At 54.1% G+C, this 63,447-nt stretch overlaps 2 protein-coding genes and 1 long non-coding RNA gene across 12 annotated transcripts; 1 reads left to right on the top strand and 2 right to left on the bottom strand.

Annotated features, from left to right (window-relative positions):
* Window positions 1-10,167: 10,167 nt before the first annotated feature.
* LOC123651107 lies at window positions 10,168-16,883 on the bottom strand. The gene is made up of 3 exons (XR_006739590.1): window positions 16,871-16,883; window positions 11,517-11,519; window positions 10,168-10,815 (listed from the first exon to the last, which is right to left on the bottom strand). It is a non-coding gene; the product is annotated as an uncharacterized LOC123651107 (long non-coding RNA).
* Window positions 10,419-20,391, top strand: IGFBP4 (insulin like growth factor binding protein 4). The gene is made up of 4 exons (XM_036461410.2): window positions 10,419-10,767; window positions 16,224-16,381; window positions 17,137-17,271; window positions 19,157-20,391. Exons 1-4 carry the CDS (start codon window positions 10,419-10,421, stop codon window positions 19,289-19,291), a joined length of 777 nt encoding a protein of 258 aa, XP_036317303.1. The 3' UTR covers window positions 19,292-20,391.
* An 11,156-nt stretch (window positions 20,392-31,547) lies between these two features.
* TNS4 (tensin 4) lies at window positions 31,548-53,817 on the bottom strand. Of its 10 annotated transcripts, none has more exons than XM_045570788.1 (13): window positions 53,474-53,813; window positions 49,117-49,648; window positions 42,538-42,949; window positions 40,920-41,323; window positions 38,485-38,571; window positions 38,093-38,218; window positions 36,785-36,877; window positions 36,616-36,693; window positions 35,476-35,547; window positions 34,471-34,781; window positions 33,934-34,002; window positions 33,656-33,682; window positions 31,548-33,193 (listed from the first exon to the last, which is right to left on the bottom strand). In XM_045570788.1, the coding sequence occupies exons 2-13, from the start codon at window positions 49,553-49,555 to the stop codon at window positions 32,984-32,986; spliced, it is 2,328 nt and encodes a 775-aa protein (XP_045426744.1). In that variant the 5' UTR covers window positions 49,556-49,648; window positions 53,474-53,813; the 3' UTR covers window positions 31,548-32,983. The 10 variants fall into 10 exon arrangements, with proteins under 10 accessions (XP_045426744.1, XP_036317285.1, XP_045426745.1 ...); XM_036461392.2 differs by having other exon boundaries at window positions 34,471-34,639; window positions 53,474-53,809; XM_045570789.1 differs by lacking the exon at window positions 33,656-33,682 and having other exon boundaries at window positions 53,474-53,817.
* Window positions 53,818-63,447: the final 9,630 nt, after the last annotated feature.

Below are 63,447 nucleotides of genomic sequence, written 5' to 3'. Positions count from 1 at the left end.
ATTTATTTCACGTCTCTAAAACCTAAAATCCGTCCTCGGTCCCAGTTTTCCCGAGGGAACTTCCCTCATTTTCTTGAGGAAGACCGAATGCCGGCTTTGGGGACAGGCAGCCTGGCAACACAGGTTCGGGCGTCTGCCTCAGCACCCCTTACAATAACTTATTTCTAAAGAAACAAAAGTGGCCCTGACCGGTTTGGCTCAGTGGTTAGAGCGTCGGCCTGTGGACTCCAGGGTCCCAGGTTCGATTCCGGTCAAGGGCATGTACCTTGGTTGCGGGCACATCCCCAGTAGGGGGTGTGCAAGAGGCAGCTGACCGATGTTTCCCTCTCACCGATGTTTCTAGCTCTCTATCCCTCTCCCTTTCTCTCTCTCTCTCTCTAATATATATATATATATATATATATATATATATATATATATATATATATATATTTATTTATAATTTTTTACAGAGAGTAAGGGAGAGGGATAGAGAGCTAGATTAAAAATTATATATATAATTTTTTACAGAGAGTAAAGTGCTTCAGTTGTGGTTCAAAGGGTGTAGAGAGGCCACGCGAAATAGAGAACAGCATTGGGCTGCAACTGAATAATTTATAGTTAACACCTCAGGAACTGAGAATGGTTTAGGGGTCATTCTAGGGCTAATTTTATATATATACTTTTTATTGAGTTCAGAGAGGAAGGAAGAAAAAAAACCCCACATCAATAATGAGAGAGAATAATTGATTTGCTGCCTCCTGCACGCCCCACACTGGGGATCAAACCGTGAATCCCACTGGGAATCGAACTATGTGACCTGATTCATAGATCTATGCTCAACCACTGAGCCACGCAGATCTACTGATTTATTTATTTTATTTTTGTCAAGTTCCCTGGATTCTGCAGTGGAAATGTCAAAGACTAGAGTTTTGTATTACTCTGATATAAAAGTATTTGGGTGAATTTCTTTTCTGTCAATCCACAATGTGAAAAGGATGGGGGGCGGGGGGAAGCTGTTGTCCTTACAAGATGTTAGAAAAGATAACCGCACAATTTGCATGACTGCTAATTCTACCTGAGCCACCCACCTCCTTCCAATCAGCATTCCCTGAGTTTCAGTCGGAGCTGGGTAATTGGCCAGTGATGTGATCTTGATGGAGATGGTTTCATGATGCTTTTGTTTCCGCTGCTAAAGCAGGGGGTGGGGGTGGGGGTATAAAATAAGAGTATTCCCTCAAAGTTGTATGAGGATTACATGAAATAAATGTAAGGCATTTGGAATAGTTGGCTAACAGTATTAGGAATTTTCCTCAGGCTGGCATGGCAATTTGGATTTAATGCTTTTTATTTTCTTCTTCTAAAAGAGGTAGATTTTCAATATACTGGGGAACCTGTATCTAGATACAGAAGTTGCCTCAGGAGGAATCTGGGTTCTTAGTTTGAGACTCTTGTTGCCACCTTTACCCCAGACCCCTGGCTCAGAGGACTTCAACCACCCTTCTACCCAAAGAATGCTATCCTTATGTCATCCATCATTCACCCATTCATCCAGTCAACATTTAAGTAGTTTTTTAAGAATATATTTTTATTGATTTCAGAGAGGAAGAGATAGAAACATCAACAATGAGAGAGAATCATTTATCCTTCCCTCCTGTACGCCCCCTACTAGGGATCGAGCCCACAACCCGGGCATGTGCCCTTGACCAGAATCAAACCTGAGACCCTCCAGTCCGCAGGCCTTAGCTTTATCCACTGAGCCAAACCCGCTAGGGCCACCCAACATTCACTTACCATCAACCTCCCACCAACAACACACCATCCATCCCTCACCTCTGGTCTGACTGCTCCTTCCAAAGGTGAGGCTGGTGAGCTGAGAGGCCAGGGATCCCTGGGGCTCCTGGGATTCCCCACAAGTTCCTTCTCACCAGGAAAGCCAGGGGCTTGGTCCTGGGTCCTCTTCCCTTGTTCTCCCTGTTGGAGCAGACAAGGTATGCAGGAGAGATACCAATCAGGATGGAAGGGCTTTCTGTCTCACTCCTACTCTTCAGTCTTCCTTCTGTTCCCCCATCCCACTTCCACTGCCACCCCAGAGGGTCCCAAAGTCCCTGAAATTTCTCACCCAGAATGGCATTTATGTGACATTCAGGAGGCCCAGCAGGGCAGGCAGATCCAGAAGGTGGGCAAAGAGCAGGGTTGGATTGCCATGGAAGAGAGATAGATTAGAACTAGTCCAGAGAGAGAGAGGCATACCTGCATGTGACTGCAGTGGGGCATCAAACTGATGTAAGAGAGAGAGAAGACAGTAATGTCCCCTAATGTGATGTGAAGAATGGGGTTACCAGGTCCCTGTCACTTTCTCCCCACCTCTCAAATGGGGAAAAATCCCAGATAAGCTCCTTGGCGTTGTGATGTTGGGATTTATAATAAGAAACATATTTGGTATTCTTCCACATTCCTGGCACAGTGCTCCTAAAACCCTTGGAATTTCCTAAGTGGTGAATGCAATGACCACTTAGTGGTGTCTTTTGTTATGTCAATGAGGTGAGTTTTGGAAAGCCCTTAGGTAATTAAGGATGGGGGCTGGTTGCCAAGGGAACCCATCAAGAGATTAGTCGGTTGGAATTTTGGCCTTGCCCATCGATTTCCGATCTCCAGGAAGGTCTGGAGATTGAGTTTAATCACCAAGAGCCAATTATTTAATCAGTCATGCCTATGTACGGAAGGCCCATAAAATTGCAAAAGGACAGATTCGGAGAGCTACTGGGTTGGAGGTGTAGGGAGAGTGGCTCACTGGGAGAGGGCAGGGAAGTTCTGTCCCCTTTCCCCGTATCTTGTCATATTGCACTCTTCCATCTGGCTGTTCCTGAGTTATATCCTTTTACTGTATAATAAACCAATAATCCAGTGAGTAAAATGTTTCTCTGAGCCACTCTAGCAAATTGATAGATGTGCCCTTGACCAGAATCAAACCTGAGACCCTTCAGTCCGCAGGCCTTGGCTTTATCCACTGAGCCAAACCCGCTAAAAGGAAGAGGTCATTGGAACCTCCCAATGATAGCAGGTCAGTCAGAAGCCGAGGTGACAATCTGGACTTTTGACCGGCATCTGAAGGGTGTGTGTGGGGGAGAGGGGGGCAGTCTTGTAGGACTGAGCCCTAAACCTGTGGAATCTGATGGCAACTCTAGGGAGTTAGTGTCAGAACTGAGTTAAATTGTAGGACACTGGCTGGTGTTGGAGAATCACATCAGAATTGGTGTCAGAATTGAAGGAAGCGTTAGGGTGGGTTCCAGAAAGAAAGGAATTGGCTGGAGTGGGATGCTGTGTGCCTCTAGCTTAGGGGTGTCGAACTCAATCAGAGAAGGGGCCAAAATCTAAAATCCAGCCTAAATCGCGGGCCGAATGGTTTACTGAACAGTCATAAACTGTCATTGTGATGGAAACGCAGCGGAGTGCAGTGATGACAGCGCGGTGCGGGCCACATTGCAAGGCCTGGCGGGACGGATTTGGCCCGCGGGCCTTGTGTTTGACACATGTGCTCTAGCTGCATCCATCTGTTTCCCTGGTGATCTCATCTCTGGGCTCTAGCCCCTCCCCTTCCTCACTCTACATTTGCTTACCTGTTTGCTGGGGGAGAGAACCTGAGTAGAGGCTCAGGTGTCTGTGTGATCTGCTGAGCCCGGGGAGAGCTCTCATTCCTTAATGAGAGTCCTGGTGGGAGCAGGGGAGGGGACTGGCGTTCCTGGTAGCTAGCTGCTTCCTCAGCTCTGACCTTGGCCTGTGAACCCAGGGGTCTGATCTGGGGAAGAGGGTATCTGGAGCTGCAGAGACCCATCCTCCAGTCCATTGCCTGCAGAGGGCACTTGGATGCTGCTGGGAGCAGGCCTGGTGGGTAGATGCAGGCTCCGGGATCTGGTCCAGCTGGGCAGTTATGGCCTCATTTCTTCCTCTAAAGGGGAGACTGGACAGGAGCTTTGGTTTCATGTTCCATCTGTAAATCCCTCCTTATCTTTCCAAGTTCTTGATTTCATATCTATTCGTCTTCTCTCCCTTTCCACCTCTCTGTGAATCCCATGTTTCGTCTCTTCCTCCTCAAAGCAAAAGGTCATTTGCTTTGCTCGTACCCTCTCCTCTTCTCTCTTTCCACCTCAAATTATTGTAAAATTTTAGGGTCAGAAAAAGTTACAATTTGTAACCTGCTTTCTGGGATATAGGTCCTTCCACTTATATGGCTCATTTGAAGTAGATACAGGCATCCCCAATTTAGAGATGAAGAAATTGAGGCCCAGCATGGTGAATATACAAGCCCACAGTGCACCATTAATCAGGGCAGAGCTTGGATTTGAATCCTTGGCTCTGAATGTAAGAGCCCCAACCTGAGGGCAAAGCTCTTCCCAATGGTGGCTGCTGGCTCTCCCCTGGCTTGGGGCCAGCCTCTGCTTCTCTTTAGATGAAAACAATGGGTCAGGTGAGGAACAGACTGCACACAGATCTTGAGCATTCCTGGCCTCTGGAAACCAAAAGGGCTGGGGGGGTGAGGAAGGGAAGAATCCAGGCTCCAGGAGAGAAGAGGATGGGGGGCTATTAGATTAGGGGCTCCCGGGATGGGCCTTGTTCCTGGGTCCACTCAGCTCTGTCCCTTTGCCTTCAGATTCCCCCCAGCCCTCACCAGCTAGCTGTCTTTAGGACTGCCCCCACTCCTTTAGGACAGCAGCACAAGAGGCCCCTGGCATGGAAAGCTGGGGGCACTGTGGCTTCTCTCTTTGACCTTCTCTTCCCACAGCTAGAGCTGGGCAGGCAGGGAGGGTACAATAGCCTCTCGGTGCCCAGAATCCTGACAAGGGCAGCCTGGCGGGAGGAAGAGGCACTGTCTGCATTTGGGCAAACCTCCCAGGATGAGACACTTCTGGGTTGGCAAGTGTGCCAGTTGGGGCCTGGGCACAGGCTCTGTGTCTTCCCGCAAATGGATTTAAATCACAGTTGCTTGTGACCTGAAGCCAGTCTTTTTACTACCTGGAGTCCCACCTAAAAGTGTATTTATAGTTACCATGGTGATCAGTAATCATAATGACTAATGTGTCTTGAGTCTTACTCTGTGCCAGGCCCTGTGCTGAGTGCTTTGTACACACAGTCCTTGTAGTTTCTCAAACAGCCCTATCAGACTGAGCTGGCATTATCCCTCTTTTATTTATTATTTATTTATCTTAAACCCTCAGCAGAGGATACTTTTTCCATTGATTTTTTTTTTCTTTTTTAGAGAGAGTGGAGAGGAGGGGGAGCAGGGTCGGGGGAGACACACATTTATGTGAGAGAGTCACATCAATTGGTTGCCTCCTGCACATGCTCCGACAGAGGCTACAGATCAAGCCTGTAACCGAGGTAGATGCCCTTGACTGGGAATTGAGCCCAAGACCCACGACACTAACCACAGAGTAAACTGGCCAGGGCGGCATTATCCCTCTTTTACAACCGAGGGCATGTGAGGATAAGAGGGAGGGTGTCACTTGGCTAAAGTCACAGAGCTAGTAAATGGCAAATCCAGAATTCAGTACAGGCACTTTGGCTCCAGACTCTTAATTTCACTTTTCTGATGATGGCCAGTAACTAACACTTATTGGGCACTTACTATGTAGCAGGGATCATCGTAAGCATTTTATACAGATTCATTCATTTAATCATTACAGGCATTCTTTATAATAGTCACTTAAATGGAAGAGGAGGATACTCAGGCACAGGGAGTGTGCAAACCTGTCCTAAATCTACTGCCAGGAGTCCACTCCAGGTGGCATGAGAGCCAGGACTCATTAAAAAAAAATAAACAAAAATGTTTTTTCTTTAAAAAATTAAAGTATAACATACAGAAAAGTGCAGAAATAAGTAATATTTAGCTTAATGAATGTTCACTGAGTGAATATGCTATGTAACTAAATACTAAACATTATCTGTACCCCATAAGACCCTTTTCAGTAATGAATCCCACCCTTTTCTTCAAGAGTAACCTTTATACTGATTTCTAAAATCATAAATTAGTTTTGCCTGTTTTTAAGCACACACACACATTTCTATTGGGTGTTTACCTGGGGGTGGAATTGTTGGTTATTTCCAAGTAGTTGTACAAATTTTCTGTATGATAGTCTCCTTACTCCACATCTTGGTTTTGGGCCTGGGACCATGCAGAAGGACTCCAGAAGACCTAGATTCTTAAACTGCCCAAGCTGGAAGGATCTTCACAAGTCACTGAGTGCCCCTCCCCTATTTTACAGATGGTAAGACGGAAGCTCAGGGAGGGGAAGTGGCCACAAAGCTGGCAAGGAGCATAGCTGTCAGGACTGGAGATATGAAACTGGATCCTGGCCAACCCAACTGCAGATGGGCTCTCCTCTCCCCACCCTTCCCCGGCCTGGGTGTCCACTTCTTGAGCTGAATATCCTAAGGCAATGGTCAGCAAACCCTGAGTGTGGCTCTTGAGTGTGGCTCTTCCACAAAATACCACGTGCGGGTGTGCATGTACAGTATGACTGAAACTTCATGGCCCATGCGCAGAAGTCAGTTTTCAGCCTGGGCGAGTCTATTTTGAAGAAGTGGCGTTAGCACGCTATGGGTCACTGTGGAAATCCTCACTCTCCTGATATGGCCTCTCCAAGAGTGGGGCCCTGCTGGCCAAGGAGGCAGCCGTACTAATGTGTCACTGTCCAGCCCACACACCTGGGGTCACTGTGGAGGATGCCATGCCTGGGGCCTATACATCAGCTGACACGGAGGGAAGCTGAGGTCCCTACTCAATATGGGCTCAGGGGGCAGTCTAGGGAAGCCAGGGAGGGGCTGGGAGCCAAAGTTATGGGGAGGCCTGGGACCCAGTCCTCACGCTAATGCTACCTCTGCTCTGATCCCCCACAGCCAGCTTGCACTCTGTACCATAGTCTTTCATCCTTGGCATTTATTTGGAATGCTAAGACAGTTATTTTGGAAGGAAGTAAAACATAGAGGTTAATCATACAGAATCTCTGCTCTTCTACTTACTTGCTGTGTGACCTTGAATTAACTTACATACCTCTCTGTGTCTCAGTTTCTCTAGCTTAAAAAGCACTTACTCCACGAGGTGGTTGTGAAGTACCCATGAGTGAAGCACTCAGATCATGTCCAGCATATGCACCTTGAACCTAGGTCCTGTGACTCCGAATCCCATGATCATTGTACACATCTCCCAGACACCTGCAGGCCTGGGGGGTGGGGGGTAGAGAGAGGGGACAGTAAACCAGTCCTCCAGGAGCTTTCAGTCCAGTGGGGGAGACACAAGTCCTGCTACCAAGGGATCTCCAGCCCGTGTAGAAGTTGGAGTTTCCAGAAGAGAGGGTTAGGAGGGAATAAACACTCAGTGCCTACTGTGTGCTGGGTACTTTGCACAGGCCACTATTTCTCTCCCCTCTTCACCCTTCTTTCTTTCTTATTGCAAAGTCCCATCTTCCAGGTTAGGACTGTGATGCTCAGAAAGTTTAAGAAACTTGTTTTAGGTTCCCCAGTGAGTCCAGTGGCAAAGCTGGGATTAGAATCCAGGTCACCTTATGCTAACATGGAAGACCATGTAACCTTGGCTCAAGTTCACCTCTTCCATGAAGTCTTTTCATGTCCTGGATGTAGAACTAACCACTTGTGCCTCTGGGTCCCCATCGTGCCCCATGGCACCTGTATACTTTTCAGGCTTACTTTATTTATATACCTGTCTCCCTTCGTTAGGCAGTGAGCTCCTTGAGAGCAAATAGTGATCTCGGCCATCTCTGAATCCCCTGTACATCCTGAATATAGCACAGAATTCGTGCACAATAGCTGTTTTATAAATATGTGCTGCATTAATGATGAGAGGTGTTTGGAAGGTCTCATGCCCATTTTCCTGCCTCCTTAGAATTACCCAAGTGATAGGGGGGCATCAGAGGATGGAAGGAGGGGTGGTGCTGGGGTCTCTAGAGGCGTGAACATCTGTCTCACTGAAACCTTTCCAGTTCCCCACACTCGTCTAGACTCATGCTTCATCCCCAGGCATTTGCCCTGGCTCACTCCAGTCTCTCCTGCACGCCTTCCTCCATGTTCTGCAACACTGTCTTTCCCAGCACCTTTGCTGTTTAGAGGACAAGTCTGGCACTGAGATCAGAACCATCCCTTCCGGTCACATTTTATTCTCATAAGAGCTTAAGAGGTAGGATAAGTGGAAGTGGCCTATCTTCATTTTACCTGTAAAACTTTCCAGCTTCACAAGGCTTCTGTCCAAGTTCATACAATACGTTGATGGCAGAACTGGGCAGAACTGGGCCCAGTATAATGTAGGAAGGGAACAGGGCTTAGGGCAGTTTTCTGAGTCAGGGACAGGCTGGGCTTCCCCCCAGGACTTGAGGGCCCTGGCTCTGGGACACAAGTTGGTCTGTGAAATGGCATGGAGAGAATCCTAGAACCTTCTTTAAGAAATATATTTTTATTGACTTCAGAGTGGAAGGGAGAGGTAGAAACATCAGTGATGAGAGAGAATCATTGATCGGCTGCCTCCTGCACACCCCCAACTGGGGATTCAGCCTGCAAACCAGGCCTGTGCCTTTGACCGAAATTAAACCTGGAACACTTCAATCCATAGACTGACGCTCTATCCACTGAGCCAAACCAGTTAGGGCTTTTTAAAATTATTTAAAAATTTTTATTTTTCAGTTACAATTGAGAATCCTAGACTCTTGTCCCTGGCCAGAACTTGCCAGGCCTTCTGCAGTCTTGCCAGTAGGTGTCATCAGTTTGCAATTTTTGGTTCTGTCCCTCCAGTTCCAGCTTCCTCCTATCACCTGTGCAGTCTGCACTTGCACAAAGTAGGAGAGGGTGCAATCCCTGTGAGACTGAATCACCCCTGTTCTGGGAAAGGAAGCAGGAAGAGGGTCTTTGATTTGCACAGGCACTATTTCTCTCCCCTCTTCACCCTTCTTTCTTTCTTATTGCAAAGTCCCATCTTCCAGGTTAGGACTGTGATGCTCAGAAAGTTTAAGAAACTTGTTTTAGGTTCCCAGTGAGCTTGGGTGCCCTGCAGCTTTCACCTTGGCTGCGCTGCAGCTTTCTAAGCAAAGAAAAAATAAAATCCACAGTAGGTCACCAATTCTGCCTGGACAGAAGCCAGCTCCAGGAGAGCAGAAGTGTTTTGTTTGGGGGGGGGGGGGGGGGGGGAAGCACTAGGGGACCTGAGAGAGAACCTGGGAGATGGGTACCTGCTCCAAATGTTACCCAGGTGGACCTCCCAATCAGCAGGATTGAGGCAAGGGTGAAGGACACAGGCATCAACAGGATCTCACAAAGGGCCTAGCCAACCCCAACTAGCAACACTGGAATGAGAAAAACCCTATACAAGTCTACAAAGACTACAGGGAAATGGTGCCCTCTAGAGTTGTGCATTGCACAATTTGTATGCACACAGAGTGGCAATCTCCCAAGCCACTCCGCCCCCTTTCCCCCCCAGGAGTGGGTCTGGGCAGTAAAAGAAAATATCGGGGGGGGGGGGGGGGAGGAGAGGAAGAGGCTGCGCGCCTCCCTCCCCAGTTCAGTAATTCCACTGGGGAAGGCAGAGGGGACCAGGGCCCACATGAACCTTGGGAGACTGGGAGAGGAAGGGGGTTGGAAGGAGAAAGTATGAAGAGAGTCTTAGTGCCATGAGGCCCTTCTGGGCCCCTCGTTGTGTACCTGTACTTCTCCCCCCACCTCACCCGACTGGTTGAGACTGGAAGCACTGGGGTAGGGTGGAAAGGACTGGCCAGGGAGACTGAATCCGCGGAGCCCACCCGGAGTCGGAGTCCAAGGTTGTGCTCTCAGTGGGGGGTCTGGGGCCACCTTTGCGGATCGGGATGAAGCCTCCAAGGTTGGGGGAGGGGGCCACGGAGTAGCCTCTTCGCTTCTCCAACTCCCTCCCCTCCCCTCGGGCTCTGGCTCTGCAGCGCTCGGCGGCGCCTATCAGGGCTTGCAAACTGCGCTGCTTCCTTCTTGGGCAGAAAAGGACTTTCAGCTGCAGCCGAGGAGAGCGCCCCCTCCCCCTAACGGCTGCGTCTCCCGCTCCCCCTCTCCCTCCCTCCCTCCCTCCCTCGCCCGATCCCCCACCTCTGGGCAGGCGCTGGGGGTGTGGCCAGAGGCTGCTATAAAGTCCGGGGTAGCCGTCCCGGGCCGCCGCTCTGTCCCTTCCCCCCGCCTTCTGGACCCGGCCGAGGATGCGGCGCAGCGCCTCGGTGGCCAGAATCGCTGCTCTCCAGCCCGCTTGCTAACTTCCCTGCCTCCTTCTCTGTCCGCTGGGCTAGCGGGCCGCCCCGTCTCCCCCACTCTCCCGATCCGGTCCTCCAGGCGCGCCGGGCGCTGCTTCCGTGTGCCTCCCGCTGCCAGCCCGCGCTCCCCGCCCGCACCTGGCGCCAGCGCCCCGTCCTCGCCCGATCATGCTGCCCCTCTGCCTCGTGGCCGCGCTGCTGCTGGCCGCCTGGCCCGGGCCGAGCCTGGGAGACGAAGCCATCCACTGCCCGGCCTGCTCCGAGGAGAAGCTGGCTCGCTGCCGCCCCCCCGTGGGCTGCGAGGAGCTGGTGCGGGAGCCTGGCTGCGGCTGCTGTGCCACTTGCGCCCTGGGCAAGGGGATGCCCTGCGGGGTGTACACCCCCCGCTGCGGCTCCGGCCTGCGCTGCTACCCTCCCCGGGGAGTGGAGAAGCCCCTGCACACACTGATGCACGGGCAAGGCGTGTGCATGGAACTGGCGGAGATCGAGGCCATCCAGGAAAGCGTGCAGCCCACCGGTAAGGTGCCTCTGCCCTTGCACGTCCTCCCTGGCGTGCGGCCCTCCCCTTTCCCCGTAGGCCTGGCCCGGGAGGCCCTTGAAAGTCCCCTGTGAGTTGAGGAGTAGGCAGGTACGTGGCAGGGCCCTCCTGGCATGGGACAGGCTCAGCCAAGCCAAGTGCTGCTCAGTCTCTAACAGCCTGTTGCCACGGTCAAGGAGGACTCCCTCTCATCCCTCCATCTCACACCTCCCCGGGATGCCTACTTGGGAAGAGTGGTCTTGGCTGCTGGTGCAAGAGTGGAAAATTAAGTGACCCGGGACAGCCCACAGCCTGCAAGTGAGCCAGATAACTGGAGGATGGGGGAGGGGCAGGAGGGAGAGGGAGGAGGAGAGCTTCCCATTGCTGATCCCCTCACCACAGGTGAGAACCCCAGGGCTCTGAAAAGCCAGAGCTTGGACTTGTCAGAGTGAGGTGGGAGGACTGGGGCATGCATCTGAGAAGGGCTTTGGGGGTGAGGGGCAGCAGAGATGCCCTTCCCCAAAGCCCCAGGCCAGCTCACCTAGCCGTTTGGGGGGTACTGGGAAGACAGGGGTCTCTCTACCGGACCTGGGCACCTCCGCTTGTCCTGGTACACAGGCCTCCCTCTTTTTTCTCTTGGCAGGTGCCATTTGAGGTGGCAGAAAGAAGCAAGTCTGGGCTCCCAGCCCAGAGCTGCAGAAACCTAACGGGTGTGGGCTAGAGAGTAAAGAAGAGAGAGAGAGGGGGACAGACTTAGGAGGCCCTTTGCCTTAAACTCTTTCTTATCCTTCTCTTTTCCATTTCTCAGTGAGCCTCTCAGTTGCTCCTTCTAATCTTTCTCAGTCTCTTGCCTCCTGTCTCTGTTCTTTCCTGCTGTGTCTTTCAGCCTCTCATTTCACAAGCAACGTTCTGGAGTCCTCCTTTCCCCAGTACCTTCTGCCCACCAGCAGTTTCTTTCTCTTTCTCTGTCTTATTACCCTTTTCTGTTTCTGCTGCCCTCTGCTTCTCTCACTCTCATCTCTGTCTCTTTCTGTGTTGCTGTTTCTCCTTCTTTGTTCCCGTCTTTCTGTTAACTTTTGGAAAATCAATCTCCCCCCGCCCCCTCTCTCCCTGCTTTCCTTGTGTCCGCTTTTGTCCCTTGTTCCCTCTCTGACTGTTTTGCTCTCCCTGTGCGCCTCTGTCTGTCTGTCTCTTTTCCTGGTCTTTGAAGCTTTCATTGTTATAGTCCGGATGCTGGGACTCTGGCCCAAGCTTCCTGCCTGGGTCCCAGACCGCCCCACTTCCTCAATCCTCTGCAGCTCCTTAGCTGGAGGAGAGCAGGATGCAGGGAAAACAGGAAGGAGGTGGACCCCAGGGGTCTGGGCTTCAGGCCTCGCTGCCCTTCCTTCCCTGGGCAACAAGAGATGGGTCAGCAGAAAACATTCTGGGAGAAATGCCAGCCTGGCACCCAGCACATCTGGGGAGGGGGGCAGCCCTCGGGGAATAGGCCGCTGAGCATGGGGGCAGAGATGCTGGTGCCAGCGGGAGAGGAGGGGTACTGGTACCAGACCTAGTCCCAAGGCTAGGGGACCTCAGGCTTGGGGACCTAAGCCTCTTCTCTCTGCCTTTTCCTCCTCTGGCTGAGCTTCAGCGAGTGGCTGAGGGCGGGCAGCCACTTGGCATACCCCTCCCCTGAACTGCTGTGGCCCAGTTGCCTACTATTTTCCCCAGGGGCAGGCCCCCCTCCATCCCACCTCCAGGCTCCCCCACCTCCCTGTCCTAGCTTTTTGAGCCACAACAGGTTGTGGATTGATACCACTCAGGCCACCAGAAGTGGGGATGGGGTGGACATGTGCGTCAGAAATCCACAATTCTGCCTAAGTGCGCTGACCCTGGATTCATGGAATCTGGGGGAGTGGACAGTGGCATCGATGTTTGGACTAGGGAGTTCCACTGGGACAGGGTTAGGGAACATGCAGGCCAGGTTAATTTTTAGTCAGCACAGCAAATACTATCGTCCTCCCCCCTACCCCCCCTTACTTCAGTACTAGGAATCCAGTCGTGTCATGGAAACAGGGCCTTCTCAGAATTTCTGTGTCTCTCTGGGAGGGAGGAAGGAGGGGCATAGCTAAATATGATTTCTTTTTTTTTTTTAGTATTGGGAAAGTGAGAATTATTGTTGCCTTGGGTATCAGGAGTCTTTCTGTTTAAAGGCATAGGAGCTGTAGAGATAAATCTCTCCTCCTTCCCTTCCACCCAGTCTACGGTAGGACCTGCCTCCCAGGGTGGGATGTCTAGTGTGGAGTGAGAGCTCAATAAAGTGGAGCAGTGACGAAGATGGCGATGAAGAAGACGCTAAATGGATTTAACTTCGAGCTTAAATCCCCCTCTGAGGTTGGGATTTTGGGGGTCAGTAGGCAATGGAATAAAGCTGGGGGACATGCAGAGGAGTTGAGAGGTAGGGGGGACTTTGATGCCTTTTCCTGCAGTAAACACGGGAGGAACAGGCCAGCTGTCCTTGTCTCTGACTCTTGAGGCCAGCAGTGTGTCACAACAGTGAGGGAGACATCCCTTGAGCCAGAACTTCAAGAAAGGGTCTGGTACCCAACATGGTGGCCTTGACTTCTCCATCCAGAGCCCAGGGGAAGAAGGAAAAGGCCTTCCAGGGCAGGTGGGCGACCTTCCGGGTCATGCCTGGAACCACCCATCTCACAGTCTCACCTCACCCTGGGTGTCTTGAGTGGGGCAGGGTCTAGAGTTGAGGAATCATGGGGATGAAATCAGGCAGCAAGAAAGCGGAAATCCTCTAGCTTTGACCATGAACTTTGCAGCCAGTAGTGCCAAAGCTGTGAAGCCTCTTTTTTCTCTGGGTGCCTTCCCTTCCTCTGCTGCTGGAGCAAAATCCAAGGTTTCCCCTGTGGCTGCGTGTCTTTGGCCTCACTCTAAGCAGGGGCTGGAGGAGATGACATAATCTACTTCGGAAACCCCATCTCCCAGGCAGGCCTTTTGGAATTCAGGAGGCCAGATCTTTCAGGGGGCTAGGTCTGACTCCAGCCCCTGCTCAGAGGGGAGCCCACCAGGACTGGGGTTTTCCAGATGGCACCACGGTGAGCAGCACCACGTGGCCAGTGTTGGAGGTGGGATAGTTCGGTTCACATTTTTGCAGAGACTCAATGCTGTGACACTCACCCTCCCAAGCCAGGTGCCTTGGGGTGGGAACTTGGTGTGCTGGACAAGGAAAAGTTACAGATTAAATGGAAAGTCAACAAGCGAGGGTATAGCCAGGGTGCCCTGCCCTAGATCTGTGTCTGCCCAGGCTGGGTCAGAGTGCCCGAGTGCATGTAGGTGTGCACAAGTGCGTGTCTGGACATGTGATTGTTTGTATATGTTTGTAATTCTTGGGTCCCAGCCTCTCTGTGTCTGAGTGGACAGATATGGATATAGTCCAGGTACCTATGTCCCCATGAGAGACACTAAGGAGCTGCTGTCCTTGTCTTGGTGTGTTCTTCTCTAAGCTTACACACAAGCTAGGCACACATGTGCTAGGTGATGGGGACACAAAAATGGGGAGACCAGGCATGCTGCCTGCTCATCTTCCCCAGGTAACCTCTATGTGACACGGGGCTCTCCCAACACAAGGACGTAAGCTATGCTTCTAGGCTCCATGCAGCCCCAGACTTCAGTGAGTAGACCCAGTTGTCCTGAATGAGACCGCTCCAGTTAAGGTATACACATTTTCAAATATCCACTAGTAATCCCTCAAGCGTTGGTCATTTGCAGACTTCGACTCATAGAACTTCATTGGAAAGCCTGGTTGCAGTTGAACTTCTACTCCAGATGTCTCTAGATTCTTGAGGCCTCCACCCCTCGGACGCTCCACATCTTAGTACTGTGGGGCTCTCTGCCTCCTGAGACAGCCCCATTCATAGAAAACTCTGTTCTTGAACCCAAGAACATTCTGCCCATTTACTACCAAGGGGAATAAGTGTCATTGCAAAGTAGCCCTTTTCTTTATGGCTGTGAAAACACACTCAAAGGAAAGACCGTAAAACCTTTCCAGGTTAGAAGGGCACTTGAGTTGGTGTTACAAGTGAGTCCTCTGGGCTGTCCTTGGGATGTTAAGTGTGCTGAAGAACGGGGTATATCTCTGCTCTATTTATTTCTTCCCTCCGATTCCTCTTTCTAAGCCAGCCCGCTACTCGTGACAGAGCCTTCTTTCCATCCTTGATGACTCAATTTTATAAATAACCCGTTTGAGTCTTGACAAAGACTTTCTGGGGGTCTCGATTCTCCCTGGCTTGGTTTTCCTTTATCTGCGTGTGTCTCCCCATACTCCCAGGTCTAGGAGAATAAAGAGAGCGCTAACCTCCGCCCCACTTCTACCCCCAACTCACTCTGGCCAGGCAGAAAAATACCATTTGACCCAGAGGCAGCTCTGGGACCACTGCCATACTTGGAGGAACCTGCTAACTCCTCAGGAAAAAAAGAAACCCTGACACAAACCAGATGCAGCCTTCTGTCTGGCCGCCAACATCTGGAATGCTGGCAGTGTGAGCTGCTAAGCCGAGCGTTTCAGAGGAGGCTCTGATATGCAACCCCTTCCTCCAGCTCAGCCCTGGAGCCTGGATTTGGCTGCCTGGAGGGAGAAGCAGCAGTTGCAATTGTGTTTTTCTTGAGTTCAGATAGAGCCTTTAGGACATCGCAGGCCCAGCCTTTCTACCCCCATCTCCAGATCCCCAGTGCCCTGACTCTGGGCAACAAACATGGACTTTGGAGGGGGGTCTGAAGTCTAAGGGTAGGGGACTCAAGGGATGTGGAAGGTATATTCTTGGTCCTAGGGCCACATAGAGCATTACCCAAGTATGCACACACTTACTTGACACATGCAGGCATACACACACACACACACTTTTCTCCTGTCCAGCCAATGGGGAGAGCTTGTTGGGTTGGATTTCTCATCACTCATGGAAACTTTGATTTTGGCCATTTGGAAGAGGGTCAGCAGGGTTGGCAGCCCTGGGGATCCTGAGGCTGGCTCAGCCAGACGCTGAAAAGAACAGGAAAGGAGGCAGGAAGAGAGAGCAGATGGAGAAGGGGGGTGGTAGGAGGAGGTGACTAGGAGAAAAGATCCGGTGGGGGACCCCCCTGCCTGCCTCAGACCTCTCAGCAGAGCCCAGGGGAACTTCCCGACTGGGCAGCTGCAGCTGGTGACTCATCTGAGGGCTGGACTGGGTGGGGTGAGGGGCAAGTCAAGGACTTCAAGAAGAATAGTCTTCTGAGGAGTTCCAGGGGAGTGGGAAGGAGACAGGGGTGCTGTTTTGACTTTTTCCTACTCCTAGACACCCCTCCCCCCGCCTCCATGCTGCCCATGTCAAGCTGGTGAGCCCCCAAGAGGCAGAAAGCAGGGGGAGGCTGGGTCAGTGTGCTGCTCTGTCTTTTCCCCATGCTGACCTCTTCCCATCTTGGCCTGATTGCAGAGAAGGATGAAGGTGACCACCCCAACAACAGCTTCAGCCCCTGCAGTGCCCATGACCGCAAGTGCCTGCAGAAGCACTTCGCCAAGATTCGAGACCGGAACACCAATGGGGGCAAGATGAAGGTCATCGGGGCACCCCGGGAGGAAGTCCGGCCTGTGGTGAGGACCTCTGACCTCAAGTGCACATGTTCACAGACACACACCACCACCACCACCACCACCACCACATCTGGCCTATGTTCTTTGGATGCCTATGGTGTATAATATACATTGTCAGGAACTAGAGTCCTCATTCCTTTCCTTAAAATTCCATTCCTGCTTGGTAGTTCTCTATATTGGCACAGCCAAAGTGATTTTTAAATACTGAAATACTTATCCTAATTGGTAACTCATGGTTGCCCCAAGCTTCCTGATATACCTTGGCCTTCTCTTGGATTCCCCACCCCAGACCCTCTCAATCTCTAAAAGGTTAATGCTGGCCATAGCAAGGGGTCATGGGACCCTGTTCCGGAGTCCGGCAAATGTCCTTTCTGACGGATGGTTCCGATGGCTCCGTGCCTGGATCTTACAAGTTGTTGATAGCATGATTTTATTCATCCCTCCTGCTTAGACATCACCCCCTTCCGGTCCTTCTCCATAGGTCTCTACAGCTCCTTTCCCACAGGGTTCCTTCACCTCACACCTCTCCTTTTTAGAAGCTCTTTGGCCCGAGAGCCTATCATCTGTGTCCTTCTGCTCTTCCCACCAGTGTCTTCAGAACCCATGCCGCGCCCTTCACCTCACTGGGCCCTGACCCTGACCTTTGGGCTTTGACCCTCCTTTCAAAGTCTTCAGTCCTGAGGTGACCCCCGTCTCTGGTTCTCCTGTCCCTCTTCTCTTCTGCGGAGCAGTTTCATCCTCTCTCTCTCCTCCAGCCCCAGGGCGCCTGCCAGAGCGAGCTGCACCGGGCCCTGGAGCGGCTGGCCGCCTCCCAGAGCCGCACCCACGAGGACCTGTACATCATCCCCATCCCCAACTGCGACCGCAACGGCAACTTCCACCCCAAGCAGGTGGGTCACCCTCTGCTCCTCTGGGCCCTGGCCTCAGCTCCAGGGGCACCAGACAGGGTCATCCGGGATAGATGTCTCCGGAAGGGGGAGGCTCCCCAACCCCTCGGATCCTCCCCAAACCCTCCCCTCAGCTTTAGGACCTCAGTTCACTTTGCCCACATCACTCATTTTGGGATGAGGAGACTGAGGCCCAAATTCACAGAGCAAGTTAATGGCAGATAGACTCTCCTGCTTCCCCATCCAGGACTATTTTCTCCTCTTGATTCACAATCTGAGACATTTACCTGGTACTCCTGCCAACCTCTGCCTCCCATCACCTTCTCACTCATCCTAATCCCTTCCTATGAGTAGTTCTCCCCTAGAAATGGAGGAACTAAGTCACGAGGGGTTAAGGAGGAAACAGCCTGACCCTTACCCCAAGCTGAGCAGCCAAACCACTTGGGGTACAGCCAGGATGGAGGTGATGCCAGATCTGACAGCTGGAGTTAGGGCTTCGGGTAGAAGCAGAGGAAGGAGGTAGGCAGAAGAGAAGATGGGAGTGTAGAAACCTCTGTGCTCCTCATACCCTTGGTGTTCAAGAAGACTGGCCTGCTCCAGCCCCATCTCTGGCCTGTCAAGAGTTGGGCCCACATGAAAGGGTTACATATCTGGGCAGAGCACTGGGGTGCCTCGTGTTGGGTGTTAGTTCCTCCAGGCTCCAGGTCAGCTCTGCTCCTGGCAGAACTAATACTGATACATTATAGTAACTAAAGTCCATAGTTTACATTAGCTTTCATTCTTTGTGTTGACAGTTCTATGGGGTTTCTTCCCCCAATTATTTTTTTCTACTGAAAGGTCTGACCCTTGATCCTTGACCCCCCAGACTAAATCTGACCCTTGAGACGACCTTCAGGATTAGAGCTGGCGTGTAATATGTAATGAGTCCTGCTGGTGATCTCGTGGCTCTGACTACAAATGGAAGGGAACGGGGAGAGGGGAGCAGGGGAGAGGGTCCTAGGAAGGCCTGCAGACAGAGGGCTGGGGTGGTGGGGCCCCTGTCGGAGCAGTGAGGGAGGGAGGGAAGAATGTGTAATCCTGACTTTAATCCTGACTCTTAAATACACCTTTGCCCCCTGCCTTCCCTATCCACCTTTCCCTCTCCCCTTCCTGTTCTAATCCCAACCCAACCTTGAGCCCAACTGCTTTAGTTGTTCTAACTTTGACCTCTATCTTTATCCCAACTCTGTTTCTGACCTGGACTCTGAGTCTCACCTAACTCAATTTTAGTCATAATTCCCAATTCAACTGCAATTCTCTATCCTGATGGTACCATAACTTCAACTTGGATCCCGCTATTACCCATAATCTCATTCCTTTAAAAAAACAACAACACATTTTTATTGATTTCAGAAAGGAAGGAGAGGAGAGAGAAATAGAAACATCAATGATGAGAGAGAATCATTGATTGGCTGTCTCCTGCACGCCCCCATCAGGGATGGAGCCTGCAACCTGGGCATGTGCCTTGACCAGGAATTGAACCCTGTGACTTCCGGGTTTATAGGTTGATGCTCAACCACTGAACCATGCCAGCAACGCTTTAATCTCATTCTTAAAAGTCCCAAACTAATGAGAACACACTCAAAACATCTCCAGCTTCTCCTCTAAATCCTATGGATCCAATTTCCCCCTAGGAAGGCTACAGAACTTCCTCAGGGCCCTGCCTTTTAAAACTCTCTGGACCTTTCCTTCTTGGCCGAGTTCTCACTCTGCTTCAGTGAGCTCAGAAGATTTGTACTCACGAGAGAGCCTCTGGCCTCAGGGGCTGTCATGGAGCAATTGTCTGATTTGGGGACCTGGCTGGGATTGGGGTTCAGCTGACTGACCTCTCATGCTCTTGTCTTGACAGTGCCACCCCGCCCTGGATGGGCAGCGTGGCAAGTGCTGGTGTGTGGACCGGAAGACAGGAGTGAAGCTTCCGGGGGGCCTGGAGCCGAAGGAGGAGCTGGACTGCCACCAGTTGGCTGACAGCTTCAACGAGTGAGCCCTACCAGCAGGCAGGGGGCTCCCTGCCCCCTGCTCCCCCTCCCCCTGGAGGCTGCAGAGCTGACCTGGAGCCTGGATCTGAGTCCTGGCTCTGCCTCTGGCCCAGAAGTTTTCCTCGGCATGTGTGGTGTGTGTGTGCGTTGATGAGCATGGATGTACCCTTGGGGTGAGCCGGAGCCTAGGGGTGTCCTCTTGGGGCTTAGGTAGCCTAAGAGGTCAGAGTGGCAATGGGGAGCCCTGGTGTGTTTCCAAATTGACCCTGGATTCATTCATTCTTTTATTCATTCAAGTCATCTAAAAACATTTACTGGCTACACATTACACGCCAGCTCTAGATCTCAGCCCGGGGTGGGGGAGCGCTAATTCTGACTTCCTCTGATGTGGACAAGGTGGACACAAGTCTGTGGGAGAAGAGAAGTTCCATGTCCATCATCTGAGGAGGAAGGTCGACATGTACCTTGACGTTGTCCCTCCCTCAATCTAGGGGTAGAGAGGAGGCCACAGGGAAGGCGTGGGGTAGCAGATGGCTCAGTGGCCAGGAGACCAGACCTACTCCCAAAGCTAAGGGCTGCCAGGCTCCTCTCCTCTTCATCCCCAGGCCCTCCAAGGGCAAGGACCCGCAGAGACAAGCCTGCTTTGGGGCTGGGGGAGTGCCATCTGCTTGATTGCCTGGCAGCGGAATCCTTGCTGTGGAGCGTGGGAGAGGGTCCTAGGAAGGCCTGCAGACAGAGGGCTGGGGTGGTGGGGCCCCTGTCGGAGCAGTGAGGGAGGGAGGGAAGAATGTGTAATTGGAATGTGTGTGCGTGATGGAGGAAAGGACCAGCGTAAAGGGATTGGGCGGGAGTGAGGGACTTGCCTGGGGTCCCGTTCCCTTCCATTTGTAGTCAGAGCCACGAGATCACCAGCAGGACTCCATCTTGCTCACAGCCTGCGCCTCTGCCTCCTGCTCCACACCCCCTTCCCTACAGCTCCCGCACCTGTACCCTGCCCGCTGGGCATTTTCTGGCTTGCTGGATGGAAGGAGACTTAGGGACCTACCAGTTGGCCATGATGTCTTTTCTTTCTTTCTTTTTTTTTTTTTAACAAAACAAAACAAAACAAAAAACAATACAATTGTGTTTTGCTTATTTATTTAAATTAGAGACAGAGTATACCAGGGAAGGGGGGTCTATCCTACATAGTAGAAGGACTCAGCCAATTCACCAGCCTCTCCCTGCAGCCTTTTCCGGAGGGGCCTCTCTATCCCCCAAGTCTGTGCTGTTGGTGTTCCTACTCCTGGTGGGGAATTACTGGCTTCCAAACGGAGGGAGGGAGCCGGACAGCCCTGCTGGGCCAGAGCTGTTCCTGGGAGCAGCTGGTGTGTGAGGCTGGGGCATTTCCTAGGGCAGTGGTCGGCAAACTCATTAGTCCACAGAGCCAAATATCAACAGTGCAACGATTGACATTTCTCTTGAGAGCCACATTTTTAAAACTTAAACTTCTAATGTCACTTCTTCAAAATAGCCCAGGCCGTGTTATTTTGTAGAAGAGCCACATTCAAGGGGCCAAAGAGCCGCAGTTTGCTGACCGCGGTCCTAGGGCATCAGGCAGGTTGGGCTTGCATCTGAATTTGATTTATTAATTTGGGGGCCGGGAGGCACTGCCCTGAAGCCTGGGAAAGGGGTAAACTTTCCACCACATTCCACAGCTCTGCGTGCTTGGATTCCTGATTGGGGGCTGTGCTGAGATTTGATTCTGATGGGTCGAGGGGTCGGGCATCTTTGATCTTGCTGTCCTGGGCACACCAGGCTGTGGACCTTTGGTGGCAGCCCCCAAATTTGTGCCCACAGGGTACGATTGGATTCCTGGTCATTTCCTAATGTCCCTTCTCTCCCGGACCTCTGTGCCAGGCACTGATGCCTTGGGTGAAGGTCCCTTTTTGGGAGTTCACAGGCAGCCTGGGGACCCTGTGCACCGAGCTACTGCACTCTGGGGGAGCACCCTCCTGTCTGACCTGGTCTCTGGGGGAGCACCCACCTGTGTGGCCAGTTCCTGGATTCCTAGGGTCTCCCCAGTTCCAGAGGTGCTGCCAGCCCTCTCGATTTCATTGGCCTCTGATATGTGGGAACCTGTGCTGCCTGCATTTTGAGTCTGGGGCTGCAGTCCTCCCCCATCTCTAGCTCAGCCATCTAGTCTCCCTGAGGTACCATTGGCCTCTGGCAGCAGGAGATAACGAATAAAGATGGAAATTTCTTTTGAGAGCCACATTTTTTAAACTTAAACTTCTAACTGCCACTTCTTCAACATAGACCTGCCCAAGGCCGTGGTATTTTGTGGAAGAGCCACACTCAAGGGGCCAGAGAGCCGCAGTTTGCGGACCATGGCTCTAGGCCATAGGTGCCGAGCCACATCACGCGTTTGGTTTCCATTTCCCAGCTCATTAGTGGCGATCCAGCCCTGATGTCGGCTGGAGGTTGGGGGCTGAGTTGGCTGGAGGTTGGGGGCTGAGTTTTCCGTTGGCAAGAAGGCAGGGTGGGAGCAGAAAGAAAACACGGAGCCCTGGACAGACTCTGGCATTGGATTCAGGTGGGGAACTCTCTGGAGAGCTGGCCAAGCCTCCCGGCCCCTCCTCCTCTCAGGGCCCCAAGGTTCCAGCACTGCCAAGGCTCCCACTCCTTCCAGGAAAAGGCTGCTCCGACCAGACCAGCCTCTCCTCTTCCTGGGGCCAGATTCCCCCAAGCTGCTCCAGGAATGTTCTGAAGCATGCAGGACTTGGAGCGCCTGCTTGCCCCCGCCCCGTCCTGAGGGAGTGGGGGAGACGGGGAGAGGGGAAAGGGGGAGATGGCTGTATGGTAAAGGACCCTGGAGCATTTCCAGCCAGAGAAACGCCCCCCTGCATTCTAGACCCCTATGTCAATGTCACCTCTGACCTAAAGAACGTCAAGAGGATGTGGTTGGATGGAGCTGGGAGGTGGGCTGGCGGCTGGAATGTTGGGTGGTCCCAGGGAAGAGGGGCGGAGAGGGGCCCAACTTGTGAGTCAGGGGGCAGGGTCAGGGGGGAGAGGGAGTTAATGGAAACAGTAAGTAGAGGAGAGACAATGGGGCACTTTTGGGCACACCCCCGGGGAGCAGACGCCACTCCAGCCAGCCAAGGGTCTAATTAGATCTTCACTGTCAGGGTGACCTAACCCTTCTCTGCCTGAGGCCCCAGGGCTGGGGAGGGTTGGGGTCAGGGAGTAGGGGAGTGTGTGCGCTACAGATAATTGGAAACATGCTCTCTGGAGCCAGTAGGCACCACCAGGACTGCCTCTGTCCTCACTGCCCCCCTCTTCCTCCCCCAGATCTCTAATCCCCTTCCCCACAACCTAGCTGATTCCAGCCAGGGAAGGGGAGGGGCTGGAGGGGTCTGGGAGGAGAAACCCGGTGGGGATGGCTTCCCAGGCCCTTACACACTCTCTGAAGTGCAAACAACATATTTTCACCATGCAATGGGATTTAATTACACACAAAAACAGAGCCATTAAACTGAAATTAAACCCGTCTTGGAACCACTTAATTCAGGGCATGACAAATTGCTTTCAGCAGAGGCAGCAGTGAAGGCCCCTCAGGCAGAAACGGAGATCAGCCGCTTCCACAGCTGGCGCGGAGAGGGTGGTATAGGGGTGTGGGGACGGTTGGGGGTGGGGTGGGGGAGGCGCGCTGTTCTCCTGGCCCCCTTGCCAGCTCTAAATTCTAAAATTGGGGTCAGAATCTTCTTTGTAAAGCCCACCCAGGCCAAAGGGAAATCTCTAAGTTTGTTTAGGATAAGAAAAACCCACTTTTATTTTATTTAAAAAAAATATTTTTATTGATTTCAGAGAGGAAGGGAGAGGGGAGAGAGAGAGAAACATCAGTGATGAGAGAGAATCACGGACTGGCTGACTCCTGCATGCCCCACATGGGATGGAGCCGGAAACCCAGGGTCAATTACCTGGAATGGAACCGTGACATCTTGGTTCATAAGTTGCCGCCTAATCACCAAGCCACACCCGCACCAGCTGTGCTGTTCAGCCCACTTTTGGACAACTCAGTCCGTCTCATCGATGGGGAGGTTGAGGCCCAGATGTCAAGGTCATGGAGAGCCAGGATTCGAACTCTGGCGCTCAGCCAGGACCAGGGAGGCTCTTACTTTCAGGTGTGTATCCTTTCCCTGGGGCCCAGAGACCGAGCATGGGCCTGGGAGGGCAGGGGTTGGGGAATTGGAACAGGGAGGGTAGATTTCTCCAGAACTGGGCTCCCACCTGGTCCAAGCTTGGAAATAGCAGAAAAGGCAAGATGGGGGCCCTGGGACATGGGGCTGCCGAGGCAGCCTTGGCTTCTTGGAGGTCAGCCTGGGGCTCAGACCCTGGCGTCACACCTGCTGGGTGTGATTGCTAACCAGCTGGGTGAGGTTGGGCAGGTAAGACTCTCCCTGAGGCCAGAGCCTCAGTTTCCCCAGCTGTCAAGTGGGGATGCTCGTTCCTATGTACAGAATGAAGACCAGTGAGCAGAGCATTTGAACAGGGCCTGGGCTGAGGTCAGGAAGTGGTGGTTTGGGACCCCGTTCATAATAAGGTGCTGCTGGGATCTGGTAGTTTCCAGGACCTTCTCTTGCCCGGACGCCCTGTTTGCAGCCCTTCTTCTCCCTCCGCGTTCCTTCAACTTCCCTCTTCTCCTCTGTGGCCTGGACATCTAACTCCCGACAGAAGTCTGGGTCTGTGCTTAGACGTAGGGACAAAAAGGGGCGACATACTAACCCTGACAAGCTCAGGGGAGGCCCGCAAGGCAGCCTTACAAACTGTGACAGAAAGTCACCACAGAGGACGGCCCGAAATGAGAATGTCCTAACTAAAAGCCGGTCATGGAGGGGAGTCATGTCCTAGGCCGGTATTTGTCCCGAAGGAAGATCGGTCTTGACCTTAATTGAGCCTATTGTCTTTTCTTAATTTACATAGTTTGTATCTACATACTTTGTATAACACACCTGATAACATGCCTTTGGAATATCAAAGTAATTTCCTTTTCTTCCGACCTCTCAATGCACAACCTTGGCACCTGAGCGAAGACCACCAGTCCCCTCATTGCTACTATTGTTGTGAGAAACATGCCTCTTCCTAGGACATACGGATGGACGTACTGCTCATACCCTCCACACCCCACATCCTGTTTGCTCTGGGGAAATTCAGTAATGGCCTGGCCACGTGCTGCTTCTAGGAAGATTCCCCTAGACCAGTGGTCGGCAAACTGTGGCTCGCGGGTCGGTTTGTTGCTCCATTTTTCTAATGAGTTTGCCGACCACTGACCTAGTCTCTGGATTCCAATGATTATAGGCCATTGTTGTTCCTTGTGATTAAGCCCCCATGCCAGGGGTCGGCAAACTCATTAGTCAACAGAGCAGCAAACCACGGCTCGGGAGCTGCAGTTTGCCAACCACTGTCCTTGAGAAAGGGACATAGAAGCAACCAGAGAAGGCCCTAGCCCATTTTTGTTTTTAAGTAACCCAATGGGAGACAGCAGGACCAAGGCAACCTATTAGGAAACAGATGACCAAATAGTCCTCAGCCAATGAGGAACCGGAGGCGGGTCTAAACAAATAGGCTGCACTCCTTGCCCGCCTGTGTTCCTGTAAAATGGGCGCCCGCTCTGCAGAGTGTTACTAAAAGTCTCATTTCGCCATGCTTCTGTTCCCTAGGCCGTCGTTTGAAATTTGGAGAGGTGAGCCATTTCTCACGTTAATTGTCCGTGTTCACTATCCTATACCCGCCTATGTAAAAGGAGGGTCTGTTTGTTTTATTTTTTTAATCCAATCCCGAAGATTCCACATCCAGTCCCCCTTGCTTTGCTTTTGCTTTTCTGCAATTGCCATCAGTTTGGCTCAAATATACTAAAAAAACAACAACCCCAAAACCCACAAACAAACAAACACCTCTCAAAAATTCTTACAGCTTTGGATGTTTCTTATTGGGTAGGAAAAGGCAGGCCCACGCTGGTGGCTGTGCATGAGGCCCGCATGTGGGAGGCCCATCTGAGAGGTGAAAGGTGACCAAGTGGAAGGGGTTGCACTCGGGGGAGGGCTTTGGGGGTGCCCTTGAGGCTGTGGCCTCCCCCTTCCCTCCAGGTGCCCTCCATGATCTGGAAACCTGCTTTCCTGATTGGAACCAGATGGGCCTGGTGTGGTTGGAGGTCTGTCTGCAGTCCGAGTCCTTCGTCGGGCGGGCGGGTGGCAGGTACAGACTAGCAGGGGTCCTCAAACTTTTTAAAGTGGGGGCCAGATCACGGTCCCTCAGAGAGCTGGAAGGCCGGACTATATGAACTACTAATTCCTACTGTAACACCTCGGCTGCGCTCACTGCCCAAAAAACCTGGTGGGCCGGATCAGACTCCTCCGCCGGCCGCATGTGGCCCGAGGGCCGTAGTTTGAAGATGCCTGGAAGGGGAAGTGGAGGGGGTGAGTAAGGCGCTCTTTTCTTCTTCTTTTTTTTTTTTTTTTTTTTAATATATTTTATTGATTTCTTATAGAGAGGAAGGGAGAGAGATAGAGAGCTAGAAACATTGATGAGAGAGAAACATCGACCAGCTGCCTCTTGCACACCCCCTACCGGGGATGTGCCCGCAACTGATGTACATGCCCTTGACCGGAATCGAACCCGGGACCCTTCAGTCCGACGTTCTACCACTGAGCCAAACCGACCTCGGCGTGAGGCGCTCTTTCATCATGGAAGGTGGCATGGGGTGGGGACCGGCCTTGGACAAGCCTTTCCCGGAGGCTTGGGTGGGCAGCCCTGGAGCCTAGGGCAATCTCCCCACCCCCACCGTGCAGCTCAGAGGCAGGGTGCCACGTGGGGGCTGACGCTGCGAGCTCCCAGGCTCCTGGAGTGGCCTCCAGGCCATTATCCTCACCCCTGGCCTCCTCGGCCTTGGCAGACAGGGTTTCTCCAGCTGGGGCCTGGGGTGGGAGGGCTGGGGCCTGGCTGGAGCCGGGCTGAGGCCCAAGGTTCTCGTCATTTCAGGCCTGGCAGCTCCCCCGTTGCAGATGGCTCCCCCGCCAGCCTGGCGGCCAGCACAAATGCTTTACAGCTGTGCTTCTCCCTATCGGCTCGCCCTGGAGCCCCGGAGGGCAGGGACAGGGATGGGGGGGCCTGGGGCACTCAGAGGGGCCCCGCATGGAAAGCTGGAGCGTGTGGGAGACGGGCCAGGACAGCTGGTGGCTGAGTGAGGAGGACCGGGAACCTTGAAGCTCCTGAGAAAGTTTCCCCCGCATGCCGAGGTGAAAGGGGGCTTCCTGCGAGAGGATCGGGTTAGGGGTGGGGTGCTGCCGGCTGGGCCAGGGCTCAGGGTCTGGTCTCTGAGTAGAGCCAGAAGCTTCTCTTTGGAGCAGCCCAACCTCGTTCCCCCCCGGGGGAAATTGGATCAGACTGCTCAGGAAATAAATTCAATTTTCCAGCATCGTGGAAGGTTAGTCGGACAATAGAGCCGCGGCCCGCTCCCCCTCCCTGGCTCAACCCCCACGAAAGCCTAAGAAAAAAAGCCCAACTGCCTTTAGCTGAGCTGTTTCCCAGCTCCATTTCTCAGCCTCAGTTCAAGGCTTCTCATTCAAAGCGGCATGTGACTGCTCCCTGACCCCTGGTCTGGTCGCGGCCTGAAGGGTCAGGCGGGGCCAGCCTGAACTGGGCTCCCAGGACCTGTGACCACCCCCGCTTCCAAAGGCCCCGGATGAGGGAGAGGCTGTGGTAAACACAAAACCCTTCCCCAGAAGAGATTTCTTCGAATTTAAGGGTGGGTGAGGCCCACGTCCTGGGCAGCAGGCCCAGAAGGGTTTGTAAGTAAGTGGACCTTGAAAGGTTTTGAAACTTTTTCTTTTGGGTGTGGGGAGGGTTGCCTTTAACCCTCAAATGGCCTTGTAAACCCCTGCAGCGAGTGTTCCTGGGGCTCTAAAGCAGGGAGATAGCCCTGCAAACTGGGGGTCAGCCTTCTGTTGTGCTGTTTGCAGATGGGCGCCTCTGGGGGGATGGCTGGTGGCTTGTGGGGGACTCCGGGCACTGGTAGAGGAAGAGAGGGTCAGCACAAGCCAAAAGGTGCAGGGAAGGCCCAGAGTGGGGGAAGAGCAGAGGCAGACCCGGAATTTCTGGGGTGGGAGGGAGAAGGGAGGAGGGACCACACAGGAAGCTTTGGGGAGAGCAGGGCAGTGTCTTGGCTGGAGGGGTGTGTGTGTGTGGGGGGCCCCCGCCTCGGGGGTGGAGAGAGAGGGAGATGGCTCTTGCCTGAAAGCAGGGAAAGGTAAGGGATCACCCATTACACAGATGGGAAATTGCTTGCCTGAAGGCATAAACAAGCTGGTGGTAGAAGCAGACTGGAACACAGGGCAATGTTCTTTTGTACCATCTCCCAGCGGGAGCCAAGGGGAACAGGGTTCTTTCGGCACCAGAAAGGGGAAACTAAATAACAAGGCCTATCGTTTGGGAGGAAGGAAGGAGGTCCTGATGGAAGATTCTAGGTGGAAAATGGGGGGCGGCGGCGGTGGTGGTGATTTTGTCAGCATCCCGAGCAGCCTGAGGTGGGCCCCTGGGTGGGCCGGGGAGCCTGATCCCTGAGGGGAGAAGAGGGGTTTGGTGCATGTGGAGGAGGCAGGGGACTAACCCGCTGGCTTCCTAAGCTCCAAATGTCATCATTTTTATCACCATCACCGGGTTTGGGTCCAGATTGCTTGGTTTCAAATCTCACTTCACCACTTCTTATGGTTGGAAACTGGGTCATTGACTTAATTAACCGAATCCTCAGTTCCATAGCCATCAGATGAGGATAAATAACAGTACTATGTCTGCTGTCAAGATCAAATGAGATAACATATGGCAAAGCTCCCAACAAATACGGTAGGAGGCCAGATGTGTGCCCGGCACGGTTTCAGGGGAGTCAGTGGTGAACAAGGTGAGTCGTTTTCCCCACGGAGCTCCCGTTCCAGGGGCATGGTCCTTGGCATAAACCTTATTTTTATTTAAAAAAATATATATTTTATTGATTTTTTACAGAAAGGAAGGGAGAGGGATAGAGAGTTAGAAACATCGGTGAGAGAGAAACATCTACCAGCTGCCTCTTGCACACTTCCTACTGGGAATGTGCCCTCAACCAAGGTACATGCCCTTGACTGGAATCGAACCTGGGACCCTTGAGTCTGCAGACCGATTCTCTATCCACTGAGCCAAACCGGTTAGGGCAATTGGCATATGCCTCAGGTGCTAGCTAGCAGGGCTCTCTTTCGCGTAACAAACATGTGTACTGTGTAGTAGGCCACAAAGTGCATTCACGTCCAGTGTATGTTTAGGCTTCCCATCACCTTAATTTACTTTATTTTTTATGTATTACTTTGAGAGGAAGAGAGAGACAGAGACGTTGATTTGTTGTTCCAATTACTTATGTATTTATTGGTTGATTTTGGTATGTGCCATGACTGGGGATCAAACCCATAACCTTGGAGTATTGGGACAACACTCTTACCAACTGAGCTACCTGGCCAGGGCCCCTAACCATAACGTTATGGGTTGGGTATTGCATTGGGAAAATGGAGGTCCAATGTCAGGGGAGTGACTTGCCCTTAAATCAGGCAGCTAGTCAATGGCACAGGTTCCTGCTTCCAGATCTGGCTGACTATAGAGGCTTCTAACTATTGATGCAGAAGATGGAAGGTGTGTGTGTGTGTGCACGCACTTGTGCATGCGTGCACAGTGGGAGTGAGCTGAACTAGGAATATATCCCGCCTCAGTGTTCACCGGGTGTCAAATCGGATGCTATGGAGGACAGAGCATCACTCCTGGGCACATGCAGGCTCTCCCCCACCTCCTGGTCACCCCTGGGGTGCCTCATCTACTGTTCAACTGGGAGCTCAGCACATGGTTGGTGAATGAATGAATGATATGTGAGTGACACTCTCCCTCCCCTCCCCCTTCATTTTTTATCTCTGGTTCCCTCCTCCTGGCTTGTCTCCTTTTCCCAGAGGCCCGCTCCAAGCCAAGCTCCACTTGGCCTCTTTGGCAAGATCCGGCTGGAGAGGGGTAAAGGCTGAGCTGCCTTCCAGAAAACGGTTATAATACAATCCCTGGCTGGCTCCAAGGGCCCAGAGTCAGGAAGAAAGTCTGCTTTGCTGTGGGCTGAGGGCCAAGCCTGGTCAGCACTGGGACTGTCGGGGTGGGAACATGGCTGGGAAAGAAGTAGGGGTGCTGTGGATTGAGCTGTGTGCCCCAGATTCACATGTTGAAGCCCTAACCCACAGTATGACTGTATTCGGAGATAGGACTTTAAGAGGTAATTAAGGGGCCGAAACCGGTTTGGCTCAGTGGATAGAGTGTTGGCCTGTGGACTGAAGGGTCCTGGGTTCGATTCCGGTCAGAGGCATGTACCTTGGTTGCGGGCACATCCCCAGTAGGGGGTGTGCAAGAGGCAGCTGATCGATGATTCTCTCTCATCCATGTTTCTAACTCTCTATCTCTCTGTCTTCCTCTCTATAAAAAAATCAATAAAGTATATTAAAAAAAGAAGAAGAGGTAATTACGGGGAACCTGGGTCCTAAGGTGTGTTCCTAATCTGATAGGATTGGTGACTTGACAAGAAGGGAGAGATCTCTCTCTCTCTCCGGGACACACACTGAGGAAATGCTGTGTGAACAGTGAGAAGGTAGAGATCTGCAGACTCCTCTTCTTTGTATGGGGTTTGGAAGTGCCCAGATGAGTCCCAGTTATGAAACAAGGCAGGCTGTGCCAGGTCTTGGGCCTTTTATTGATAGGTTTGGGACTCCCTGACCCAGCTACAGCTTGTTTGAGAGATTTTACCCTGAGCAAGAAAAGGCCATTCATATGCAAAAGCTCAGCTGCATGCAGCTTGAGTGAGATTGTAAATTGGATCAGGAGATGGTCTGAGGGAATCACCAGGTGGAGCAAACAGAAATGGCTGCCAGTCAGGCCTGCAACTGGGGAGATCCCAGCAGAGGAACAACGATCCCTGCGAGCACCTCTGTTAGGGAGAAAGCTCCCCTGGAGTTCCTGCCCTGATGCCAGACAATCCAGTTCCTTCTTGCATGTGTCTGTGTTCCCCAGTGCCTCGCCCTGGTGCTGGAGCTCAGAGGAAGCAGGACCTTGTAAGTTTAGTTCGTGGTGCAGCCCTTTAAGAGAAACAACTGGGTCTCCAGCAGCCTCTGTGTCACTGAGCCTTAATCTGCACTAGTTTTTACGACTCATAGTTCTTACTGCCCATAGGGACTTCTTTTGACCTGGGCTGGGGTGGGGCTGGGACTCCTTGCTCTTCTGAGTGGCCTCTGCAGGGACGATTTCTCTCCGATTAAAAAAGTGGCACATGTGGCTGCTGGACCAGCCTGTTCAGGGCCTCTGAGTCTCCTACCAGTCTCAGTGTGCTTTCTTCTTTACTTCTCTAGTTGTAGGACCTCCATTCAGCCAGCTTTCCAGCGGTTCTGGATGATGGTTGTTCTGTATTTTAGTTGTAATTTTGATGTGGTTGTGGGAGCCGGTGTTACCGGCATTTACCTACCTGCCGTCTTCCAATCAGTACCCGGGGCTCTTGATGAGACCTCTTTCTTCTGAATCCTTTGGGTACCATGTACTTTAGCTCCACGAAACGTGATACCCTTTCATACCCGTGGGCTCCACACACAAGTCCATCTACCTGCTTGTCTGAGAGTGCTGAGCCAGTAGGGTAGGCTCAGATTTGGAATCCTCTTTCTCTGCCATTTCCTAGCCAGGTGAATGTGGGCAAGTTAACCCTAGGAACCTGTTTTCTAATCTGTAAAATGGAATTAAGCATATGTGATGTGTCTCACATTGTACTTAGTACACAGGACCCATCCCATCCCCGCCCAATAAAAGTTGATTTCTCTCCTCCTCTGCATGCTAAACTCCTAGTCATCCTTAAAGACCCAACTGAAATGTTGTCTGTTTGGTAACATGGCCCTCATTCTTTACAAATGGGTAAAGTCTGTTTTCCCTGTTTCTACCCTTCTGGCCCCGGCACCCAGGGGAAATCCCAGCTCTGTCCTCTTGGCGGAGTGACAGCAAAGGGGTCATGAAGAACAGATGTGTGTGTTGGGCATGTGCGGGACACGACATGGTTTATGAGGTGGGTGCTGGAGGAGATTGTACTGATGAGGTCAGGGGTGTGGGAGGGAGTGTGGCACAGCTGGCACCTGCCAACTCAGATTCCCTTCTCTGTCCCCATCTTTGGGAGAACAGTCCTGAATGCCCCAGAACCAACTGTTGTGCAAAAACAGACTTTATTTTATTTTCAGTGATGGGAGCTACACAGGCACCCACGGGTATATGGAGGGCTCTCTGCCAGCCCCTCAGGCTTTGACCTTGAGAACTTGAGCACTGTGACCTTGAGAACCTTGTCTAGCATCCTGTGGTCTCCGGGGGTGGGGCAGTGCCCGACCACAGGCTGGGTGGGCTGGTCTCAGCCGGTTCCACCAGCCCAGGGCCGCTTCAGCCCAGTTTGGTTTCTTGGGTTGAAACCATAATCCCTCAGGCCCAACTTTGGCCAAAGACAATGATGCTCTGGCAAGATCCGCAGCTGGGAGGGGGCGGGTACTCGTTCCTCATAGAGCAAAAGAGGGCTTCTCCGAGCCTCCCTTTCCATGCTCATGGCGTGGTTTCCGTAGGACCCCAGGCCTGCTAGAAAAACTATCCCAGCTTCTGGAGAATTTGGTGGGAGGGGGGTTGGGATTGGGTGGGAAAGACCTCCCAGTTTCTCCAAGCCTCTTGGAGTGGCTGCCTGTTTGCATTCCTGACTCTCTGCTGCCTCCTTGTGGCTGTAGGCCTAGCTGACGCCACACCACTATAGAGGACGTGTGTGTGTGTGTGTGTGTGTGTGTGTGAGTGTGTGTGTGTGTGTGTGTGTGTGGTGTGTGTGTTTGGAGGCAGGGGTCTCAGAAAGAGTGGAGCTGACCCTTGTGTCTGCCTTGGAGAGCTGGGATCTCGCTGTGCCCATGACAGGTGTGGGTTACACAAGCAACACCAGGGCAGTGTGACACCAGGGAGAGGGCACTTGTTTACCAAAAATTAAAAGAAAAGATAGGGCTTTGACATTCATTGGCCTTGGAGGGGATTAGACGTCAAGAATGTGAGGAGGGCTGGGTCAGCTCTGCCCACAGGGGTAAGTTCTTGCTAAGCTGCTCTAACAGCCGTGGCCACTTGGCCCGGAGAATCCTGGGAACAGCTGCCCGACAAGCCGTTAGGGAAGTGGGGGAAGGAACAACTATGGAGGGAAAGAGAGTCAGTCCATCTCCCCTTTGGCCCTGAATCCTTGCATCTGTCTGCTCCCAGCCCAGCCCTGGCCAGGGCCCCTTGGTCTGACCCAGCACCTGTTGTTTGCCACGAAACAGGGGCACGGGTCTCTAACTCAGGCTGCTGTGTCAGTAGCATCCAGGCTGATGGAGTCAGTGTTCTCCGAGATTGTTTTCAGGTGGGGGCCCTCAGAGGAGGGTGTGCTTCAGGATCACAGGGACCTTGTCCGGATCCCCCCAAAGTCTGAGAAGAACAGCTGACCCTGTCTATTGGCCTCCTTTCATGGATGAGGAAACTGAGGCCTGGGAAGGGGGGGTGTCTGGATGAAGGTCAGTGATGAAGGTCATAGTGGGTTTAAGGGTTTCTCCTTCAGTTCAATGCATTGGTCCATCAGTGTGGCTACAGCCACTTGTTCAGGGGGAGAAGGGGACGTCTGTGCGATTCCCTTGGGATATCTGGGAGCACGTGCAGGGGGAGCCCCCTACATCCTCTCTGTGTCCTGCAGCAGAGCCCCCACCAGGCTGATGACCTGGGAGGCTGGCTGGACCGTGTCGTACTCCGCGAAGAGGTGGCACACGTTCTCCTGGGCGTTGGTCTGGCTCTTGGCCACAAACCCAAAGATCCTGGTGGGAAAGGGCAGCCTGAGTGAGGAGGGGGTTCCAGGGGGGCACCAGGGGGGAACTCGGCCCACAGTGCTCCACCCTGCCCCTTCCCTAGCCAAGTGGCCCCGGCACCTCACTCCAATGGGAGCTCTCGGGGAGGGGTGGGCGGGTCTCCCCTGCCAGACTGGGAGAGATCCCTGCCTTCAAGATCTGGGTTTTCCTCATTTTGAAGTGGGGCTCCCTGAGCATAGACGGGACCTGTGTGTTACCCAGCAGCGTGGGGAGAGCAAGGACGTGTTTTGGCCACCGGACAGGAGCCTCCGGACAGATGAAGGGTCCCTGAAGTCAGAGCCGCGCCGCCCCCACCAAAACCATGGGCTCCTAAGGGAAGGCGGGCCCTCCCTCCTTCTCTAACTCCCTCCCCATGTCCGGTTGGGGGGCCCTGACGCAGGGAGACTGACGGAGCAGACAGGAAGGCCTTACCAGGAGGGCTTGCAGTACTTCTGCCACCTGTGAAAGGAAACGTGGACAGTAGTGAGTACCGAGGCTTTGCTTCATGCCGTGGACTCCAGCTGACAGGGGGAGAATGGCCAGCTGTGTCCCCACCCCCACCATTCCCCACGCCTTCCCCTCCTCCTGTCGCTTCTGGCCCCTGAGGTTCATGGGCTCTGTCTGGGATCCCAATCTAGAGCCAGACAGAAGCTTCAGTGGGCACCGAGGCCCTGTCCAGCCTTCTCCATGGGGTCCAACCTTGAACTTACTTCCGTTGCTCGGGGTCCATGCCACAGAAGCGGAGGGTGCTGAGGGGGTAATGGCGCCGGAAAAACACCCTGGGAGGAAGGAGGCAGGAGAGAAGGGGAACTGGTGAGAGCCCATCCCAGGGTGTTCTAGCCCCTTTCTGCTCCCCCAGTCATTATATCTGAGGATGGGAATTACGTGTTTGTCTGTAAATCCCTGAGCCCAGGGAAGGCAGGACCGCGTCCCCCTGGGTCCCAGTGGTCAGCCAGAGTGGCTGGCGGATGCTCTGTCCGCGGGGACAGACTTAGTCGATGACCAGTGAATGCCCCTTGATCCCATCTGCATCGGCCACAGTGAAAGGACACTTGGGTGGCAGGAGGTCATGGGCGGGAGGCTCAGCGAAGGCAGAGGACTTGCCTGGAGTCACTCAGCATGTCCCAGACCCCGCTGCGTCCCAGACCCTGAACTCTGCCTTCCTCGCTGATCCATAACCACCCTGGCCATCCCCTCCCGCTCACCCCGCCCGGCCCTGCCACCCCGGGGGAAGGGAAGTCTCTTACTTCCTCTGGACGTCGGTCAGGGTGATGCCCTGCTCCGTGACCTTGAAGTGGACCACGGTGGGCGTGGGGAGGACGTCCCTCTCCAGGGTGGCGGAGATGGCCTTCTGCACCGCCAGGGCTCCGGTCAGCGTCTCCACGCTCACAGAGCTCAGGTACAGGACGTGGCAGCCTGTGGGATGCACACACTGCACTGGGGCCCTGCCAGGGTCCATGGGGTGGGCGAGGCCACCCAGGCCCCGGGCCCTTCCTCTGCCCAGAGCCAGGGGACAGACAGGGTGGCCTTTCGTCTTCGGAAACCCAGGAGGAGGCCTCTGTGAGCCCCAGGCAGGACCGAGACCGTGTGGGTGACTGTGATTGGTGGCCAACCCCGGAGGACTCATTCGTTGCTCAGCACTGCCTTCTGGAGTAGGGGGTGGGGAAGGGAGGGAATGTTGCCCTGCGCATAGGGACGTCCCGGCAAACCTTCCTTCTGTCCTGGCCCACGGCTGGGGCCGCTTCCTCCCCCACCTGCCCTTGGAGCCCTGGTTCATTGTGGAGAGAAGCAAGAGAAGACAAGCATGGGGAGGGGACCTTTGTGCTCAAGGGCACAGAGTAGGAGCTGTCACTCAGACCAGTGCTGACCTGTGATTGGCCCCTGGGTGTGAGGAGGCGGGACCTTCCCCTGTGGAAACCCCAGGACCCCCACAGAGGATGGCAGACCCAGCAACAAGCTCCAGAGCGGCACTGTGGAGACCCCAGAACGTGTGCGTGTGCCCAGGAGTGTGGAGGAGGCGGTGCCAGCCTCGCCAGCCCCCTCTTCTCGGGCCCCCTCTTCCCCTTGGCCCCCTCCCTGCAGCCTCTGATCTCCTGGTTTACGGAGAGGGGAAGGAATGTGCCACCTTGTTAAAGATGAAGAAATGCAGCTGTGATGGGAAACACGTGTGGACATGCGTGTGCGTGCGTGCAGGGCTGGGAGGCGCCCTCCGGGGGTACAGCCAAGCCTGGAGCCTCCCACACACCACTTACCCGCAGATCGCTTCAGGCTGGAGGCCCTGCCGTCTGCGGCGGGGTCCAAGGCACCGTCTCCGCCTCCCAGTTCTGAGCCAAAGTAAAGGAACAGGCCCCAAGGGGCCGGGGCGGAGTGAATGGACCCCTCTCAGAAGAGCAGGCCTCATTAATCCCTTTGAACACGCTCCCCACCCCCACCCACGCCTCCAGGAAGTGACTGGATCAGAAACCAGGTGTGATTACTGTAATCAGGCAAACGGGGCCCCTCTGGGCTCCCCAGCCAGCGCCCAGCTTGCAAGCCCTTTGATCCTCCTCCCCCTCCTCACTCCTCACTCCTCCTTCCTGGACAGCTGCAGGGACCCGGTCCTCAGAGGCCCCCGGAGGCCCTGACCCGCTCACTTCTTTCTGGGCCACACCAACCCCAGCCTTGCTTTGCTGAAAGTAGGGAGACTGTCGCCCTCCCTCCACCAGAGGCTCCCCACTTCTTGCTTCCTCTCCCAGAAGCCCCCTTGCTGCTCCCCCTGCACACCCGAGAGGAGATGGCCCGCTCCGTCTGGGGGAGGGAGGGCAGCTGGGCTCTAGACTCTGGAGGGGGCTTCCTGGTCTGGGCGTGACGTCTGACTGTGTGCCTTTGAGAGGGTCACTGAACGCTTTTCTTATCTGTGAAATGGGGATGACGGCAACGTCTACTGCACGGGCTGCGGGGGGCTACGGATGAATGAGGGAGTCAGGGGTCCTCTCTCAATCAATGTTAGACTGGGAAGAAGACAACAACCGCCAAATCTCCCCAAACCGGCCGATAGTGTGCCCCTTCCATCCTCTCAGAGAAAGCCACTCTTTCTCAAACATCCGCCCGGTGCCGGGCATCGTGCTAAGAGCCTGGCCAGAGCGATCTCCTTTTATCCTCACACCGGTCCGACAAGTAGGTATGATGACGATGGCTGTCCCCATTTCACAGATGAGAAGACCGAGGCTTGGAGAGAGAGACACATTGTCACAGCCAGGAAGTGGAGATGTTGACGGGCCGTGGAGCACGCGCCATGGACCATGATGCCAACATCATCCACAGACAGGGAGAGATGGGGCCCCCCAGGAGCCTTTCCAGTGAGAACAAAGAGAGCCAGCACCCCATGCGGCCTCCGCGGGGCCCACACCCACCTTTGTGCGGGATGGCGAGCTTGCAGGGCAGGGCCAGGGGCATGATGGAGTGCTGGCACACGAAGGCGGAGAGGCTCCCTGCAAGGAGACAGGTGGCCATGGGTGAGAAGTCCCCCCGCCCCCCCTCCTGGCCCTGACGGTCAGTCCCACCCCAGGGCCTGCTGCTCACCAAAGTAGGGCTCCTCGTCGGCCCCTTTGAGATGCACCCCTTTGGCGGACGACTCGATGAGGAAGTGGCGGATGAGGTCACTGCCGTCCTCTCCTGGACAGAGAGGGGAGAGAGTGTGTCAGTGGGGGAGGGACCGGAGCCCAGGGTTAGCCCTCCGGATCTGCCTGTTCCGGGCCCATCCGGGGGTTCATCCCCATCCTCCAGCCTCTGGGGATCCCGTCTCTGAGGCCTCCCGTAAAGGAGGCGCCAACCCTTCTGCTCAGGGGCTTCCGCATCCGGTCCCGGTCCCCCCAGCGGGCCTCTCTCTGGGTCTGAAGAGCTCTCAGGGATGCTTTCCGATAACGAGTTAGGTCAAACCTCTTCCACCTGGCTTCTTTCCCCATCCTCGCTTCCTCCCAGGCCCTATTATTCTCCACCAGATGTCCTTGCCCAGCCCCGCTGGCCTGGGAGGCTGAGCAATGGGCCCTGCTGGGACTAGAACCCACCTCGCCCCCTGGCCTCCTCTCTCTGGCTCCTGGGCGAGGCTTCCCTGATAACCAACACCCCCGGGGGCACTTTCTTTTGTGGTCGGAGAGACACAAGGTAGAGCAATCCCAGTTGGGTTTTCATCCTTGGCTTTTCACTCATCACTTACTGGTTCTGGGGGACGGGAGTGTGTGTGTGTCACCCACTCACTCTTGGTGCCTCAGTTACCTCATCTGTTTGCTCCCCCATCAGTCTGGAGGCTCCCTGAGGGCCAGGGCTGGGATCATGGGGTTTAGGGAGCGGCTGCCACCCTGGTACCCCACCCTGCAGTGGCCTGTGTGTAATCTCCTTCCCCAGGGCGGGACCCTGGTGCCTTCCACAGTGCCCGGGGCAGGTGGGGGTGCCCGTCGATGTGTTTTGTGTGAGTGAGACCATGGGACAGTGGGCCGTAAGCTGTCACACACACGTGTTACATCAGGTCCCCTCAGGATAAATAAGTGGATCTGAGATGCAGCCTTTGTTGGATTTCACACTGTCTGGGAGGAGGTGGGTCCCCAGAGGAGAGAGAAGCCGGGAGAGGGCCTAGGTCTTCCTCCCCCTCCTCTCCCGCTGGGAGATGATGGGAAGATGATGTGGAGGTGGCTCAGGGCACCGTGCAAGGAGCTGCTCCCACAGCCTTGGGCGCTGGAGGGCATCTGGAAGGACCAAGGTGGACCCTTGTCCAGGAGTCACCGTAGGCCTGGCCCCAGGATGCCCGGCAAGCTAGCCGCGGAGCTGGGACTAGAACCCGCCACACCCCCTCGCCTCGGAGAGGCCCTGGGGGAGGACAGGGACGGTGCGTACCTGATCGGCTCTGGGCAGGTGCAGGGGCCTCCTGCACCTTCAGGGCAAGGCCGAAGGAGCCTCGGAACGAAGAGCTGTCCCTCACCACGAAGGCCCCCGGCGCCTCCTTCCGCAGCAGCTCGATTGCTGGAACAATCCTTGGGTCAGAGACCGTTCCCGCCCCACGCGCCAGCCCCGTCCCCCAGCCCCAGAGGGCCATCGGGCAGCAGGTGTGACAGGATCACCTTTTGTTCCCAGGAAGTCCTTTCTGTGGTCTAACCTCTGCCATGGCTGCTGCAGTCCCTATTTCCTCAGGTCATGAGGTCTGCAGGACACTGCCCTCCCCTGGACCTGCCACGGGCCCTCCCCTCTGATTCCCCAGCCTCGTCCCCCGGAACACTGTTTTCCTTTACCTTGCTCTCGGGTGATGCTGGGCTTAAACCAGTACTTGGATGTGTCCATTACAAATTTCATGGTGGGCTGCATGTCCCTTGGGGGGCCTGGAGACAGACAGAGAAGGGGAACCCTGAAGGCTGGACAGAGGGGAGCTGAGAGACCTGCCCATTCAACCCACCCTCTCCCACCCCCAACCCCATGGCGTCTCCAACTGCCTAACGAGGCAAACTCCACAGAAGAACTTTAGGGCGTGGTGCATCTAGGGTTTAGGAGTCTCCCCTTTATCTTTGGTATCAAAAGCAAATAGATAAAAATCTCAATGTAGTGTCTCGCATCCGCATCCGGTGTTGCCTGCTGGGGACTGAAGTAGGGGATCAATAAGTGAATCTGAGATGCAGCATTGGTTTGATTTCACACTGTCTTCCCCCTCACTCACCCTACAGCTTGCTTAGGGACCTATTCGTTTGGGAAAGAAAATAGAAGGAAAGGAAAACAGCAGGTCTGGGCAGACCAGCGTGTGCTCAGAAGCCAGGAGGCAGACTCCTGACTCTGGTTTGGGACACACGTTTCGCTCCTAAAGCCCAGAGGGGAGTGAACTCCAACCCCTCTGAGGCCCGGCCTGTGTGGCTCAGTGATTGAGCGGTGACCTATGAACCAGGAGGTTACGGTTTGATTCCTGGTCAGGGCCCAGGCCCAGGTTGGGGGGTCAATCCCCAGTGTGGGGTGTGCAAAAGGCAGCTGATAATGATTCTCTCTCATCATTGATGTTTCTAGCTCTCTTTGAAATAAATATATTAAAAAAAAAAAAACACCCCCCCCCAAAAAAACAAACAAAAACCCCTCGGAGGGTCTTTTATGCTCCAATAGCCTATGAAGTTACAGTGGATTTTGTTGTGAGAATATTGCAGAATCTGATAAGATCCCAGGGTATAATTAGGGTTATCCTGGGGCATCCCCAGACCGGAGGGGACTAGCCACGCTGAGTACATGTGCTCTTTGAGATGCCAAAACACCCATTTTCTGGATCCCGAGGGCAGAGAGCCGTGGTTCTTAAGTTCAGCATCTTGAAAAGGTGTGTTGTGGCCTGTTGAGTGTAGCTCACCAAAACAGTACTAAAACCTGCAAATGATTTGCCCTCAGAGCAGATTCAAGGCCGTATGTGCAGCGTAATTTGCTTGCACTGACATGGCTTCCTGAGTGGGGCTGAGCAGCCCATGAGTCAGAATCCATCCCATTCCCACCCCCTCCTGCCAGGAGTCACCTTGACACCCATCCTGTGGCCGAGGGAGGGCAGAGAAGCAGGCCCTGGAGAGTGATGGGGAGTGAGGAGGGACAGTGTCCCCGGGGCTGGGCAGGGGCTCAGTTCACGGGAGAGCAGCCCCGGGTGCTGAGGCTCAGCCTGTGTCGGCTGCTCCGCTCTCTTGGACGCCTGCAGTCACAGACTCCGGGAAGTGGGGTGTTTGCTGGTTTGTGGTTTTCGCTGTCTGAACGGAATGCATTGTCTCCGTTCCCCTGTCCCCCCACCTCGGTCTGCTCTGCTCGTCACCCACCAACGTCAGCGTTACGACTGACTGACTCTCCCCCTCTTTCTCACGCGTTAGTCATGGAGCCTGCTGCTTCCCTATCCCGAGGGTCTCCTGGCTCCGTCCTCTCTCCTCCACCCCCGGCCCCGGCCTGTTGCAGGCTCCGTCTCAGCTTGTCTGGATCACTTCACCATAAAAGCCCAAACAGAACCAAACAGAAATGGCTCTCCCTGCCCACGCAGCTGCCAGCGTGATCCATTGACCCGAGCCTCTGACTCCATCCCGCTCCTGTTCGGGACCCTCCGATGGTCTCCCGTAGCCTAAAGGGTAAAATCTACTCTTTAGGCCTGGCCAGTGTTGCTCAGTGGTTGAGCATCGACCTGTGACCCAGTAGGTCACGGTTCAATTCCTGGTCAGGGCACATGTCCAGGTTTCATGCTCAGTCCCCAATGTGGGGCGTACAAGAAGCAGCGGATCAATGATTCTCTCTCATCATTGATGTTTCTGTGTGTCTCTCCTTCTCCCTTCCTCTCTGAAATCTATAAAAAAAATATATATATATTTTTTGCCGAAACTGGTTTGGCTCAGTGGATAGAGCATCGGCCTGCGGACTGAAGGGTCCCAGGTTCAGTTCCGATTAGGGGCATGTACCTTGGTTGCAGGCACATCCCCAGTATGGGGTGTGCAAGAGGCAGCTGATCGATGGTTCTCTCTCATCGATGTTTCTAATTCTTTATCCCTCTCTCTTCCTCTCTGTAAAAAATCAATAAAATATATTTTAAAAAATATACATTTTAAAAAATCGACGCTTAAGCTTGGTGTTCAAGGCCTTTTGCAATCTGGCCCCAAATTACTCTCAGTGGCCTCACCCTGCACCCCGAATCCGAGTCACTTCCTTCCAGTGCTCGAGGCATTGGCTTACCACGTACCGTGGGGGGACGCGGCAGGAGAGGTCTCCGGCAGGGTCTGGCTGTGGCTCCTGGTGGCTGGACAGGGGCTGCTGGCAGAAGCAGCCCCAGGTCCCACCAAGTCCTGGGGTCCTGGGATCCGCTGGGGCGGGGAGGACCCTGGTTCCGGGCAGCCGTTGATCAGCACGATGGGTATGTCCACCATGGAGTTGGCGATGGAGGGGGGGCAGCTGCTGGCATGCTCCTTGGCCAGGGGCTGGGCCCTGCTTGGGGTGGTGCTGCTGGGGACCTGGTGGTCACCGACTCTCGTGCACGGGGACGCTGGGCCGAGGCTGTGGAGGCTGGAGGAGGAGCTGGCTGGGCTTTCCAAGGACTGAGAGGAGGACTGTGGGCTGGAGATGCTGGAGCGGAGGAGGGACTGGCTGCTGCAGGGAGAGAGCACCAGGTGGGCAGAGGGTGAGGGCGGGGAGGTGGACGCGCGGGGGCCAGAGCCAGGCCCTGTCATTTAGTGACCTGGGTACCTACGGCTTCGGTCAAATAAGATACTATAGACTCCACTCCTGTCAGCCCAGAGCAAAAGGCATGCCCACCCCATCCCCACGGGGTACTGAGAGAGACAAAAATGTCCCTGCACTGCAGTCTTCGGTCAATTCAAGGAGCCAAGTGAGCTGACCCTCCACAGGGCATGTGGGCTGGAGCGGTTTCCTCTGCTTTCCCAGCGAGGCAGGTCTGAGTTGTCACACCGGTCTCTCCCTCATCCCATCACCCCCGGAGCCCTGCACCCAGGCTGGACCTGGCCCGGACCCTGTCCGCGCTAATGCAGAGGGAATCCCCAGCTGGAGAGGGGAGGAGGCCAGCGCTGCGTCCAGCCAGACCTCTCCCCGAGCTTAGAGGCCGGGGCCAGTGGGCATGGCCGTGGGATCCCAGTCTCCTTGCCAGGGACTGCCCTGGCACAGTGGCTTTGGAATCTGTGTGGGGGGCAGCGGTCCTGCAGAGAACTGGGTGGTGATGGCATAAAAGAAGCTACTTTTATTTTTGGTGCATGCCCAGATTTTGCTGACACAGCAGGCTGCCTCTCTATGATGGGAGTGTGTGTGTGTGTGTGTATGTGTGTTATACATCAGAAGTTATAGTGGGGTGGAAACCGGTTTAGCTCAGTGGATAGAGTGTCGGTCTGTGGACTGAAAGGTCCCGGGTTCGATTCCGGTCAAGGGCATGTACATTGGTTGCAGGCACATCCCCAGTAGGGAGTGTGCAGGAGGCAGCTGGTCGATGTTTCTCTCTCATTGATGTTTATAGTTTCCTATCCCTCTCTCTTTCTCTCTGTAAAAAAAATCAATAAAATATATATTAAAAAAAAAAAAAAAAAAAAAAAAAGGGCCGAAACCGGTTTGGCTCAGTGGTAGAGCGTCAGCTTGTGGACTGAAGGGTCCCAGGTTCGATTCCGGTCAAGGGCATGTACATTGGTTGCAGGCACATCCCCGGTAGGGGGTGTGCAAGAGGCAGCTGGTCAATGTTTCTCTCTCATCGACGTTTCTAGCTCTCTCTCTCTCTCTCCATTCCTCTGTTAAAAATCAATAAAATATATTTTTAAAAAAAAGAAAAGAAAAAAAAAGAAGTGACAGTGGGAGTGGCCTACCTTCCGAATACGTAGCTGACATCAGTCGCTGGGCGGGCAGACACCACAGGGACCCCGTTGCCTCCTGGGCCCCTCTCCCCGCCTGGAGAAGCCGTCCCAGGGGAGCCAAAGCCGTGGGGGCCCGGGGCCCGGCTCCGCGTGCAGGGGATGGAGATGCTGGGAGAGGGCGGGGGGTGGGAGGACAGAGCCCCGGACTGGGACGGGGGCGGAGGGCGCTGGTGCCCAACGCCTTGGCTCCCGGAGAAGATGAGGCTTTCGCTGCTGCTTCGCGTCTCCCGGGGGATGTCTCTGGAGAGGAGGAGGCCGCCACTGCGCGGGGAGCCGGAAGGCGGGGTGGCAGATGGGCTGGAGCAGCGCTGAGGACCCTCGTGGTACCTCGATCTGGTGGAGGTCACCTCGATGTACTTGATATCTTTGGGGAGAGAAGCAGAGCGCTGGTGAAACCGGGAGCCTGCGCTCACAGGACAGGAATGCTGGGAGGGTCCTGGAGACTGTCTGGTCCCCCCTCTTTACTATTTTTTTTTTTAAAAAGGTATATTTTACTGATTTTTCTCAGAGAGGAAGAGAGAGGGATAGAGAGTTAGAAACATCGATGAGAGAGAAACATCAATCAGCTGCCTCTTGCACACCCCGCACTGGGGATGTGCCTGCAACCAATGTACCTGTCCTTGACCAGAATGGAACCTGGGACCCTTCAGTCCGCAGACTGACGCTCTATCCACTGAGCCAAACTGGTTCCGGCGTGGTTCCCCCCTCTTTTCTGTCGACGGGGAAACAGGGTCAGAGAGGAGGAGGCACTCATTGGACTCAGAATTAGCATTCGGCTCCACCGCAGGGCCCAGTGCCAACGTCACCCGCTTTGGGGCCTCTTCCCCCGGGTGGGAGATGCAGGGAAGAAGCAGGCCTCAGAGGCAGACGGACCTGGGTTCAGACGTGGCTCTGCCGCCTGCTATCTGAGAGGGCTTGGCCAACGACCTTGCCTGGAGAGGCTCAGTTTCCACACCTGGAAAATGGGGGTGGCCGTGCCCAGCCCCCTGCTGTTACAGCGAGGATCAAATGAGAGGAATGTCGGGGCCCAGCACGGAGCCTGGCACATAGGAAGCCCTTTTATTATTATTATTTATTATTATTTTTAAAAATATATTTTATTGATTTTTTACAGAGAGGAAGAGAGAGGGACAGAGAGTTAGAAACATCAAGGAGAGAGAATCATTGGTCAGCTGCCTCTTGCACACCCCTACTGGGGATGTGCCCACAACCAAGGTACATGCCCTTGACTGGAATCGAACCCGGGACCTCTCAGTCCGCAGGCCGATGCTCTAACCACGGAGCCAAACCGGTTTCGGCCAGAAGCCCTTTTAAACGGACACATAGGAAGCTTTGGTGTATGCCCCGCACTCTAGGCTGAAATGACCGCTTACCCGAGTGTGCCAGTCACCTCGTCTGATGCCTCTCTTCCTCAGGGCGTGTGAGAGCTGTTTCTACCTACGGCCAAGGCTCGGTTGCACCCTAGGGCCACCCGGTGAGCATTTGAAGTCCTGATGCCCAGGCTCCAGCGCACCCAAGGGACCAGCACCTCTCGGGTGGGCTCAGGCTTCAGGTTGGTTGTTCCCCGGGTGATCCCAGCGCGCATGGGGCATCATCACTGTTTCCGGCCAGCAGCACACCGCCCTGGGAGCGGGTCTGATGAATGGAACCTCAGGCTCCACCCCAGGCCTACTGGACCTGAACCTGCCATTTCAGCAAGAACCCGGGGTCTGGTCCACCTTAGAGTCTGCGAGCTTTGCTTTGGAGCAGGAGCTGCTGAGGGCAGGCACGGGTTGTGGCACTGCTGAGTGTGGAGCTCCTCAGCCGGGGCCACCCTGGTGGCTGGGGCACCGTGATTGGTTGTCACGTGGCCCAGGCTGCTGGCTCTGCAAAGCTCTCTCCATTCCCCAGTGGGGGCCCCCAGGACCCTTGTCCCCAGACCACGTTGCTCCCTGAAGTAGGGTGCCCTGTGGTTCTCCCCCTGGTGAGGGTGGACACCCAGCAAGGGTGGTAGAAGGTAGGGATCCCCCAGCCGCTGGGTTCTGGGGGGCTGCCCTGCCCCTGCCTCCCCAGCCTGGAAACTGGGACAGTCGGCGGGAAACTGCGCCCTCAGCGCCTGTCTTCCGGCCTCCCGCCCACTGGGGTCCTGGCACCCGCGCCTCGCGGGCTGTGACTCCGTTGCCCCGGCCTGCCCCGGCCCGCTCTGGGGCAGGGCTTCTGGCTCTGCTCCCCGCCACGGCCTCTGTCTGAGCCTGCTCGGGCCAGGGTTGGGGTGCAGGATTGCATCAGTGAGGGGCTGGCAGGCTGACCCGGGCTCGCTGTTCAGGGGTGGAGGCACAGGCCTGGCTTTGTCGTCGGACAAACCTGGGCGTGAGTCCTGGCCTTGCCGCTTTCCCGCCCAGAGGCACCGGGTAACTTTCCTAGCCACGCGGGACCTCGGTTTCCGCTTCTGCAAAGCAGGGCATCTAACACCAGCCTCCCCCGGGGGTGGCGAGGATAAAACACGGGGGTGAATGGAGCCCCGAGTCTGGCCCAGGGTGGGCTTCGGGGAACATCTCCCTGCCTGCTTTTGTGGAGGGCCATGGGAGACTATCTGGCACAATGTACTGTGGGCTCTGAAAGCAGTGAGGTCTTGGGATGGGGTGGGTTCTTATGGAAGCCTGGCAAGCACAGCTTGTATTTTTATAGGACTTCAGAGTGTTGACGCCCGTCATCCTTTCTAGCTTCACAATCGCCGTTAATGCCCAATGTCAGAAGAATCTGCTTTTAAAGAGGAGGAAGCTGAGGCTCAGAGAAAGGTGGGAGTGGAGCTGACATGTATGGCACCATTTTTAGAAAAGGCGGGTATTTATTAAGTGCTTTGGGCCAGCACTGTTACCTGCAGTAGGAAGTATTATTGATTCCATAGAACAGATGAGAAATCAAGGCTCAGAGAGGGTGAGTGAGTTATCCAACGCCACACAGCCAGGGAGTAGAGGAACCTTCCCTCCTGCCCCTTGGTTCTGATTGGGGGCCTTTTCTGGGAGGAGGGGTTCCTTGCAAAGGTGTTTGGCTGTTTTTTGGGGAAGCTGTGGGCCCCTTCCTTACTGGGTCCCCCAAACCCTTTCGGAAGGCCGTACTGGCGGGTGGAGCAAGCACGGGGAGAGTGCAGGAGGAGCCTGCAGCCTGAGTCACCTCCTGCTGCCCTGAGGTGCATGTGGCTGCCCCCACCCATCACCTGGTGCAGTCACTGTTTACAGCCCATGGGGCAAGTCTGAGCAGGGCTCCGTGGGTGCACTGGGTGGGTGGGTGGGTGGGGCCACGTGGTTGGGGAGAGGAGAGCCAATTATTAGACACTTTCCACTTGGGGTTGGCAAACAGCCCTGCTTGGCAGAAATTGCTGGAAAATGAAATGGGAGGAATCTGTTCCAAAGATGGGGAGGGGTGGCAGAGAGGATAAAGGAAGGAATGTATATGGTGGTGGCTTCTAGGAGCCACATTCTCTGTGGGATGGGAACCTGTCCCTCTGCCCCCCCCCCCCCCCAGGGTAAGCCCAAAGGAAGGTAAGCAAGAGGCTGGGGCAGGGAAGCTGGGGGAGGTTTGGAGCTCTGGGGAGGTGCTCCCCCCCACCCCCCCCCTCCCCCCGGACCTCCAAAGGGATTTATTCTGGGCAGCCTTGAAGGGTGGGAAACTAGCTCCAAGGAGGAGAGAAAGGCAAGGACATGACCTTGAAGCCAGAAGCCTGGGCTTTTAGGCCTGACCTACAGCATGACTAGCAGCGTGACTGTGGGCCATTGCTGCCCTTCAACGTTCTCAGCTGTAAAATGAGCTTATCACTCTTCCCTTTGCAGGGTAGATGCTGGGATCATGCATTACCCAAACCTTCTGCATACACCGGGTGGGCAAAAATAGCTTTATAGTTGTTTGTATGGAGAACAATACAATAATTCTATGTAATAAAGAGCTAATATGCTAATTAGACCGAACAGCAGAACAACCGCCCGGACACCCTTCCGGATGAAGCCTGGGTGGTGAGGGCTGAGCCCCTTGCATGAATTTTGTGCATCAGGCCTCTAGTTAATAAATAATAATACAAGAGTAAACTGTGTGCTGAAACCGGTTTGGCTCAGTGGATAGAGCATTGGCCTGCGGACTGAAAGGTCCCAGGTTCGATTCCAGTCAAGGGCATGTACTGTGGTTGTGGGCACATCCCCAGTAGGGGGTGTGCAGGAGGCAGCTGATCGAAGTTTCTCTCTCATCAATGTTTCTCTCTATCCCTCTCCCATCCTCTTTGTAAAAAATCAATAAAATATATTTTTAAAAGATGCCATCTGAAGGGGCTGGGACAGAGCTAGGCAGCTCGTTTAGGACCGCCTGGTCACTGCTGCCTTCCTAGTGCCTGGGTCCTGTGGACACATCTCAGCATGGCAGGCCGTGCCCAGGGCATCTGAGAGTGCAGACTGCTCACTGCCCGTCACCCCTGGAGGAAGAGCCTGGTCATCAACACCTGCACCCACATGCCTGGGGCCGCTCCCCAGGGACTGTCTACCCCAGGGCCTTGAGTGTGTGGAACCCCTGCCTTGGGGCAGGAACGTGGAAGCCCAGGGCTCGCTCCTGCCAACAGCAATTAGGCCCAAACCACCCTCCTGCAGGGGCATGCCCGGCGCTGGCCTTAAGAAGCAGGGAGGCCCCTGAGGGCTGGAGGCAGTGCTTTTAAGAGGCCTGGCAGGCAGCGTGGTGGGTGGGAGGGACCGAAGGCGGGTCAGGATCCTGGGCGCCGGAGGACCTGGGTGCTGGGCTCTCACTTTCACCCCAGAGCCTGAGCCTGCCCTGGGGCGGGTGCTGAACACAACCCCCGTGTTTAATGAGGCAACCGCTGTTCATAATGACTCACTCACAGGGCCCGGGAATGGCGATCAACCCACCACCGGTGGTGTTTCTTTCAATCCCTTTGAGGTAAGAACTCACTTATGTTTTATGGACGAGGAATCTGAGACACGGAGAAGGGGAGTAAACAGCTTGTGTAAGGTTTGCCCGGCCCAGGTGACTAGGCTAGCTCGGCTCCTTACGCAAGCCTATGAGCCTCGGTTTGCTCATCTGTAAAATGAGGCTAACACGGTCATCTCTTGGGGGTCAACTGGGAGGATGAAAGGTTCCGCTAGCCAATGCTCAGAACAGTGCCTGGGCAGAGTAAGCGCTCAAGGAGTAGACATTCTCATGGATCCTATCTCTAACCCTAACCACACCCCTTGGCCCACGTTGATGGTTTAAGTCCCGGGGAGCCTCGGTCTTCCAGCCTGTCTAATGGAGCTGCTGCTCCTTGACCTTCACCTTCAGAGTACACGGAAAAGTCTGTTTGGGTAACTGGAGCCAGAGGCAGGGACTTCTAGATGTCCGAGGCTCAGGGGTGTACTGGAGGTGGCTTGTACCAGCTCAGGGAAGTTGGTTGTTAGATGTTCAGGATTTTTGTCCAGCTGGTTGCTAAACTCAGGCATTATTAAACATTAAAGTATGGCCCTGACCGGTTTGGCTCAGTGGATAGAGCGTCAGCCATCGGACTGAAGGGTCCCAGGTTCGATTTCGGTCAAGGGCATGTACCTTGGTTGTGGGCACATCCCCAGTAAGGGGTGTGTAGGAGGCAGCTGATCGATGTTTCTCTCTCATTGCTGTTTCTAACTCTCTATTCCTCTCCCTTCCTCTCTGTAAGAAAATAAATAAAATATATTTAAAAAATTAAAGTATATAAAGTTACAATGAAACAACTTATATGAAAAACAGAAGTGATAAACACTCCAAATTCATCACATCCCAGTGATCTCACTATTTTTTTTCTTTTCTATTATCCATACTCTTGAGGTTATTTACATCTGCTGTATTGGTGAGGTGTGAATTCTGTACTGTGCCGTGGCCTGCTGCTGTGCATCTCTTTCTAATGCCACATTCAGTGACGTCACATTGGTAGCCTGAACCTGGGAGTGGGAGAATTGACACCGTGGAAATTGGTACAAGCTTCACATCCGGGCTCTCTCCCATCCCACCAGGAAGCCGGCTGTTAAACATTGACTAGCACCCTGCTGCTTAAACACAATGGGGTTACCACCCTAACCAGGCTGAACTCTGTGTCTCTCCAGCCCTCCTCCTTCCAGTCCCAGAGTAATACTCCCCTGAACAGGGGTTCAAACAGAAATCCTACCCAAAATGTAAGGGGCCCAGGTGAGGACCCCAGGAGAGACACAATAGGGTAGCAAGGTTCAGGGACCCCACATGCATCACGCATGGAGTTGTAGGAGAAAACATATCATTAGCTTATTTACATTCTCTGAAAAATCCCACAACACAGGTACCCATCACTGAGTTTCCAAAGGCAGGAGCCACAAAGAAGGGGGGAGAGTGAGGGATGCTTGTATTTTTCCCTTTGGGTGGCAGAAAAAGCAGAGAAGTTCAGGAAGTCGCTAGGGCTGCAGGTCATCTCCCCGCAGGACACGCCTCCTCTCCTGTGAGTCTACAGGAAGTTCCTTCTGCACCAGGCCCGGTGCCCAAGCCCCCCTCCTGGCGCTGCGCCCCTGTCCTTACCCAAAGCGTCAGGCTCTTCTTTCTTCCTCTGCGAGGTGGTGCTCTGGGCGGGCTCGGCCCACGGGCCGCCGGCCACTGTGGGGAGCAGCTGGAAGGTGGGGTCCAGTTCCAGAATCATCTGGTTGAGGCTCTCCAGGGAGAAGCCGATGCAGGCGTCCAGGTCCTCCAGGGCCACCGAGGGCTGCTGGCCAGGCCCCCGCAGGAGGCAGCTGGCTTTGGCTCCTGCCTGTGGGGCCTGTGGGAGCCGGCTGGGGGGCTCCTTGCGGGGCACGGGGGTCATCAGGGCCTGGGCCCCCCAGCCTTCGGTGGTGTAGTAGGCACACTGGGGTGGCAGGCTGGGGCTGGGTGCCGGGTGCAGGACCCTCCTGGGCTCTTCGCAGGGAGGCAGGCGGACGGCGTGGCCTCCTGCCAGCAGGGGACTGGGCATCACCTGCGACATGGCGGGGCAGCCACCCGGCAGGGCAGCTCGGGCTTCTCACCAGCCTCACGCAGGTCCCAGAGGTGTCACTCGCCAACCAGGAGCGTCCAGGACCTGAAAGAGGACAGGGTGGCAGCTGAGTGTCTTTTGTAGATGAAGCCCCTGCCTTGTCCCTCCAAAACAAAAGCATATCGCCGAAACCAGTGTGGCTCAGTGGGTGGAGCGTCGGTCTGCTGACTGAAAGGTCCCAGGTTCGATTCCGGTCAGGGGCATGTACCTTGGTTGCGGGCACATCCCCGGTAGGAGGTGTGCAAGAGGCAGCTGGTCGATGATTCTCTCTCATCGATGTTTCTAGCTCTCTATTCTTCTCCCTTCCTCTCTGTAAAAAATTTAATAAAAAACAAAACAAAACAAAAACCCAAAAGCATATGGATGCATTCATTTCATGGATGCTGGGTTTGCATCCTGGCTCCACCCCTCAACTGGCCGTGTAACCCTGGGCAGGTTAATTCACTGCCCTGGGCCTCAGTTTCCTTATTTACAAAATGAGTTCATGTTTGCAACATGTGCCAGAGAGCGCCTGGCACAGACTGAGCAGTGTGCAAGTTATTGTTAAATAAAACAACGTCAATAGAAGTTTATTAAATACCCTCGATGTCCCAGCCTTATTTGTTAAATAAACACTAGCTAATGTTTACCGAACAATTTCTGTGTGCATAGGCACTGCTGTTTACCCACACAGTCTTTAAAAAATCCTCATAACAGCCTCGGAGGGAACCCTGTAATTATACCACCTTACAATGTGAGGAGGGGAACACAGAGAAGAAAGGAGCTGGCCCAGGGGGGCGTGGCCAACAAGTGTCGGAGCCGGACCCCAGGCTGACTATAGCGGCTACTTCCCAGGGGCCGGGGTGTGAAACCGAGTGAGCAGGGGAGCAATCGTACGCAGTGTCACCGGGGAGGCGGGGAAGCAGAGGGGACTCAGTAGGCACGGGTGGGGGAGGTCAGGGAGGGCTTCCTGGAGGAAGAAGCATGTAAAGGAAGGTGAGAAGAGAAAGCAGGAGCTAGCTGGCCAGGGAGGCGGGGATGAGGCAGGTGTTTTCAGAAGCCTGAGAGACAGGGGGGATCAGGAGGCATTCTGGAGCACCTGGCAAACAGGGAACTCCCAGGGTAGATGGAGAAAAAGATGGGGTGGGGGTGGGTGGAGGGCCAAGTTGGCCAGACCCTGCAGAGCCTTGCAGGCTGGGCTCCGTAGTGGTGTCTCAACCCTGAGGGCCAGGGCGGGCTACAGAACCGTTTTTGAGGTAGGGAGTGACGTCAGCAGGTGATATTCCCTCCCTGGGGGCCCATCCAGGAAAGAGATGCCTCAGCTTCCTCCGCTCCCTTCCTGTGGAAAGTTCTTCCTGCTGTCTCACCTAATGCCACCTGCTAGTACTTCCCTACAGGTGGGGCTGGGTAGGCGGCCAGGGGTTCTAGGACTGAGGCTGCCAAGGAAACTGGAAGCAGCCGGGACACGCTGGGCACGCTGCCACTGCATGCCACCACCCTCCCCACTTGCCCCCCAATACTCCTCAACTCTGCTTCTCCCTGTTTCCAAGACGCTGCCATCACATCCTGCTTTGTATAGAGTCGGTCGCCCAGTGCCGGAAAAGGTAGAGGCCGACCCGGGCAAATGAGATGAGTACGGACTCTGGAGCCTGAAGATTCAGGTTCGATTCCCAGCTCACACCGTTCCTTAATGAAGGATTAATTCCTTAATGAAGGAAGAATTCCTGCCCTGCACCCCCTCCCCCCCGGCCCCTGCCAGGGAGCCACACGGATCCAATGGGGTGCTGCTTGTGAAAGCAGCTGGATAACTCTAAATGCTACTTAGAAATGAGGGCTTGTCTGGAGTAGAACAACTGCATAAGAAGAAATAGAATAACTCCCATTTAGCGAGCACTCCCCACGTGCCAGGAGCCCATCTATGCGTGTTACACGTGCTCACTCTCTGAGGAAGTTCTGCACCCCGAGTACCAGCCTGTTTTACAGATGAAGACACGGAGACTCAGAGAGGTGAAGAAAAGTGTTAGAGCTGGGATTCGAACCCAGGCCCTGGGGCTTCGGGCTGTAAACTCCTTTTTTTTGTAAACTTTTTTTTTTAATATATATTTTATTGATTTTTTACAGATAGGGAGTGAGAGAGAGATAGAAACATCGATGAGAGTCATCGACCAGCTGCCTCCTGCACACACACCCCTTACTGGGGATATGCCCGCAACCAAGGTACATGCCCTTGACCGGAATCGAACCTGGGACCCTTCAGTCTGCAGGCCGACGCTCTATCCACTGAGCCAAACCGGTCTTGGCTGGGCTCTTAACTCCTTGTACCACATTGAGTTCACATACAGAGGGGACCCTGAGGTCCAGAGGGGGATGGGATTTGCCCAAGTCCCCCAGTAAGGGGAGGAGAAGAGCCAGGCCCCTGCTGTGCGTCTCCTGGGCCGGGTCCCGGCTCCGGCAGCCTGTCTATAAATGGCCGTGGACGGGAGCCGGCCTCGGAGCTCCTTCCGGGGGCAGCTGAGGACATGGAGCTGTGGCTTTCCCCTCACGTGCTCCCAGAGCCCCGCTTTGCTGGGGGCAGGAATTGGCGGACCCTGCAGGGTTTCTGTCTGGGCCCCGCAGAGCAGGCTGGGTGTGGACTTTATGGAGGACATGGGGGGGCCTGAGTCTCCCCCCAGGATGGGGACCCAGGATGCCTGCCTACTGGTTTGGAAACTGCTTTTGTGCCGCCCTGGGCAAGGGTCCTCTCCTCTCTGGGCTTCACTGTCCCATCTCCATAATGGGGATAATAGAATGACAGATACATACTTAAAACTACTCATTTCATTTTCTCAACGGTTCTGTGAGGCTCAGGGATTTGCCCGGGGTCACACAGCCCACAGGGCCCCGGGGTGGGATTGGGTCGAGGCTCCCCCGCCCTGTGCCTCTGCTTCATCAATTTAGGACCCCTTCCCCCTCTCTCCAGCCTGGGGTTCTGGAACCCGAGGGGCACACCTGGGAGGCTCCTCACGCTGAACAGTCCCCGGATCAGCCTAGACCTCCCCGGGCAGGGCCTGGGCTCAGTGTTTTATTCCTGGATATCCTGCCCCACCAGTGCACCTGGCTAGCTTTCTTCCCGGCTCGGAGGGGCAGGCCAGGGTTCCTGGGGCTCCGGGCTGTGTGTGTGTATAGGGGGTGGGGTGGGGGTATAGGGTGGGCAGGGAGGGCTCCAGCCAGATCAATCCTATTTATAGGTCCCTCCCACCCACTCCCCCTTCAGGTTTGGACTCAGATCTCTTTCTTTGTTCCGCTGAGCTCAGAGGCGGGGGATCCTGTTACCTTGGCACATCTCTGCTTCATAGCCAACCTCCCACAGGCCCAGTTCAGCGAAGGGAGAGGGTAGGAGAGTGGACCCTGAGGCTCCCCAAAGCCCCTTGCCTCCATAGTCCAACCCCTACTCACCGCCATCCTGGAAGAGTGGCTTCCGGCTGTCCCATCCTCTCCACCCAGACCCAGGGACTGCAGGATCAGCGCAGGCCCTGGCCCCCCACCTCTGGGTGCCCAGCAGCCTGAGGGGCCCAGCACCGGGTCTCAGGGCCAGGCTGGGAGGCGGGAGGCCTGGTCCTGTGCCCGACCCTCCCCCCAGGTCCCCATGACCTTGGGCAAACCCCTTCCCCTCCCTGCACCTCAGTTCTCTCATCGGTCCTCAGAAGGGTGCAGATTTGCTCCCTTAAAGTGTCAAACTCCCCGGTCTGGGGTCCTGAGACCCTGTCTCTCTGGTCCACAGCCTCTTCCCCGTTTCTCCCCACCTGCGCCCTGAGCCGGGGCCCCAGACGCGGAGAGAAAGAGGACTCGTGGTGAAAGGAGTCGGCTGGGAAGGAGCTGGCCCAGAGCTCCTTGCAGAAGGAAGGCGCCTACCTGGGGCCCGGGGCGGGCAGCGGCCGCATTCACTCCTGGCTCCGGGGATCAGACAGCTCCGAGAGCAGGTGAGGAGTGAGGGAAGGCGCAGTTCACCTCAGACTTAAGAGCACCCACGATCCTGCCCTCCCTCCTCCTCTCAGGGCCCTACTCGTGGCTGACAGCCGCCAGGCCCCACCCCTCTCCCGTCTGTGGGCTCAGGCCTCAGGTGGGGTTGGCCCCGGCACAGGGAAGGGAGGCATCGGGCGGGGGCCTGGCCCGGCCTGAGGGGGGCTGGGGCCGGGCTTGTGTGTGAGGGGCTCCCAGACTCCCTGCTTCCCCGGCCCTCGGCCCCCGCCTTGCCCCCACAGGCATCACATGATCAGGGGAGCCCTGCTTGGCTGGGCAGGGACTTGTTAAGACCAAGGTGCGCTGGCTCTGGGCATTCCTCTGACCACGTGCCAGCCGGGGGAGGGGCCGTGGGCTGGCAGAGCTTGCAGAGAGTGAAGTCCTTGACCTTGGGAAGGCGGGATGGCCCTGGGCAGGAGACCCTTCCCAGAGCAGGGCATCCTGGGAGCACAGGGGCTCCTGGGAATGGAGGCTGCGCACAGGTTCTGTCTTTTCTCCTTTTTCTCTTTGGTCCGGAACGGAGCTTTGAGCTCAGGCTGGAGCTCGGCTGGGGGACCTTCTCCGGGGGACTCCCTGCGCAGTCACCGCCGCTCCTGTCAATCACGGAGCACAGCCTTTGCTTTCACACTGTTTCCTGATGTGTCTCCATCACGGACTCTGTGACTTCCCCTCCACGGACGGCCTGAAACAGGCTGTTGACACTGTTCCATCCCACTCGTCTGAAGTGAGATGCTGTTATAGGTGTGAGATGCAAATCAGAATTCAAAAACTTTGTACGGGCCGAAACCGGTGTGGCTCAGTGGATAGAGCGTTGGCCTGCGGGCTGAAAGGTCTCAGGTTCGATTCCGGTCAAGGGCATGTACCTTGGTTGCAGGCACATCCCCAGTGGGGGGTGTGCAGGAGGCAGCTGATCAATGTTTCTCTCTCACTCTCTATCCTTCTCCCTTCCTCTCTGTGAAAAATCAATAAAATATAAAAACAAACAAACAAAAAACTTTGTATGGAAAAGAGAACGGAAGCGATCTCACCAGTTTTATATTAATCACATGTTGGAATGATAGTATAATGTTGATATTGATGAACTATAACCCGGGAAGAATCTGGTCCTTGCCTCTCCCACCTCCTGTGGCCGCCCCAGAATCCCCATCGCTCTAGTCTCTGCCTCCTCTCTGCGCTGCCTTCTCCTCTATTACCTCATTTTGCTTCTCCACTGATGGCTTCTAGGACCCACCTGGATAATCCAGGGTAATCTCATCTTAAAATCCTTCAGGACAGCCAAACCAGGTAAGAGCGATAGGGGCTAGGATTTGATATTTTTGGGCGGCCATTATTCAACCTACTACATGTGGGTAGCTATTAGAAAATTTTGAATTACGTCTGTGATTTGCATTATGTTTCTTTCTTTTTCTTTTAAATATATTTTATTAATTTTTGACAGAGCGGAAGGGAGAGGGATAGAGAGCCAGAAACATGGATGAGAGAGAAACACCAACCAGCTGCCTCCTGTACACCCGCTACCGGGGATGTGCCCGCAACCAATGTTCATGCCCTTGACCGGAATCGAACCTGGGACCCTTGAGTCCGCAGGCCAATGCTCTATCCACTGAGTCAAACCGGTTTCAGCTGCATCATGTTTCTTTGGACGACTTCGGGCTGCAGTAACCCCTGCCTGAGGGAGTCAGAGAAAGTATCTCAGGTTCTCGAAGGACATTTGGAGTGGAGGGGGCTGGTGACCAGCCTGGGGGAGGTCAGAGAGGCGAGAAAGAGCTTGGGGTGACCCGGGGACCCTTGCAGAGGTCTCTGAGGCTGGGATTCAGGACGAGTGTGGGAAGAGCGTAGGACGAAGAATTTGGAAAGACAGTGTGTGTATAGCTTTGCCTCTATTCTGTCTTCCCTTAGTGAGCCTTCCGGCCGGCTGTCCTTCTCACCGCCCTTGCCGCAGGAATCCTGGCTGGACAGCAGACCCCATGGACCGCGTGGGCTGGGGCGTGGCTTGTAGCTGCCGGTCTGCAGGGTTATGGAGACGCTGGGTTTTGGGGCAGCTGCCTTCCGGCACCTGGTGCACAGGCGTGGGTTGTTGCTGAAATGACTTCCTGAATTCCCTTGTGTTCATTAAGTGATGGTTCTTGAAGGCAGCCGAGTCTGGGTGGCTCCTGATTCCTTATCTTCTGGATGATGCCAGAGGGGGCAGTTCCGAGGTGGGTCCTGCGTGTGTCTCTGGGAGACATTCCTGCAGGTGTAGCTGCTGCTCTAACCCTCCCAGATTTAGTAAGTACTGAATTACCTGCATGAAATTCCTTTCCGCTGAAATTAGCTCCTGCGGTTTCTGCTTCCTGCTGGTGACTGATGCAGGTGGGTTGGGGGTGAGGTCGGGAGGGGGTGGGGGGAAGAGAAGGACCTGCGGGTTGGCCTAAGCAATGTGGCTTTTCTGTTGTGAGCAATGGAGATACAGAGGAAGCTTAAGCATTTAAAAAATATATTTTTATTGATTTTTCACAGAGAGGAAGGGAGAGGGATAGAGAGCCAGAAACATCGATGAGAGAGATACATCGACCAGCTGCCTCATGTACACCCCCCACTGGGGATGTGCCTGAAACCAATATACATGCCCTTGACCGGAATCAAACCTGGGACCCTTCAGTCCGCAGACGATGCTCTATCCACTGAGCCAAACCAGTTTCGGCAGCTTAAGCATTTTTAAAAAATTATTTTCATTTATTTATTTAAAAATTGTTTTAAAATTTCCCATTACAGTGGACATGCAATACATATTAGTTTCAGGTGTAAAACATAGTGATTAGACATGTAAATTACTTACGGAGTGGCCACCCCCATAAGGCTAGCACCCAACTGACACCATACATAGTTATTACAGAATTATTGATCATATTCCCTGTGCGGTACTTTACATCCCCATGACTATTTTATAACTGGCCATTTGCACATCTTTTTTTTTTTTTTTAATATATTTTATTGATTTTGTACAGAGAGGAAGTGAGAGAGAGAGAGTTAGAAACATCGATGAGAGAGAGTCATCGATCAGCTGCCTCTTGCACACCCCTTACTGGGGATATGCCCGCAACCAAGGTACATGCCCTTGACTGGAATCGGACCCGGGACCCTTCAGTCCCCAAGCCGACGCTCTATTCACTGAGCCAAACCGGTCTTGGCCATTTGCACATCTTAATGCTTTCCTCTTTTTCATTCAACAGCCCAAGCCCCTCCCCTCTGGCAACCATCAAAATGCTCTCTGTATCTATGAGTTTGTTTCTGTTTTGTTTATTTTTTTTGTTTTGTTTTAGATTCTGCATATACGTGAAACCATATGTCATTTGCCTTTCTCTGTCTAGCTTATTTCACTTAGCACATACTCTCCAGAGGAAGTTTCCAAGCAGAGCAGAGCAGGGAGGGAGCGGCATGAACATATTTGTGCCAAAGAACAATCGTTCTGCTCTGGGCAGATGATGATGTGAGGGTAGCAGTGGAGTAGGCCTGACTTTTTCTCTGGGGTTCTCTTCTTTGGGGAAGGGATGTTCTTTGCTAGGATGGGGCAGAGAACTGACACGGGTGGGTAGGCTCCTGAACATCCTTGGCTCTATCTGTAGCGTGCGAGGCAGCGATTCCCAACAGAGAGGATAGTGAGCATTTTGGTGACTGAAAACCAGGCTCTGCAACAAGGTGCAGAGAGAGCAGAGCAGATAGAAGGCCAGACTGCACTCTGGATGCCTGAATTTACACTTATTCTCCACGGCCAATTTGCTGGGCCCACCCGGAAAGACCCTCCCAGGGCCACCAATTCCCGCTGAGCGGGAGGGAAGGCTCGCTTTCCCTCTCCGTGGCAGGGGGAGAGGGGTGAGGAGGAGAGTGAGGGATTACTCCTGGGGAGGAGATTCTGGTCTTTATGATGGGGATGCCCCGGGAGGTGGAACACATCTCAGATTTTATTCTTCTGCATCTCTGACGTCTTAGCTGTGAAATGTGCATGCCTGGGTTGGGTGTAGTGGGCGTCCCGTGCACTAAAAGGTTGCTGGTTCGATTCCCTGTCAGGGGCACATGCTTCAGCTGCAAGTTCATTCCTGCATGTAAGAGGCAGCCAATTGTTTCTCTCTCACATGGATGTTTTTCTCTCTCTCTCAAAACTCAATTTAAAAAACTTTAAAAAAATGTGCATGCCTGAAACTCTCCCTGCATGCTAGGTGAGGCCCAATCCAGGAATATCTTTCTTATGAATGCCCTCTGCCTATAGAGGGTGGGTCCCTGCAGTCTCTAATACCAGAGCTGGAGGGGCCCTGAGGTGCCCAGTCGCCCTTGAACTCAAACTTGATTGTTCATACATCATCGGTACAAAATGTTAAGCAGGCACCCCTGGCATCTATTTATTTATAACTTTATACATAGAGTTTTATAAATTATGTACATGAGCTAGATGCATGAATATACATTAGATGCACATTTAAAAAATGTATGAACATGATCAAATACATTATACACATTATACTTACATAAATAAATTAAACATTATGCATATTATGTTATGCACATTATAAAACTAGATAAACAAAAATGAAAAATGTAATCAATACAGTTTTAAAGTAATTTTTATGGCATTTCACTTAATAATGGCACAAAAATCCCTTTTTGTTCTCACAATGGGAGCAATGCCATTAAATGTGCTTCTTTATTTTTGAAAATCCTGGTTTGACACTTTATGGAAGAGCGACATGAAGGCCTGGGACTAAATTTGGTTTATTTCAATATTCAGTGTTAAAGGCTGTCACAGCTGAAGAGGGGGCCTCGTGAAGACACCTACCCCCCCCCCGCCCGACGGATGCAATGCATTGTGGGCCTGGCTCATTAAACCATGACATTCAGCTGTCAGTTTTCAATGCCATCCACCCATTATGCCAAAGTTCTGTTCAGAATTGACTTTTAAATTTCCATCTTCTCTCATGTCAGTCAGTTGTCCTCACCACGAAATTGGAATATGTTGCATTTTAAAACTTTTAGCGAATGGGTTGAAAACCCACTCAAACACTTGATTTGGAAGAGTTTTATAAGCAAGTTAAAAATTCCTTTTGTGTGTGTGTGGTGTATGTGTGTGTGTGTTTAAGGGTAGCTATAAAAGAACTTGGGGACACACAAGGTTTTCAACAACAAAATCATATAAGGATGAGAACATTTTGAAACTTTACTTCCAAATCATCCTATTTTCCTTCCAAAAAAGATCCTCCCCCAGCGGCTGTTTAAATGTCACCTTTACCCTGATGGACAGATGTCATTTCTGGAATGACAGCTGCTGTCACTCTCCCAGACGGCCCTGTCTCCCTCCCTGGAACATCAGGGGAAGTCATGTCCTAGGATAAGGTGGAGCTCTGCTCTTTTCTTGCTGTTTCTTTGCAGAGATCATTTTAGGCACTTGTCCTTTTTAAGGGCGGATTCATTTAGGGTGAATCACACTACAGTCTGTGAATTCCACTGGACGGGGCCTATGTAAATGGCCGTATGTCCCCATGTGTTGCAAACTGAGCAGTAGCGTGAGGAGGCTGCCCCCAAGTTCTCTGCTCCTCCCCCTGGACGCTGATTAACGTGGGGGACACAATTGGCCAAAAACACGCCAAGCACCCGGGTCAGGGTGAGTGTTAGCTATCGGTAGAGCTGAACTTCCCTGCTGTGGACAGAAGTGCATGTAAATGTGCACATTGGATTTTCACATTTTCTTTCCACAATCTAGGGCCCTTCTGTTGCCTTAGATTCGTGGTCAGCAAACTCATTAGTCAACAGAGCGAAATATCAACAGCACAACGATGGAAATTTCTTTTGAGAGCCAAGTTTTTAAAACTTAAACTTCTTCTAACGCCACTTCTTCAAAATAGACTCGCCCAGGCCGTGGTATTTTGTGGAAGAGCCACACTCCAGGGGCCAAAGAGACCCATGTGGCTCGTGAGCCGCAGTTCGCCGATCACGGCCTCAGGCCCTAAGGCTTAGGGTATGTGCACTTCACGCTGGAGGTCAGATCTCCCGGGACCAATGGGGTCAGCTGAGGCACAGAGAGGGAGGGGCGTTGCTTAGGGCCATTGCAGGTGGTGACAGAGCCGGACTGAAACTCAGGTCCTTGCCTCAGGGCCTCCCCTGACCCCCGACAGCGGCGTATGGAGGCAGTGCAGGCTGGTCAGTGCGGCCCCTGAGAGGACAGGTGCTCTCTGGGGAAGCCAGTCCACGCCTAGGACCGGCGTGAACATGCTTCCTTCTGATAATTTCTGTTAATCCCCAGCCGCATTGATTTTTAGAGAGAGTGATAAGGAGGAGGAGAGACACAGAGAGAGGAACATCAATGTGAGAAAGACACAGAGATTGATTGCCTCCCGCCGGCACCCTGACCAGGACGGGGGATGGAGCCTACAATCAAGGTACATGCCCTGGACCAGAATCAAACCCACAGCCCTTCCGTCTGAGGGCTGGCGCTCTAACCACTGAACCAAACCGGCTAAGGTGAACATGTTTCTTATGAGTGTCCTGTTCCTTCCTGGTCCCTTCCTCCCTTAGGACAGGCAGTCTGGATCACTCTGCTCAGGGGTATGTCTTGTGTCTTCTCTGGACAAAATAACTTGTCTTTGGCTTGGGGCATGGTTTGCTGATTCGTATACCTCGGAGTTAAATCTGAAAAGAAAATCAGTCACCTGTGTGCAAAACCAGACAGGCTGGGGCTCAACACTGTCACCCCCAGACTGCCCTGCTTGGGCCCTCACTTCCCCTGAGAGAGGGAAGGTACAGGGACACACCCAGGGACATCAGCGCCCGTGCCATACCCCTAACCAGGAGCCTGGCCTGGAGAAGGGGGTCCCTGGCCAGGGAGAGGAGGGGAGGGCTGTGTGTGATCCTGAGTAACCCTCGGCTCGAGCTGAACGCCTTGGGTAGGCCTCCTGCTGAGCCCGGCAGGCAGGTGAGTAAGAGCACACTCAGTGCTCTCACACCTTTCTGGCCCCGCCTGGTACACACCCTTGTTTTCATGTCTTGAACTTGGCTCTAAGTCATTGGCTGCACCTGCAGCTCTTCACACACAGCCGGCCTGGAGCCGTGTGGTCAAGGGCGTGGCATCCGTGGCCGGGCATGTGCTGTCTTTTCTTCAGATGCCAGATCTCTTTTCCTCTGGGCACACAGTGAGACTATTTCCCAGCTTCCCCTGTAGTTAGATGGGGCTGCGGATGGAGTTCTGGACAGTGCTAGGTGGCCAAAGAGATGTAAACCATGCCACGTCCTAGTCTGACCCTTAAAACCCCCACGTTGGCCCTAGCTGGTTGGCTCTGTCAGTGGCTGATCGATGCTTCTCTCATCGATGTTTCTAACTCTCTATCCCTCTCTCTTCCTCTCTGTAAAAAATCAATAAAATATATTTTTTTAAAGCCCCACTCTGGCTCATTGACTTCTCTGTCCCATGGCCTGATGTGGAGGGCTCAGGAGAGATGTCAAGGTCCTCTCTACAGTACTGGTAAGTGGGAGGGGTCTGGGCCTGGCCCACGGCCATTGCATCCGGGTAAGAAAGAAGTCTTTATATGTGTAGTCACCAACGTGTTGGCATGGGCACAGCAGTGGCAGCCTGAAGAACACCGTGTCTGACCCCAGATGAGGCGCTGGGGACTTGAATTCTTTAAGATTTTGTGAGGCAACATAATGTAGGAGTTAAAAGTTTAGAATCTGGTGGCTCAGTTGGTTGGAGCATCGTCTCATGAATCAGTGTTTCTGGTTTGATTCCCGGTCAGGGTACATACCCAGATTGTGGGGTCGATCCCCAGCCAGAGCATGTATGGGAGGCAATCAATTGATGTTTTTCTCTCTCATCAATGGAAAACATATCTTCAGGTGAAGATAGAAAAAAGTCTAGACTCTGGAGTTGGACTCCCAGGAAATTGGTTAATGATTTGCCTGTTCTGAATATTTGATACAAATAGAATCATACAATATGTGATTTTTTTGTGATTGGCTTCTTCCACTCAGCTTAGTGATTCCCAAATTCACCTGTGTTCTGCATGTATCAGTGCTTCATGCTTTTTCAATCTCCATTGTGTGGAGGAGACTCTACATGTGCAGGGCCCTTTCCTGACTGGCTCTAAGCTGGTGTTGGGCTGGGCATTGGGGAAGTCAGCGGGTGGCTTTCTCTGTGCCTCTTGGGGTCTGTCCCTCTAGAACCGTGGCCGGCAAACTGCGGCTCGCGAGCCACATGCGGCTCTTCCATAAAATACCTGGGCGAGTCTATTTTGAAGAAGTGGCGTTAGAAGAAGTTTAAGTTTAAACATGTTGGCCCTCCAAAGAAATTTCAATCGTTGTCCTGTTGACTAATGAGTTTGCCGACCGCTGCTCTAGAACATACTGCTGGAGCCTGGGGACCCAGGGTGACAGCCAGTCTCCCCACATCCTCTAATCTTGCCACTTTATCCTGAACTCCACCCCCAACCCCCAGCGGCATGGCAGTACCACCTACAGCTGGCGCCGACTGGTCCCAGGGGGATGCTCCCAGCTGCCTCTGGTCAGGGTCTGGAAACACTTGGAGCCCTTCTCTGGTGACAGTCCTGAGGTCACACAGGGTGGGGAGGTGGGGGGGAGGCGCACATGGCCTCCGGACTGGGATTGCTCAACCACGGAGCCTGGAAGGCCGTGGAGTCCAGCCTGGCACCGGTGACGTGGGCCCTACGCCCGGAGAGAGGCTTAACCCTCACTTGTGGAGCCTTTTTTCCAGAGAAATTTAATTCCCCGTTTGTTTTTCCAGAGAGATTTCATTCCACATTGTTTGTTCTCTGCCCCACAGACGCCTCGGCCTGAGGAAACCACGGGAATCTCATTGGAAGAAGAATCTGGCCCCTGGAGCCCCCTCCCCACCCCAAGCCACAGGAATGCGCGGGGTCACCTGGGGACAGGGGCAGGGTGCCTGGACAGAGAGTGAGCCCAGGGGCCTGTGCCTCGTGGGGGTTTGCTGTTTGGCCGCACGAGCGCTGGACTCGGAGCCCCCAGACCTCAGTGTGACTCTGGACGCTGCCACTCTGGCCTAGGACCTTGGTGGTCACTTCTGTGGCTAACCTCGTTCCCCCATGCCTGCCCTCAGCCAGACCTAGGCGGGGGGTGGGAGCTGGGGGGAGCCGAGCTTGGCAGTGAGGGAAGCCACCTACAGGGGTGGGGGGCGAGGAGGCCAGGTGAGGGAGGGTAGAATTTTCCAGCCTCCAGGCCCTGCAGGCTCAGCTGGAGAGGCACCCAGCACTCACAGGTGCCTCCCAGCACCCCGGGGAGGGAACCACAGACAGATGGCATCAGTGATGGTGAAGCACGGTGCCAGGCACTTCCCATAAGCCGTCGCTTTTCTCCCCACAGCTGTGTTATGGTGGGGCTGCCATTACTATTCCCCTTTACAGATGCGGAAACCGAGGAAGGTAAAGGGACTCAGCTGGCATCACAAGGTGCCAAGGGCAGAGGCTGGGCAGAGGGCAGCCTCCCCAAACATCGTGTTCTTTCCGCACTGCGTCCCTGGCCCCTGGCCCCTGGCTGGGCCGGCAGACTTGGTCTTGGTGGGATCACAGTTGAAATCACACATGTACGTGGTTCTGAGCTGGAACGAACCCTGGTGCCAGTTGCCATTTCGCAGGTGGGGACATGGGAGCCTGAGTCACCCAGACCTGCCCCCTGATGCCACAGGCCACTTGGCTCACAAGGGTAGAGCCAGATGTCCTTGCAGCCAAGCCCGTCCGCAGCGGCCAGTGGGACAGACACTCCCGGCTCTGCAGGTTCAAAGCCTGGCTGTGGGTCTGATCCGCCTCTGGTCCTGAGAGTGTGGGGAGGGAAGCCAGGGAGACGATGTAGTGACCTGGGTGCAAGGGAATGAG

Source organism: Pipistrellus kuhlii, unplaced genomic scaffold (genome assembly GCF_014108245.1).
Source record: "Pipistrellus kuhlii isolate mPipKuh1 unplaced genomic scaffold, mPipKuh1.p scaffold_m20_p_37, whole genome shotgun sequence".
In the NCBI taxonomy this organism is placed as follows: Eukaryota; Metazoa; Chordata; class Mammalia; order Chiroptera; family Vespertilionidae; genus Pipistrellus; species Pipistrellus kuhlii.
This window is presented reverse-complemented; position numbering and strand designations above follow the sequence as displayed.

Excerpts from the sequence above, each read along its gene's own strand:
- IGFBP4 (XM_036461410.2), top strand. The coding sequence starts at position 10,419 with ATGCTGCCCCTCTGCCTCGTGGCCGCGCTGCTGCTGGCCGCCTGGCCC. Across the intron at positions 16,382-17,136 it reads GGGAGGAAGTCCGGCCTGTG|CCCCAGGGCGCCTGCCAGAG; the intron begins GTGAGGACCTCT and ends TCTCTCCTCCAG. Across the intron at positions 17,272-19,156 it reads GCAACTTCCACCCCAAGCAG|TGCCACCCCGCCCTGGATGG; the intron begins GTGGGTCACCCT and ends TTGTCTTGACAG.
- TNS4 (XM_045570788.1), bottom strand. The coding sequence starts at position 49,555 with ATGTCGCAGGTGATGCCCAGTCCCCTGCTGGCAGGAGGCCACGCCGTC. Across the intron at positions 38,572-40,919 it reads TCCTGCCGCGTCCCCCCACG|GCCCCCCAAGGGACATGCAG; the intron begins GTACGTGGTAAG and ends GTCTGTCTCCAG. Across the intron at positions 34,003-34,470 it reads CTGACCGACGTCCAGAGGAA|GGTGTTTTTCCGGCGCCATT; the intron begins GTAAGAGACTTC and ends CCTTCCTCCCAG.